This window comes from Ictalurus punctatus, chromosome 13 (genome assembly GCF_001660625.3).
Source record: "Ictalurus punctatus breed USDA103 chromosome 13, Coco_2.0, whole genome shotgun sequence".
NCBI classification, from domain to species: Eukaryota; Metazoa; Chordata; class Actinopteri; order Siluriformes; family Ictaluridae; genus Ictalurus; species Ictalurus punctatus.
Window position 1 is genome coordinate 19,667,940 of NC_030428.2, and position 71,177 is coordinate 19,739,116.

The window sequence follows — 71,177 nt, forward strand, 5'->3', positions numbered from 1 at the left end:
CCAAAAACATGCCAGTAGGTAGATTGGTTACACTAAATTGCACATAGGTGTGAATAAGTGTTCTTGGTGCCCTGCAATGTACTGGCATCCCATTGAGGGTCAGTGTCTGAGATCCACTGTGAATCTGACCAGGATAAAGCAGTAATTAATGATGAATGAATGACAACATAAATTCAGATATTACACATTTAGTGTATGTATGTAAACTGCATTGGTGTACGGATCTATTAGAACAAGCTCCCATAACCACCCAACTAAAAAGAAAATCTAGTCATAACATTATTAGGAGAACTGCTACAGCCCCAAGGACTTCACCCAGAAATCTTGACAGTCTGGAGGTGAGAAGAGCAACACCTCAGGATTGTAGAAATATAAAAGAGATTTATTATCTTTGCCAGTTATTACACTGATGGCACTAAATATAGGAGATAGTTTCCAAATGTATATACTACAAACAGGAAGCAATATCTAACTCACATTAATCCATGTTATCTGTAGCAAGGTATCCCTTGCTTCTAATTTTTTTCAGCAAACATGCTATGATTTCTTGCCTTTTAATATCTAGGTGAAAATGTGATTTAGCGAATACTTGTACCATCAAAAACAAATTAATGAGGTCTGGCTATAAATTACAAGCAAGCATAAATTCAAATAATCCACAGTTTGAAGATGGTTTCAAAGAGGTATTTCGAATCGAATAAGGTTAATCAATATGATCTACATATATAAGGTATAATTATGACATTCAATCAATAATGCTTCTTCCCGCTGGATCAGACAGCAATTCAGCTGAAGCTGTGTAAATATTCATAAGGACACTGTAATGACAGCATGCAAAGGCTGACAGCATGGTGGTTTAAATCTTGTCAAATTAATAATTAAAGAAAAATTAGACACCTGAGACTATCTGTGTCAGTGTTCTGTGTATATTTAGTACATTTGAAATCGCCTTGTTTGTGTTTTTTCACAGATTAAGCCTAGTTTTAAATCCTGTTCATTTGTACACTGCTTAACAAATGGGCTAATTTGGTTTTTAAAACATATCTGAGAACTGGATTAGTACAGTTGTTATACATTTATGTTCTATGTTTAGCTATATTTACATAATCATAGATATCAGAAACCTAGATGCTTCTTTGAGCTAAGACTGACACATCTTCAGCATCGTCCTCTTGGTCAAGGTACGTTTCCAGATTGTCCCCATTGAGGTAATTAAATTCAGACTGTCCACAAAGATTTTTGTGAAAATCCCAGCACACAGGGCAGTATTTGGATGGCGAAATCATTGACACTCCAAAACAAGAGAACAAAGAAACATTCAGCTAAGTACATACAAATAGAATGTTTATTTTATGAGCAGTAAGACAGGTGAGTTTACAATTTATTACTGTTTAATGCTGTTTAGCTTCTTTTTAACTCAACCATAGTTCTTAGCTAATGTTCATAATATTTGGTAGTGCACTAAGACTGGATGTTTAGTTGGATTGCACCTTGCTCAGGCTTGCTTCAAGCCGAGTTTGAGGTTACAGACCTTTCATCAACAGCCTTGAAGAATGGACAAATCCAGAATCATGTCAAATCATCAACCATCCAATCCAGCAAACTCAATAACACATATATGAAGAACAGGGCCTTGGTTTAGCTGTTTGTTTATTAATGGTAATCCCCCATTAAGAGATCATTTTAGACCAATATCAGTTTTAATCATTCAAAAAAACATTACTTTTACATTTACATTTATAGTATTTTGCAGACACCCTTATCCAGAGTCACGTGGGAGATCTTGGAGAAGTTGAAAATGAGTCAGGCAGCTGCATTCTGGATCAGTTGCAATGCAGGGGCAGACCTGCCAGGAACGAGTTGCAGTGGTCCAATCTCAAGATGAAAAGGGACAAGCACCTGAGTGGTCTCTGTGGTTAGAAAAGGCTGGAGCCTTTTGATGTTATAAAGGAGAAACCTGCATGACCAAGTGCGGTTAGTGAGTAAGGAGAGAAGGATAAAGCTGGTGATGTACATACAAATAATATACAATATCCAACTTAACCCATCTTCTAAAATGCATTTGATTCTAGTATTTTTAAAAGCTGTACTGCTTTGCATGCAGTAAAGTCTGGTTGGAAGGTGGGAGTAAATTCTAAACCCTGTTAAGAGCTTACAAACATATTGTAGTCAGCTATAATGGCTATATTGTGGGAATACAAGTCAGTATTTCTCACAATCAAAAATTTAATGAAGTTTTTAATTGCCTATTTTGTTTTCTTTTCTTTTTAAGATCTTATCATAAAATATCTGACCATTTGGTTACTTGTAATGGATCATACATGAAGCTTAACACAGTAAATGCCTGATTGTTATACATGTCTTTATATTTTTCACAGCACTGCAGAAAGCTTGTAGCAGTGATTTGTGAATGAGCGTGTATGTGATGAGTAACTGGTGATGAATGACTGTAGGAGATGAATACAGAGCAGAAGTTTAGAGCTGAACAAGCCTGTGGCCTTAGGACTCTTAGGACTTCAGGCTGCGTTACATCTATAACTATCTCTCTCTCTCTCTCTCTCTCACACACACACACACACACACGACTTTATACAAGGTGTGAGTAAAACACAAAAGTCTTGAAGCATATCAGATATAAGCTTGTAATATAAATCAAATAAACACTTTCAGTTAGAAACAGGAGTTATGCTGAGGAGTGAAGGAGGACTTGCACAGAACATAGTCAGAGCAGTGCAGCTTGGAATCTTTCTTAATTTAATTACAGAAAATAAAGTGACTTACAGTGCTGTGAAAAAGCACTTGATTGATTGGCTGATTTCTTCTGTTTTTGTGTATATCTCACATTAAATAGTTTTAGATCTTCAAACGAAATACAACATAAACCAACGGCAACCTGAGTAAACACACAGTACAGATTTTATTTATTTATTTATATATTTATTTACCGTCCTATTAGTTCCACATCTGGGATACTGGTTAATCTCTCTTTGAATTTTTTTTTTTTTTTTTTACTTTTCCTCATCTAGGGTCATGAACTTATATGCAAATATTTCTTCTTATGGCTTATCTTGGACAAGCCATATTAAAGGTTTACTGTTTTAAGCTGTTCTTTGCTATTTTTGTGTGTATTTAAACAGTGAGAGTCATTTTGACCCATAACATAATGGCTGTAACTTCTTTTCCCAACATAATAGGAGGGTTAATCGAAGCAAAAAAAGTTATCCAACATCTATCACCAATGTGAAAATCTAATTGCACCCTTAAACTTAAAATCTGGTTGTGCCACCTTTAGCAGCTATAACTACAACCAAAAGGTTCTGATAACTGGAGATCAGTCTTTCACTTACTTCTAGGACTAGGACTTACTCCTATGCTTTGGATCATTGTCTTGCTGCATAATCGAGTTGCACTTGAGTTTCAATTTACGGACTGAAGTCCGGACATTCTCCTTTAGGATTTTCTGTTAGAGAGCAGACTTCATGTTTCCCTCAATTATAGTTGTCCCTCAACAAAAGTTGCCCAGGCCCTGAAGCAGCAAAGCATCCCCACACCATCACACTTCCACCACCATGCTTAACCGTAGGTGTGATGTTCTTTTTGTGGAATTCTATGTTTGGTTTACACCAGATATAACGGGACCTCTGTCTTCCAAACAGTTCCACTTTCAACTCATCAGTCCACAGAACATTCTCCCAAAAGGTTTGAGGATCATCAATGTGTGTTTTGCCAAAATTCAGACGAGCCTCAATGTTCTTCTGGTTAGCAGTGGTTTTCACCTCACCACACTTCCATGGATGCAATTTTTGCCCAGTGTCTCTCTGATAGTGGAGTCATGAACAGTGACCTTTATTGATGCAAGAGAGGCTTGTAGGTCCTTTGATGTTGTCCCTGGCTCTTTTGTGACTTCCTGGATGAGTTGTTGCTGTGCTCTTGATGGAATTTTGGAAGGTCGGCCACTTAAATAAATAAATAAAAACTGTATTTGTGTTCACTCAGAATTTGTTTTAATTTCTGAAACAATGTAGTATGATATATGCACAAAGACCGAAGAATTCAGGATACTTTTTCCACAGCACTGTATGTACTTGATGGTGAACTACAGCATATTATAATGGCAGTGTTTTATCATTTTAAGTAACCAGACATTCAGCTGTGGAGATTCTCTGAGACAAATTTTTCTTTGCTTTTTGAGTTCATATGCAAATAATCATTGCCGTAAGAGTGAACAAAATATAACTGCGATTGCACCTCATTGTAACCCTTTAAACCTACTTCTCTAATAACACCTCAAAACCTCACTATCATCAACAACGGCAGCACCTTGCTACAGTCCACCCACATAATAATTATTTCTCCTGAGTTTGCTCTGACAGCCTCTAAACCCCAACAGTTTTAATGAGCACAAATCCATTAATGCTCTGTTATCAACGTATTATTATGTACCAGAAAATCATTCGGATAATTACAAATTCAAAAAGGGCTCATGTTTCTCACTTGTAGACTCTCATATAAAAATGTACTCTTATTCCCTTTGGAGAAAGGTGAGGATTTTAGAATAGCTTTTGCAAAAACCTAAGGATATTGTAAATCATAGACTGTATTATCCATTTCCATATGTTATGAAGATCAACATTTTGTTTTTTTCTAATCAATATTCTGATATTTGCCTCAACTAACAATTCTGTAGCTCACTGTAATTTAATCAGGGGTTTTGTTATACCAACTTAGCGTTTTCAATTTTCCTGTGAATTTTAGCCAGCAGCAATCATGACTAATTATACTACAGAACTGTTGAATTTGATTCAGAAGGTGTCAGACGGTATTAATAAAATTTTTAGCAGGTCTGACAGCAGTGCCAGCTAAAAGACAAATTAAATGTTGATATTAACACACTCTTACTAATATGATATAATGTATGTTATTATTTGCATAGTAACAACTTACACAGGTATTTGGCAAACACTGCACACAAGTAGATTAAGTAGATTAACAAGTACATATGGTGAATCGGTGAGGAAACCTTTATTTAGCATTTTGTCAGAACTTTGTAACAGTCAGTCGTAAAGTTGTTCCTTTAGGTTTTCCAATGTGGGAAAGTCTTCAGGACAAAATTCAATTCAATTCAATTCAATTTTACTTGCATAGCACTTTTAACAATGAACATTGTCATGAAGCAGCTTTACAGAAATATTGAAATAAGATATACATTTTTAAAATGCATGAATTTATCCCTAATGAGCAAACCAGAGGCGATGGTGGCAAGAGAAAAACTCCCTGAGAGGATTTGAGGAAGAATCCTTGAGAGGAACCAGACTCAAAAGGGAACCCATCCTCATCTGGATGACAACGGATAGTGCGATTATAAATAAATTCCCTTCTACTGTGCACTATATGGTCAAAAAGTGCAAAAGTGTAACTAGGAACTTGTGATCTTATGAGCAATTTATGAATATAAGCATTAGATTTATTTCTGAATTCATTAGTTTATTCATTTTAACATGAAGTCTATTTTGTTGAAGTTATCAATTGTTCAATGATGGAGACTTGAGTGCAAAACAATTGCAATCCTAAGGCTATCGTAGCGATTGTACTCTAGGCCGTTGTAGCAAAACTGTTCATAGCACGTAAGTGATAACAGGAACTAACTTGTTTTGCATATGTTCCACAATGTTAAACTTAACGAATCACAATGTATTGCATCTACAATACAGTCAATATACAGTATTTCTCTGTATTGAGAAAAGAACAAAAAAATCATTTACTCCAAACTCACTCATAATGGATACCTAAGCAAACTGCTGGAGCATCAATAAACGTTTCTAAACACTTATTTTTGTAAGATGCTTTCATGAATTCCTCAAAGGTATTTGTACATTAAGCTGTAAATCTGTATAATGCATCCTTCCAGATATGGGAATACTTTTTTCAGTTTGTGGTTAGCTGCTAAAAAAAAAAAAAAGTTCCTCACTTTCCATCTGATCGATGGATGCTGCAAAGCCTGAGGGAAAGAGTAATTAAAAAAAGACTTTCATTTAATCTATTGCTCTAATGTCAGAAAGATGGATACAATTACATAAGAATCATGGTATACAGTCATATTTTAACAGCTCACTGATGGAATTAAATAACTGCCTTTAGACTTTGATTATATATGAGTGCCAAGTCAATAATTTTCTCAGTACAGAGAAAGTGTAGTGTGAAAACATGAGCTCTTGTCTCTAGAAATCACACATTTACTACGGATGCTGTTTCAATTTGGCAACCCAAAAACAAGTGCCAAACTTGAAATAGCTCTGATTCTGATAATAGAGCATAGAATTCAAAAGCATAATACAAACAGTGTGGAGATTAAATAAAAATAAATAACAATAACAACAATGAGAAAAGTGATAAGATTAAATTCCTAAAAAGTTAGATCATTCTACACTAAAATATATGTTAGAGTCTTTAATTGTCTCTTACGAATGCCGCATGTTGATGTGCTGTGGATGTTCAGGACATTGGATCTGTCCGGCGTGAGAGGCTTTTCCTCTGATCTCAGCACCCAGTCAGATGGCATCACCAAGCTGCTGAAGTAGAGGAGCCTTGCAGTGCTGACCACTAATTCAATATATTACTGCAATTATCGACTTTTCTTTAATTACTTAGACCAGATCATTATTTGTGGCTGCTGATCTTTGCACTTCTGTGTGTCACTAAGTTGCTGATAGATCAACATTTCAGAAATTCCTGCATCGAGAAAAATATTTAGCTATCTGATCTGATTCCTCAAGCTGGCAATCAAACAAAAACCTCAAGCTCCCAAACACCAAAAGTAAAAGATCATGGCATGTTTCCAACAACACACAAGCTACAAGATTAAATCTTAAAGCATAATGCAGCAGAGGAACAGATGTTTTCTATGTTCACTTTGCAGAGGCTCAGAAGTCTACGCCTACAGCAACGAAGGCTCATTAATCACGACCTATTGGAGGAGACATAAGATCAAGCCAAATCCTCTTGGGGTGAGTGATGCAGCCTCGGGAGGAACAGAGCTGACTAATTAACCAGTGTGAGAGAGACACAGAGAGACAGATGAAAGAGATGAAAAAGAGACATAAAGCAGCAGACAAAACAGCGCTTCATTCTACACAATGAAAATATCAGTTTTAGATGTCTGTATTTAACAAAACATAGATCAAACTCTGTCTAGATCGAGTGAAAATACAAAACCTGGTGCAGAATGTTGGATGTGTTGGACCCAGGGATGGATTACTGACCGGGTCTACTGGGCACATGTTCAGAAGAACTGGCCACTGAGGGCCTTGACAAGCATAGATTTAACGTGAATGATTAGACTGATTGGTCATTTCATCACACACTAATCACACACAACACTATACATAGAATACAAGCCAATGAATGTAAAGTCACAGAGTGTGAAACAAATTATGAAAAATAATATGAAACTAGTGTTTGGAGCAGTCCAGATAGGTCCTGACTGTTTTTAACTTGAGTTGAAAAGCAGATGAAAAAAACAGAGAGAACCACAAACCCACTGTAAGTGTGTCAACGAAAGGAATAACTTAAAAAGGAAAGTGAAGCCGAAGAACGTTATGTTCCCTAAGGAGTCAGAAGCTAAAACTAAAATGGGCCAAAGAAGCTTTAATAAGCTATATAGTAAAGTTCTCGTCACATTCTGACAGCCTTGAATAAAAGACCAAAAAACGAAAACAAAAAAAAGATGTGGACCAAGAGCATTCAGCCAGGACACTTGCCTGTCAATTTCATAAGCTTCTTCTGTTGCACTTGCATTTAAAGCTCTCCAGCTCATTTGCATGGCTGTATCCGAATATCCCTACTACCCTACTATACAGTAGGTCAAAAGCAGTACGTCAAAGGAGTAGTATATCCGAGTTCTCAGTATTCATAACACAGTAGGCGAGAAATACCCCGATGACCTACTGCTTCTGCCGGGCACTGCGCTATCCCATAATGCAATAGGACTGGCGTGGAAGAGCTGTCCGAATCAAAAATGGCAGAATGCCAAGCATCAACTCTTTTGAAGTTGCAGGTCACATGACAGTGCCAGCTGTAGTATGTCAGGATGTAGTATGTCCAGATTGTATTCATACTACACACATATACTGATCAGTACGTATCCTATGAACGGCCGAGCAGTAGGTACTGAATCGAATGCCATAGGTACGGTCACAGCAGCCCATGTGTTTTCAGGGGTGTGGCTTGTGAGGGAATGATGAAAAAGTTTTGAAACAATTCAAATCATTGACTATACTTGTAAGTCTTACAGCAGATATAATGAAATCGTTCATTCATTCATCTTTAGTAGCCTCTTTATCCCTAGTCACGGTGAGCCTTTCCCGGGAACACGCGATATGAGGTGGGAATACACTCTCAATGGGACACCAGCCCGTTGTAAGGCACCATGCACACACAAATTAAGTTAGCTAATATACCTACCAACATGTTGTTTTCTGCGAGGAAACATGAGAACCCAGAGGAAACCCATGTAAACATGGGGACAACATACAGACAGAAACACTACAGACAGAGCTCAGGCTCAAACCAGAGATTCTGGAGCTGTGAGGCAGCAATGTGCCTCCTGCACCCCATGCCACCCTGATGAAATAATGATCAAGTGAAATGAAAATTAACACATCAAACAAGCAAAAAATAATCATTATTAAAACACCCGAGATGTGTTATAAAATAAAACGAGATTCGCTAAACAGTGGTGCTTTGTCAGAGAAACAAAATGAAATCAGCAGGTTGGTGTGATCTCAACTCAATAAGCAGTAAGTATGCAATAAGCAATAGTATGCGAGTTTAACTCTGCCAGGTGGAGTGCATTTCATAACGCTCATCAAAACTCTCATCAGAGACAAACTGTGTAACAGAGTCTTTACAGAACATGACCAGAGCACACAACTTTCTACTCCACACTGATCCAGCGCACAAGAGGCAGGGGTAGTGCAGAAGTTAAGATTTTGAGCTAGTGATTACAGCCCCATTCTAGATGCATCATTTTAATACTTTAATTAAAGATAATAGGTCGTATTTGCTATTCATGATCGTTCAAACGGGTTCAGTGAGTTCTTCAAGCATATGTGCAAACTTTGGTAGAATACTCGAATGGAGAAAAAAGGTTAGTGTTTTTTTTTTATTTGTTTATTTTATTTTTAAGTTATTAGGTTATGAAGATTTTAATGATTTATAAAAATGGACTCCAGAAAGTAGCTGAAAAACTACATGTGAAACAATTTTATTGTATCACTGTATTTCGTCTTTTTTTCTAATAGTGTCAGTGCTATTAGTGACATGGGATCAATGCATTACCCAAAGTACTACATCTGGTCAGTACCACTAAGAAACATTTACTTCAGTGGTTTATGCTTCTCTTCACCCCCCCAAACAATTAGAAAAACATCAGAGGACCAGCAGCTGTGTACTAATATGGGAAAATTGGCACTATACACCACTTATCAGTACAGGAGTACAGGCCCATAAAACAGCTTCTCTGAAAAGCCAGCACAAATCACAACACACTGTGTAATTGTGGAGGCACGACTTCAAAGAGCTGCATTATGTGTGGCCTCAATGGTACACAGTTCCAACCAAACTAAAATGTAAAATCAGGTTTTATTAAATGGTTTTGCTGTTTCAAAGTTTATTACAAACACCCTTCTTATTATTATTTCTCTCAAAGCAGTGAGACAGACGTTCTTTACAGAAAATGCTTCTAAATCTGTGATCTAATCTTGTTTACACTGAACAAGCCTGCTCATGAACAGGTCTGAGCTTAGGGACTTCTTGTGTTGGCAACGAGTCCGCCAATAGCTTTGCAGAAAAGAAAGATCCAGGATCAGGTCAAATCATCAACAATCCATTTCAGCTAACTCAGTAATATATGAAGACCGGGCCCAAGAAGATCAGTTCAAAGCCCAGGATTGCCAGAGAACCAGTGCTGGCCTCTTGAGCGAAGCACTGCTCAGACTGTATCCTGTCTCAACTGTGAGTCTCTTTGGTTATAAGTGTATGGCAACTGATTAAAAATAAACCTTCCACAATGGAGACAGATAAACAAAATGCTCCAAAATTCATATGTACATTCAAACACACTGACTACTGCAGATTAGTATAGTTATCATACTTCTCAGTCCACCATCACTATCCCAGTTCAGATTAATTCATCATTTACTTTTCATGGAAGAAATAAATACAATTATGTGTGAGAGGGAAGGACAGAGATTTTATAATATAACCAAAATAAAGATGCCCTGCCAGAGCGTGATATCACACTTGTACAGACTACTGGTGAGTAGCAAGATGTAGTAAAAGACACAAGATGGGAATAAAGTCCAAAAAAAAATTGTGTAGGCCATTAAGTCTCCAAATCAGTCTCTATTTCCAGTTCAACGGGGTTCATTATGGGTTACCCAGAAATAACAAATGTACATGTTAAACACTAAACAGTGTTTTAACTGTAATAAAAACAGGCCTGATTAATGCTAAAAAATAAAGGCCCACTATTACAGAGTGTCAGTCAAAAATACCTCATTAAATAATTCCCAGTCCACAAAAAGGGTTCACTAATTTAGAAGACTGTTACATAATTGGCCTGTTGACTCCATTAACCACAGAATGGTGTTATTCCAGTCCACCTCTCTGGACAGACACTGTAAAGTGTAATTTACAGCTGTGATTCTCTTTTTCTGCATGGACTGAGAAACTCTGGCTGTGTCAGTTACTTAGTATTATAACTATACAATAGATAATGCTGTCCTTTAGCATATATTGAGTGACGATAGTGCTAGACAGATGCATGGTTCATTATCAATTTATTATCCAATGCCAAAGTCATAAAGGATCACTTAAATACACAGGACACATAATAATATAAAATAATAAATACATTTTTAAAAATAAAATATCTTTATATATATCTTTATTTATATATATATATATATATATATATATATATATATATATATATATATATATATATATATATACACACACACACACACACACACACACACACACACACACACACACAACAGCAGGGCAGTGGGCCAAATCAGATGTCAGGCCTCTGGGAATTCTCCCTATGCTCCTGATGGCCAGTCCAGGCCTAGTCATATATTTTAGGTAGGAACACATTTAAGATACTCCTTAAACTGCACAATCCTGCTTTAGTTTTAAGCACCACGATGCCCCCTGCTGGCCTCCAGAAGTGCAGTCAGATATCAGACTAAAATTCAAATATAGCACAACCCCAATTCCAAAAAAAAGTTGGGACGCTGTGTTGAACATAAATAAAAACAGAATGCAATGATTTGCAAACCTCATAAACCCAGATGTTATTCACAAGAGAACATAGAAAACATAAATGTTTAAACTGAGGAAATCTACAACTGTAAAATTAAAATAAGGTAATTTTGAATTTGATGGCCGCAACACGACTCAAAAAAGTTGGGACGGGGCAAAAAAAGGCTGGAAAAGTAAGTGTTACTAAAAAGAAACAGCTGGAGGAACATTTTGCAACTAATTAGATGGGATGGAATCTGGATGGAAGCATATGTTACTCTAAAATCTGCATATAACTATCAGCATTGATGGTACCTTTCCAGATGCTCATTCAATAGGCACTAATTCACCCCCATACCATCAGAGATGTAAGCTTTTGAACTTAGCACTGATAAAAAGCTGGATGGTCCCTCTCCTCTATAGTCCTCCTCTATAGTCCTCCTCTCCTCTATAGTTTAGAGGACGCAGCATCCATGGTTTCCAAAAAGAATTTCAAATTTCGATTTGTCTGACCACAGAACAGTTTTTCTACTTTGCCTCAGTCCATTTTAAATGGGCTTTGTTCACATATGTCTCCTTCTTTGCATGATAGAGCTTTAGTGGTTTGTGGATGGCACGGCGAACTGTGTTCACAGACAATGAGTCTGGAGGTGTTTCTGAGCCCATGCCTGTTTTTAATGCAGTGCCGCCCGAGGGACCGAGATCACGGGCATGCAATATTGATCTTCACCTTTGTCCCTTGCGCAGAGATTCCTCCAGATCCTCAGAATCTTTGATGATATTATTTACTCTAGATGATGATAGTCTTCGCAATTTTATGTTGAGGAACATTATTCTGAAATTGTTCCACAAATTGTATGCGCACTTTTTCACAGATTGGTGAACCTTTGCCCAGCTTTACTTCTGAAAGACTCTGCCTCTCTAAGATACTCTTTTTATACCCAATCATCTTACTGACCTGTTGCCAATTAACCTCCAGCTGTTTCTTTTTACTAACACTTACTTTTCCAGCCTTTTGTTGCCCCTGTCCCAACTTTTTTGAGATGTGTTGCAGCCATCAAATTAAAAATTACCTTGTTTTTTCTTAAAATAGTACATTTCCTCAGTTTAAACATTTGATATGTTTTCTATGTTCTACTGTGAATAACATGCGTTTATGAGATTTGCAAATCGTTGCATTCTATTTTTATTTACATTTAACACAGCAGCCCAACTTTTTTTTGGAATTGGGGTTGTAGAACTAATTACATACCAACATGAAGGAAATAATCACAAAATATAGACTGATGAAACTTATTTTAATGTAATAAAATTATACTGCCACCAAAAGCATGCACCACTGATATCACTAACAGCACTTTCAGTAGCCAAACTATACACTCTTAGAAAAAAAGAAACCTTCAGTGGTTCCTTGGATACTTCAGGTTATTATATAAAAGGGTTCTAGTTGGAACCTTTAATAATTTCTCCTTAAGGCTTCAAAGTGTAATATTTGAGAGTGTAAAATTATCCATAATAGTGGAATATATGCACTCCATAATAAAGAATCCCTCACTGGCAGTCTATTTGATTCAATTTGTGTGTGTGTGTGTGTGTGTGTGTGTGTGTGTGTGTGTACAGAACAGCCAGATCAGATGAAGGTGACTCTTCCAGCAGATGAGTAGTATCCTGTACAGTCGGAGGAGAATCTCTGAGAGAGCTGCACCGAGTCCAATTGACATTTACCAAAATAAAACTCCTTAAATCTCTGAGAGAGAGAGAGAGAAAGAGAGCGAGAGAGAGAGAGAGAGAGCGAGAGAGAGAAATACCATTAAAATATCACTCACTATAACTTTTTTTTTATGTCTAAACCTATATCATACCTATATCATAAACTAAAACCTATATCATACTGCACTATATATAGCAACAACCACTATCTCATTCTCTGTTTATCTGTTGATGTTCTTGAAATGAACTGGTCATATCACATATCACAAATGTAAATATCAAGGATAACTATGAGGAACATACTCACATGAACTACACTTCTGGGAAGTGTGTAAACTGCCGCTGAACAGTGTGTACTTGTTGGACACCAAATAAAAAAACAACTTGTAATTCTGCTACCACCAGTAGGGGGTGGCCCAGTGCAAATGAACCCTAAGTGTGCACGAGGAACCTTATAAACTGTGGCAGTTGTCAGGTTTATGCTGTATAGTACAGATACAAACAAAGGCACATGAACAGTGCAGTCTGTTCATATTAAAAATGCATAAGGCTTAATGGATTACGGTGACAAAAACATGTCTCTGTATGACAGAGTGGAGAGTAAATTTAAAATCACTTGTTAAAAGAGAAATAAGGACTTTTTCTTCAAAAGAGTAACCAGCACCGTTAATGTAGCAATCACGGTACTAACTGCCTATCAGCAAACCATGCACATTTCTGTCCAACACTAAACATGACAGAAATAAAAACGGTGCAAAATTTGTGGAATTTATGCTGTCTCACACCACTATCTGACATATCACCGCACTTGTATATATAATGCATATGCGTTAATAACTGACAGTTTTGAACTTGTGGAGACATTTATGTGGTCACCAGGAAAACTGCAGCCAATGTATTTTTTTTATGTTAGGGCAAAATTTGGGTGTACGCAAAGCATTATGTGGTAAAGTAGCCATGGTGGTAGCTAAGGAGATTTGCAAAGAAGGCTGAAGTGTGCTCTGAAAAAATAAACAAAAAAAACCCCCCCAAAACAACTGTTATTGTTCTATTGGAGATCTTCAATCAGAATGGGGGGGGGTAGAGATAATAATGTTTTGGTTCCCATACATTCATACTCCATAACACATTAATTAACTGCATTTGTAGTTATGTCAATGTGTGTGTGTGTGTGTGTTTGACTTCCTGTCAAATATCAAACATGCACATACAAAAAAAGAAACAGGAACAAACTGAAGTGTTATTGTAAAATTATTGTGCAACAGTGTGTATGTAGTCTGCCTTCCAGCACCTGTGGGTGTATTAACACTGCTGTGGCATTGTGGCACAACCCATGTCCTTGTTATTGCCGGTGTTATTCTTTTGCTAAAAGTACACTGAGAGCTGTGTCAAATTGCTTACAAGTGTGATTGATCAATAAAGTCTTTATACAAAATTCTCCGAATTGTAAAATGTATTTAAAGGATGTTGTAATTTTACAGAGAAGCTGCAGTAAGCAGTCCTACCTCCAAAATGTTCCTGGCATCAAAAGCTTCTCGATCTTTCACACTGGGCCTTCCTGCACCTCCTTTATCCTCGGCTGAAACACAATGGACGTGATTACAGGAGACCATAAACAATGCTTTACAACCAAACTTTTATCTGCACACTTCCTTCACGATACGTGACAGTGAAAGTGCAGACGAGTGAACTGGAGTCACTCTCTAAAGTCATTCGGACAGTTTCTCACTAGTGCAGCTCAACCACAGTGATCACAACAATAACAACAATGACAAATGTACCAAACAAGAGTCCTGCGTCACACCTGGTAAACAGGAATTGGCTCGAGTTAGAGAGCAAAGTGGCAGTTTGTGTACTAGTGCAGAGATGACCACCTTCCACTCGAAACAGATCAAAGAGCTCTTTGTTAGCGGAGTGGAAAAACAGCCTCGCTCACAAAACACACTTGTCAAAGTAACCGAGAGAGACACATTTGTGTGTGTGTGTGTGTGTGTGTGTGTGTGTGTGTTTATATTATATATATATATATACACACACATACACACACAGTGCTGTGCAAAAGTTTCAGGCACCCAATTTTTGTTATAGCTTTTTTTTATTTAATGACTTCTACATGATCGAGTGAGTAGAAAAAACAACATTTTAGATTCCCAAATGCTAGTTTTCTAAAAATGTTTGTATGTCAGTAAAGAAAGCAGCATATCACATGAGAGAACACTTTTCAGACAAAAACACAACAAATGCTGCTGGGTTTTGCTGCAAAAAATAAGAAGGATGTGCGACAGTCAACGTCTCCAGAAACACCGTGGCTGGTTCTGCAAGACGCTCAATAACACTTACAGCTCGTTTCCTTATAAAACTGTACTAATTCTACCTGAGACTACTATTGTTTTCTTGTCACACCAAATATTGACTTTGTTTCATTTACTACTGTTTAATACTCTTTACTGTATTTTTTTTTATGTAGAAACATTTCATTTAAGCTAAGGTGGAATGACCTTTAGAACAGGTTGTGCAATGAGACACAGGAATATACAGTCCAAACACAAGATATATTAAATATCAGCTGCTTGATAAAGACACTGCAACTGCTACTACTAAACTAGTTTTGCCCAGTCCAGGGCTGCTGACTCCGATATTCACATTGACATAATGAGACACACACACACACACAGAGATAACAGGGAAAAAAGATTCCTCTCCTATGACTGTTCATTAATTTCTCTTTCATTTTAATCTGTTTGTGTTACTTAGTTGTAGGCACTGAGTGTTTGCCAAGTGCAATGAAGTAGGGAAATAATCTGATTCGCAAGCACATCATGTACTCCTTCATGTAGTAAAGGTACTGTAGGTATTGTGAATGACGTGCTGGTACGTCACACATACCATGAACGCGCATACCTGAGGGATCCTTCCTGAACAATGTGTTCATGACAGTAGCGTGAAGCTTCACTCTGTCCCACTCTTTCACCATCAGTCCTGCTGCTACAAAACACTCCACCAGCCTGTCTGCGATCTGCTGCAGTCTGTATACACACACACACACACACACACACACACACACACACACGTGCACACAGACCACTGACTTTTTTCTTCATTTTTAGTCCTCAAAAATTACTTCAAGATATAAGATGTGTATAATTTTAACAAGTACAACCCCAATTACAAAAAAGTTGGGACGCTGTGTAATATGTAAATAAAAACAGTATGCAATGAGTTGAAAATCTCATAAACCCATATGTTATTCACAACAGAACATAGAAAACATATCAAAATGTTTAAAGTGAGGAAATGTACCATTTTAAGAAAAAAATAAGGTAGTTTTGAATTTGATGGCTGCAACAAGTCTCAAAAAAGTTGGGACGGGGCAACAAAATGCTGGAAAAGTAAGGATAACTTTTTTGGAATTGCGGTTGTAGAAAACATGGTTAAATGAAATGTTCAAAGCATTACTGGCCAATCATTTGTACTCAATTCAGTCAGGAATGAGAGTTTAGTTTAAATTTTTATTAACTAATGACAGTGTAAAATTTTTTTGTCCATTTCTAGTTATATTTAATGTTGTGGAACATCTGTGAACCAAGTCAGTTCCTCTTATCACTCTTAACAGTTGTTCCCTCACCAGCTTCTCTTTTTCCCTTTTGCTGTAGTTAATAAGGTAAAAAGAAATGCAGCATGTCATATTACAGAAACCAGAAAGTGCAAACTCCTCTGTCCTGAGGTTGATTGTATACGTTAGAAAACTTTTTTTAATCCACTTAAGCGACGTGAACTCCCTGTGCATATTAATATACACTATTGCCTTAGCTGCTTTTATAGAAAATTAATCAACACCTTCTGGCCAATCAGAATTGAACATCTAAAAGCACTGTGGTATAAGGAAACATGACCAGCAAAACACTTATCAAATTATCCATCCAACCATTTTACATACTGTTTATCCTACACAGGGTCGCAGAGAACTCGGGGCACAAGACAGAGGGACACCCTGGCCAGGGTGCCAACCCACTGCAGGGCACAATCGCACACACACACACACACACACTCACACACACTCAGTCACACACTACAGACAATTTAGAGATGCCAATCAGCCTACAATACATGTCTTTGCACTGGGGGAGGAAAACGAAGTACCTGAGGAAACCCTTGGAGCACAGGGAGGACAGACAAACTCCAAGCCCAGAAGTGCGAGGCAAACGTGATAACCACTAAGCCTCCATGCCCCTTTTTATGGCTATCAGCCATAAACATTCATATTATTTTATTGGTTATCTGAAGTGTGCTACTTACTTGTCAGAGCCATCCTGAACACACACTTTGGCATACAGGACGTCCACCATGGAGGGATCATCATTCATGTACTCTATTCCTTTCACCTCCAGAGCTAATGGCTTTCCTTCTGTTATGTCTCTGTATGAATACACAGCACAAAAAAGGCTTTAACTGGAAGATCATTTTCAATAGCAATATACAGCAATTTCCTCCATAATTCCCTAACTGTTAAACTTCACCCAGGATAACTGTTCTCTCTAAGCTGTTTCTGCACTGTTCTACTATGGTTTATTAACTGAGGCATCTAAAATAGGTGAATGTTACATAGGACCGGATTTAAGTACGCATGTACTGCATGTTAACGAGAAACTTCCGAATATTTATTTGAAAAAATTCAACTGAAGACTCTAGCCAGTTCTACACATCACAGACACACCTGATGAAACCTTGACACTGTGTGAGAAGTTCAGATGCTCGCATCACTTCCTGTTCATTTAGGAGTGCAAGGGTTCCTATGGTGAGGTGCAGCTTCGCTTGATTTTGAAAGATGCTCGCATCCACTCTCATATCCTGTAAAGAAAAAGAAAAAAAGAGAAGAAAAATTGCATTTCGTTCATTCTGAGGTTATCCTGTCATACACTATGAACTACAATCAGCTCCTGAACTACTGGGACCCTTGGTAGTTTAGTGACAATGATTGTGGAATAATTACGACAAATTAGGGAAAGATTATGATGGCTGACAACAATTTTGGTATGGAAACATGATTTTTTGGGGGGTTGGGTGGCAATTAGGTGGCACAATGGTGCAGTGGGTAGTTTTGCTGCCTCACAGCTTCAGGGTCATGGGTTTAATACTGAGCCTGGTTTACTGTCTGTGTGGAGTTTCGCATGCTCTCTCGGTGTTCACATGGGTTTCCTCCAGTCTTTACTCCTTCCTCTCTGTCATTTATTCCTCTACTAGCTCCCACACACTAATCACCTCACTGAAAGCTCAAGGACATTCATGGGCAACACATGTTTCTGTGGGTTTTTTTGTGCATGTTGTAATATTTCTAAGAACACTATTACCACTTCATTGTATTACCACTTCACTATATTGTACAGACTTGTTACACATTACACCTAATTTAATTGTAAATTATTTTCCATTTTATATACTACATTGTACTGCTGCTTTTTATACTCTCCAATGTCTATAGTGGACTCCTCAGACTACACCTGCACACAGCTACTATTTATACTATTTATTGTACTATGTTTTGTACTCTAGTTCACATACTGTGACTGCACGTATTCCAGTGTTTACAGTTAGGATCTGCACTGCACTTACAGTACCTACTATCTAGTATATCTATATCTATACATCTATTGATATCTATATCTATCTGTCTATAGATAAATACATATTGTATTTGTAAATAATCTCTTTCCCCCTGTACCCCCTCCCTCTTTTTAATCTTCTGAGATATTGTATTGCACAGCTGTAGAGTACCTGAGCCTCACAGCAAACATTTCAATATACAATTGTCACTGATGTTTTGTGCACTTGAACTTGAAACTCTGAAACTTCCACTGTCCAAAAACATGCAGTTAGGCAGTTTGCCCATGGTGAATTGCCCATAATTGTGAAGGAGTCTGTGAATGTGTGTGCACATTATGCCCTGTGATGGACTGGTATCCTATCTGGGGTGAATCTCTGTGTTATCCATCTCATCTAGCATTACAGCAGACTCTGTGCATTAAAGCACTAAATGTAAGGGTGCCAATAGTTTTGGCACCCAATAGAAATGTGGTTTTGGCTGAAAATACATATTTAGATAATGTTTTTTTTATTTTATTTTAAACAATAAGTTTACTTCAAATAAAGATTTGATTTCTCTCATTATCAATGTGCGATTGAAGCAACCAACCACAAAGTCCCCTTTGTGCACCCCCAACACTCCCACACACTTTTTTAAACATTTTTTTAACAAAGGCTGCCAGTAATTCTGATATGCAGTACAAGACAGATGAGTATAATAATAATACCATCCATTCATCTATTATCCAGGGATTCGTTAATTAAGGAATATTATGCACGGATTTTGTAACACTATCACTGGTAACATTAAAAGTTTTAAGACGACTTTTCAAAAAAAAAAAAAGTGAAGCCTACGGCCCACCTGAGAGCAGTGATCCAAAACTTCCTCTTTAAAGCGTTTAAACCCTTCCTGAATCGGTGGGTGGTTCAGAGCGAAGGACAGAAAGTGAGAGAACGGCTGTTTCCTGCGGAAGCTCTCGATCAAAACCTCGACACGTGTTACAGCTGACGCTACTGCTGCCTTATGAGAGCCTGTGATCACTGCAAAACCACAGAACAAGCACAAGCACAAGCACAAGCACAGGCTGAGAACTGCACAAAGAGCACCAAGAGAACACACTGTACAAATCCTTAACCAAAAGTACACCACATAAAAAGGCGCCACCACAACATAACCACAATGTTCCATTCTTGCAAACATCAACATTTGTGATAAGAAAAAAAAAAAAAAAAAACCTGTGCGCTCCATCTTGATACTGGAGACGTTATGCACCTGAAAAGAATTGGCAGAAAAGAAAGCAGATTTCCCCGGAAAATGTCAGTAAAAATGGTAAAGATCTCTAACCTATCTGTCCTTCTACTCCTTGTTTTGGAATGATGATTGTAGTTTTAGTCTCTGCTTCCAGTCGTCTCCGTGTCTCGCCTTTCTTTCCAATGATGTACCTGTTGGAGGGGAGGAAAAAAAACAAAAAAAAGAAATCAAATCTCAAAGCAGGTTTTCATTTATTATTATTTTACTCTGGAGGGATATTGAACCATGACCATTTGCAATGCATTCTGATATTTCATCTTTAAGAAAGAAATAACTGTTTAATGGGGATAAACTGTAGAAATTGGACATGGTTGTAAATCAAAGTGATCATATACTGACTTGTAAAGAACACTCGGGACCTCTATGGCACAGCGAAAGCCCTGGTCTGTCTGCTCAATGTTACTCGTGTCACAAGGTTCATCCATGCACTGGTCACTGACTGTAAAACAGCATGAATCTGTATTAAAGTTCTAATGATGAATGAAATATTGGCACTTTAGGGACAAGCTTATGAAAGAAAATCATAAATGATCAAATATATTGGGCAATGCAAGAATATTTTTTTTAAATAATAATGAAATCAAATATAAATGTATTTATTTATTTATGTATTTCAGTAGGTTTTTATTTTGGGATTAATTTCAATTCAAGCGTTCGTGACAGACAGCACTGAACATGAAACTGAAACCATCGCTTTGATCCATCACCTGATAAAGAATGATGCAGACTTGCATTTGGTGGTTGCAGTCTAGAACAACAGTTTAATAAAGATCTGAAGGCACAAACGGCGCAGTCACATTAGGAAAGACGTCAGTTTTGTTCTCTTCAGTCAGTTCTATTTGCGTAAGAATCCACTTCATGGGAAGTGACTTACATTTTATTCTCAAAACTGGATATTACATGTTTTGTTTCAGCATAGCCATGTTGAATTAGTCTCAAAATATCAAAATAAGTTAAATAGAGCCATCTCAAGTTTGATGAATAAAAACCAGAGTTCAAATTAATCTCGTTTCATGTTTCATCATGAATAAAAATGACATTTATGCATTAACAAATTATTTATTGACACTCATTCTCCACTTTATTAGGAACACCAGTACACCTGCACCTGCATGCTGTTATCTAATCATGAGGCAGCAGTACAATGCAAAAAGTCATGCAGATGCACATCAAGAGCTTTGAGTAATGTTCATATCAAACATCAGAATGAAGAAAAAGTGTCACGGGACACAGGCTCACCCAAACTGGACAGATGAAGATTAGAAGAAAAAATGACCTGGTCTTTTCCCAGTCTTCAACATTCCAGTTTCAATGAGTCTGTGCCCATGATAGCCTCAGATTCATGTTCATGGCTGACAGGAGTGGAACTCAATATGGCCTTCTGCTGTTGTTGCTCATGGTGTGATGTGTTGTGCAATCTGGGATGCTTTTGTGCTCACCGTGGCTCTAAAGAGTGATTATTCAATTTACTATACACTTACTATAGTCCAGTATGGCCATTCCCCTCTGATGTCTCTCATCAACAAGGTGTTTCAGCCTGCAGACCCTCCGCAAACAGGATGTTTTTTGGTTTTCGCACCACTCTGTGTAAACTCAAGCCTGTTGTGTGTGAAAATCCCAAGAGGTCAGCAGTTTCAGAAACACTCAAACCAGCCCATCTGGTACCAACAACCATGCCACAAGTAAGGTCACAGAGCTCATAGTTTTCCCCAATTCAGATGTTTGATATGAACATTAACTGAAGCACTTGAACTGTATCTACGCAAGTTTTTGAATTGTGCTGCTGCCACATGATTGGCTAATTAGACAACTGCATGAATGTCCAGCTGTACAGGTGTTCCCAATAAAGTGGACATTGATATTTCTTTTTCCACAATATGTTTAAGAATTATATCATTTATTTAACTGTAGTTCAGTAAAAATTTATCTAGAACATGTAACCTGGTCCAGAGTATGAGAAAGCTTCCTCCTCTTCATCTTCATAATGTTCTTCTTTAACAGGATTTCTGCGGTAAATCCTGCCATTGATGTTAATGAGTGCTGGCCTCAATACGTCCATAGCGATCTACTATTCCTGAAGGCCAAAAAACAGCCATGAATACACATCACATGTTTGTCTCAGATGTGACACATTCAGTGAGTATGTTCACAGAGGAAGTCCAGTTACACTTGTGTTAGCGCATTTGAACTGTAAATAGGCAGTGGTAGCTGAGTGGTTAAGGTATTAGGCTGCTGATCAGATGCGAGTTTAAATCCCAGCACCACAAGCCTGCCACTGTTGGGACCTTGACCAAGGCCTTTAACCCTCAACTGATCAGTTGTTCCCTGTCCATATGTAAGTTGCTTTGGAGAAAAGCATCAGCAAAATGAGGTAAACGTAAATCTCTAAATCATTCATTAGCTAACCAAGAAGCATCTGTAGAGATTACCCTGCTGAAAAATCCAGCTTGGTCTGACTAGCTACTGGTTTCATACTGCTGCTCGGGACTATTAACATTATTCATGCCATCAATAATACCATGCACTAGAGTTTTGCAGTGGTAGTGTTCACTGTATAGTTTGTTTATTTAATCCTGCACTGTATATTGTATAGTCTATCCATCCATCCATTTTCCATACCACTTACCTACACAGGGTCATGAGGGAGGCTGGGGCCTATCTCAGGGCACTTGGGGCACAGGGCGGGGAACACCCGGGATGGAGTGCCAACCCAATGCAGGGCACAATCGCACACACATTCACACACCCCAGACAATTTGGGAATGCCAATCAGCCTACAGTGCATGTCTTTGGACTGGGGGAGGAAACTGGAGTACCTGGAGGAAACTCCCTAAGCACGGGAGAGCATGCAAACAGTGCGGCGGTGGGATGCAAGCCCCCAACTCCAGAGGTGCACGGCAAACAGGCTAACCACTAAGCAACAGTGCCCCCTGTACAGTCTATTTGCTGTATTTATTGATTTTTGCACTGTCTGTTACTGTGCTACGTATCCTCACGTCTGACACTGTGTCATGTGTAGTGAAGCACCAAGATTCTCGGGGAACTATATTTTGTTTCATAACATTACATCTGTGATGACAGAAATGACAATAAAGCCTGCTTGACTTGACTCAAATGCATGTGATGTGCAGGAAAAAACAATGCATTTTTTTCTCTTCTTATCATAACAGACTTTTTTTATGTTTTAGTCCCAGTGTATTTTTGCAAACCCTTGATTTTGATTATTTGAGCCACACATGATATTATGGAGATGCCAGTGATCCTGACCCTTTCTGCTCTCCGGACCTGCCTGATCCATCCTGATGCCCTACCTCTGGACGGAGCTCTCATCAACCGGACGCTACATTCTGCCACTGAGGACGACCCCAAGGAGTACAGCCTGGAGATTGCTGAGGACGGTACCGCTTCAAGTACCATGGAAATGGTTTTGGACCTCAATTCCACATGGACATTCTCTCTGTGGTTGCTACTATGGCCTTAGGACTGCAATTACCACATACAATTTTGCACTCAAGTCTCCTTCAGTGAACAGTGGACTAGTTCAACAAAGACTTCATATAAAAACCATAATGAACTTTCTTTTACTTTCACACTATCCGTTGTTACTCAGATGAGGATGGGTTCCCTTCTGAGTCTGGTTCCTCTCAAGGTTACTTCCACATATCATCTAAGGGTTTTTTTCCCCTTGCCTCCGTCACCACCGGCTTGCTCATTAGGGATAAATTCACACACTTAAAATCTGTATCCTGTGTTTATATACTTCTGTAAAGCTGCTTTGAGACAATGTAAATTGTTACAAGCGCTATACAAATAAAATTTAATTGATCATTTTATTAAAATGGATATGATGCCTCACGACCAATTTCGAGACTTAAATCCTATCTCACTCCACATTTGACACAAACTCATTATTTCATACACTATATAGTACACTTAAATTAGTCTTAGGGGTGGGGGGAGGGGGGTTGTCACGTTCATATAAAAAGACAAGGATTAAAATGAAGGTTTGCCTAAAGAAACTGGGACTCAAAAGACATTAAAACTAGTCTGTATGCACTGCTTCTGTCCATGCAGGTATTTAAACTAACTAGCTTGACTGCTAGAGCTAACAGCTACACTAAACACTTTGGCTGAATCCCATCTCACTCCTTTTTTGACATATAGTGCACTAGATATGGTGAAAAAGCCATTATTTCACCCCCTGTGTAGAGAGAGCCCACTGAAACTAGCTGTCTCTATCAAGTGTAGCATAACAAAAACAATACCGCATATCAATAAAGTTGTTGAAAAAATACATTTTGAGCATAAATAATGACACCGTGTAAATTCTCCATAATATACACAAGAAATAACACCATACTTACAGTTAAATACCTTCCAGATGCTCTCAAGTAGACTTCCTACTTCCGCTACGTCACCGGAAATACACATTCCGCTTCGCTTTGCAGCTCTTCCGAGGCATTAGATGGCGCTGTCATGTGCAAGAGTGTATGTCTCATACCAGAAGCAGCACCAGAACAAGGATACCAAACACCGTAAGTTGAATTTTTGTACATTAGTACATTTTAGTAATACAGTAATTCTCATTAATAACAAATGACTCAAAATGTCTGTTTATTATAACTAATAAAAGCACGAATGATGAACTATTATATACATCAGATCTCCAGCTAGCTGGTTATCCTGCTAACTATCTCTGTAAACATTAGCTTGTAAATAACAAATAACCTGTTGTTTAACCAGCATCACGCCTAGTGTTTAATTCTGCTTGAAATGATCTATGGTATGAAACATCGGTGTAATAAACACTTGAAGCAAAAAACTTTTAATAAACTCGCATGCGAAGCTGAAACATAGCTATTGCTGGAAACATTTCAGAGTTATTTGCTGATTTTTAATGTTTTCAATCTGACCAGAAATAGCTCAGCTTTATACATAAGTACCTAATTCAGGTATGAGAAGAGAATATAAGATGGATCAGAGCTATGACCAAAAGTTTGTGGACACCTGACTATCACACCCATATGTGGGTCTTCCCAAAAACTGTTCCACAAAGCTGGAAGGATACAGTTGTATAGGATGTCTTTGTATCCTGTAGCGTTATAATTTCCCTTCACTGGAACCAAGAGGCCCAAACCTGTTCCAGAAAAACAATGTCCCTGTGCACAAAGCGAGCTCCATGAAGACATGGATGGATCAGTTTGGAGAGGAAGAACTCGAGTGTCCTGCACAGAGTCCTGACCTCAACCCCACTGAACACCTCTGGGATGAACTGGAATGCCGACTGCATCCCTGACCTCCTCACCCGACACAGGAAATGTCACAGTATCAACACTTACACATTTTTGTTAAATCTATTTTAGTTGAGTGTTCCTGTGAATTAACTGTTACTACAGAAACAATCATATACACCATACAGTCAAAAGTTTGTGGACACCTGATCACACACCTGTGTGGTCTTTCCTCAGGCTGTTGCCACAAAGTTGGAAGCACATAATGCTATAGGATGTCTTTGTATACTGCAGCATTAAGATTTCTATTTCACTGGAACTAATCCTAAACCATGAGCCCAAACCTGCTCCAGCATGACAGTGTCCCTATGCAGACAGAGATGACCAAGAAGACATGGTTTGCCAAGGTCAGATTTGAGTCCTGACCACAACCTCACTGAACACCTTTGGGATGAACTGGAACACTGACTACATGCCAGACCACCCGACATCATTGCCTGACCTCACTAATGCTCTTGACCACAAATCCCCACAGAAACGCTCCAAAATCTAGTGGAAAGCCTTCTCAGAAGAAAGGAGGTTATTATAACAGAAAAGATGGGACTAAATCTGGAATGGGATGTTCAACAAATTACATATGGGTGCAATGCTCAGGTGTCCACAAAATATTTAGTAATTAGTATTGATGAGATAAGCTGTAATTTTGTGCGCCTAGATAATTCAATTCAATTTTATTTGCATAGCACTTTTAACAATGGACATGGTCACAAAGCAGCTTTGGAGAAACCAGGGACCAGGGCTGGGAACTTGTGGATTAAATGAATCAAAACAGGAACAGGTAGATTCCAGACAAGGTGCAGTTACAAGGTATTCCGCTTCTGGCTTACTCATGAGGGATAAATTCTTACATTTAAAATGTATATTCTGAATGTATTTATTTCTGTAAAGCTGCTTTGGGACCATATCCATTGATAGAAGCGGAAAACAAATAAAATTGAATTGAACTGAATGTATTAGTTAGGTACATACGAAATAGTTCACTTTATAGATAAACAATTACTGATAGTAGCCTGTGTGTAGCTATGTACAACTTGTCATACGTTCTCTATGCCCTCCGTCCTTATTCTTCCCCAAAGGGACAACCACAGGACCACTACTGACCTACACACACAAAACACTAGCAAAACAGCAGAGCCACACTATGAAAAACTATCAATCCAGTGTTGTTTTTAATTAAAACCTATGTTCAATCAGCTACATGTTATTCTATGGAACAATGGAGGAGTACTGATGAGAGTATTGTCATAATAATTGCAATAATTATTGTAATAATTGCACGTCTCTCTGACTCCAATGCAGTGAATACATTCTGTTCAGTATCACACACACTACCCTGCTGTGTTGGGAATGATACATCACCCATATATTATCTGCTTACTTGTGGTGCATTGAAGGACAGGGTAGAAGGGTGCTGACAAACTGCAGAGCAACAGATGGGCTTGAATCAGTACATACTTAGTCACCTATATGGTAGGTGTAACTGATAAATTCTCTGATAAGTGTAGATACAAGTTAGATGTACTTAATATCCTAATAAATCAGCTACATAGAGTATAGAAGGCATTGTTTCACACCTTTCATAAGGCACTTATATCCTGAATTGTGTGCTGAATATAAAATAGCCCCATCTTTAACATCAAGTGTTGAAGCCCTTTCAGAATATTGTGTTTATTTATGGACTAGACAATCTTTTTTTCTTTTTCTTTCACACAGGAAACGCTGCCTTGTGTTGACCAAGCACTCCAGGCCAAATGGCAGCAGCTTCTTCATCGTCCTCCTCCGCCGGAGGGGTTAGCGGGAGCTCCGTTACTGGATCTGGCTTCAGTGCATCAGAGCTCATTCCCCCTAGAAAAGTCCTCTACACTTACCCTAAAGGAGCTGGGGAGATGATGGAAGGTCTGCCAAATACCTCACTTCTATTTTTGCTTTTTTAGTTTTTAAATCCAGGGGATTTTATTTATTTATTTATTTATTATTATACACAGAGAGTTGAGAATCAGTGGCCTCAGGAGAAGACTGAAATTAATTTCATTGAATCGAATCGACTGGTGTCAGGTCAAGGATACAAAATGGCTGGTAGCAGTATGATGTATATCGAAGCAAGAGTACAAATAAAAGGAGAAGTACAACCCCAATTCTGAAAAGTTGGGACAGTATGGAAAATGCTAATAAAAACAGTCATTTGTAAATGTACTTCAACTTGTATTTAAACAAAAAAAACGTATTAAGACAAGGTATTTGATGTTTTACCTTATCAACTGCATAGTTTTTTGAAGATAAATGTTTATTTTGAAATTAACATGCATGCAACATGTTCCAAAAAAGCTGAGACAGGGGCAATTTAGGACTAATAGTGATGTGACAAGTTAAAATAAGGTGATGTGAAACAGGTGAGGCAGTCGTCTAATCTAACCACAGATACAAGTTAAAGCTTTACTATGCAAAGCAGAGACCATACATCAACACTGTCCAGAAGTGCCGTCGACTTCTCTGGGCTCGTTGGACAGTAGCACCGTGGAATCGTGTTTTGTTGTCTGACGAGTCAACATTTCATATAGTTTTTGGACAAATTAGCCATGTCTGGGCCAAATAGGAAAAGGATCATCCAAGCTGTTACCAGCGTCAGGTCCAAAAGCCAGCATCTGTCATGGTATGGGAGTGTGTCAGCGCCCATGGCATGGGTAACTTGCACATCTGTGAGAACACCATTAATGCAGAAAGATATGTATACATTTTGGAGCAACATACTGGAATCGCCTTTATTGCCAAGTACTGTGAGTTTACATGTACAAGGAATATCTCTTGGTGTACTGGTGCTTAACAATAACAGTAAAATAAAAGAAATAAGATAAACAGAGAAAAAGTTATGAAAATGAGAAGCATAAAAAAATAAAGCAATGTGAACTATGAGCATAAATATAAAGATTTAGGAAAATAAAAATAAGACATAAACTTTACATTAGTGAAGGATGTGCAAAAGTGGGCCAGTGCAAATCCTCACAGTTGAAGTAAAAAGGTGCCATATAGCAGTCCGAGTTGTGTGCGTTAATGTAACGCGTATGAAACAACAATGTGGGGTTGTTAGTTAACATAATGTGTAATGTCCATAGCGGTGGACAAGAGACCATGGTGGGTCCTGAGTGGTGTTAATGAGGCCAGTTGCGGATGTGGTGTGAGGTTTTGGTCTTGATAGACCGCAGACTTTTGCCAGCGGGGAGTGCCATGCGTCGAAAAGTTTAAGTCCAGGGTGCCAGGGGTCAGCCACAATCTTAACTGCCTGCTTCAGGGTCCAGGAAGTGTACAGGTCATGAAGGGGTGGCAGATTGCAGCCAATCACCTTCTCAGCAGAGTGAATGACATGCTGCAGTCTGTCCTTGTACTTGGCAGTGGCAGCAGCGTACCAGATGATAATGGAGGAGGTGAGTATGCACTCCATGATGGAGGTGTAGAAGTGCACCATCATTGTCTTTGGTAGGTCAAACTTCTTCAGCTGCCGCACAAAGTACATCCTCTGGTGCACTTTTTTTAATCAGAGAGCTGATGTTCAGCTCCCACTTGAGGTCCTGGGTAATGATGGATGAAGCGGAAGGAGTCCACAGTATCGACTGGGGAGTCACACGGGATGATGGTGGTAGACTTCAGGAAGTACCTCCATCTCCACTGTTTTCACTGCATTGAGCTCCAGGTTGTTCTGACTGCACCAGCTCACCAGATGGTCAATCTCCCACCTGTAGGCAGACTCCTCCCCCTCAGATATGAGTCTAATGAGGGTGGTGTCGTCCAGAAACTTCAGTAGTCTGATGGACTGGTGACTGGAGGTGCAGCTATTGGTGTAGAGGGAGAGCAGTAGAGGAGAAAGAACACAGCCTTAGGCGGAACCATTACTGATGGTCTGGAAGTCAGAGACATGTTTTCCCAGTCCCACGTGCTTCCTCCTGACAGACAGGAAGTCTATGATCCACCTGCTGGTGGAATCAGGCACTCAGCTGGGAGAGCCTGTACTGCAGCAGAGCCGGGATGATTGTGTTGAAAGCAGAGCCGAAATCCACAAACAGGATCCTGGCATAGGTTCCTGAGGAGTCCAGTTGCTGGAGGATGAAGTGGAGGACCATGTTAGATGCGTTATCTACAGACCTGTTGGCTCTGTAGACAAACTGCAGAGGGTCCAGGAGAGGGTCTGTGATGGATTTGAGGTGGAACAGCACAAGATGCTCGAAGGACTTCATTAAGACAGATGTCAGAGCGACCGGTCTGTAGTCATTAAGTCCTGTGATCCTGTTTTTTTTGTAGATGGGGATGATGGTGGAGGTCTTGAAGCAGACTTGCACATGGCATATCTCCAGTGAGGTGTTAAAGATGTCTGTGAACACTGGAGACATGTGATCAGCACAGTACTTAAGGGCGGATGGAGAGACAGAGTCTGGTTCAGCTACTTTGCAGGGTTCTGTCTCTTGAGGACTCTGTTAACGTCTCTCTCCAGGATGAAGAGAGTCGTACTTGTGGTGGGGGAGGAGGGGGAGAGGGCCTTTGAGGTATGCAGCTGTGGAGAGGCCTCAGCCCTTACTGTGGTAGAGGTGGTGGGCTGAAGCTGATGGCTGGTGTCATGGGGGATGATGTCTGGTCTGTCCCCAAAGTCAAAGGCTGTTGGCCAGACACAGACTGGGGGGCTTAAGGTTTGCAGTTTGTGATCTGTCTGAGCCCTTTCCATACAGAAGCAGAGTCATTGGCTGAGCACTGCTGTTGTAGTTTCTCAGAGTACAGCTGTTTAGCTTCTCTCACCACCTTGCTAAAACTTGTACTTTGACTGTTGCTGCCATCCAGAGCAGGACAACACCAAACCACATTCTGCTCGGATTAGAAGCACACGGTTGCGTAAGCGGAGAGTGCGGGTGCTAGCATGGCCTCCCTGCAGTCCTGACCCGTCTCTGATTGAGAATGTGTTGCGCATTATGAAGCGCAAAATAAGACAACGAAGGCCCCTTACAGTTGTGCAGCTGAAGAAATGCATCATGGATGAATGAGGGAAAATTCCGCTTGCTAAATTTAACCAACTGGTGTCTTCACTCAGCACCCAAACACTTCACCTGTTCTTTTAATAACACTTGTTATGTTACACAGTGGTAAACAGTCGACTGTCCCAATTTTTTGGAGTGTGTTGCAGTCATCAGATTGTAAATGAGTGTATATTTTCAAAAATAAATTACATTTACAAAGTAAAACATCAAGTAATGTGTTTTCAATATAGTACAGGGTGAACTGAATTTTCAGCTGACTCTTTTTGTTTGGTTTTTTGCATTTTTCCATACTGTCCCAACTTTGTCAGATTTGGGGTTGTATAATAAACCAGGTTATTGTCCATATGTGCAAAAGTACAGTGTCAGCCCTGTTGAGTGAGAGTGCCATATGAGTCTTGATCTCTTCCACTGACTGAATGAGTAGTCAAGTTATAGTTCTGACCTACATTTGTCATCCTGGAACATTGGAGTGTGAATGTTATGTTTTACGTGAACATGAAGCACAAAAGGCATCCTCAGATTCTGGCACCTCAGAACAGAGAGGGTTAAGTACTCTGCTCAAGTTGCAGCTTGGTGGTAGCTGATCAATAGCCACTGTTGCCCCTAATGCTATTGGTAGATGAGCCTAATTGTTTTTGTCTGGGGAGCTTAAGGACACTGGGGTCATTAATTTCCATATCAGATGATTAAAGAAAAACTATGGGGGGGGGGGGGGGGGGGAGCACCATAATTTGGATCTCAAAAGGATGGATCCAATCCATTACAAGGTCAAGCCTGACTGGACTATGCACATCTAAAACCATGCCAGACCTTTTGTTTTTGGCCCAGCTATTTAGAAAGTGTCTGGGTCATTTATCCACACAGGGACATGCATTTCCAATCGTCTGCACTTTTTGTCTCCAGAAAGAACAGAGGGCATTAATGAATGAAACCCGCTATTCTCCTTTAGTCCTAATTCTGCTCTGGCTGCATTGGCATATTCTCAAATTGTGTGCTTAGCTAAGTTCTGGCTCGAAATAAAGGGAACATGGGGGTGGGTGGGTGGGTGGGTGTGCGTGCGTGCGCGCCTGCGTGCGTGTGTGTGTGTGTGTGTGTGTTATATGTGCATTTTTTTGTGTGTGTAATTGTAAATATGGTGAAGTTTTCTGTGAGGTGACATTTAGCATTTTTGCAAGGTCTTTCCGGTGTCATCGCTTCAGAACACAAGAATTTGTGCTTTCTGGTTTCTCTTTAACATGACCAGCTGCAATTTTTTTGAATTATTAACTTCAGGAGAGTGGAAAAAGAGAGACTGTTTATAGCTACTATAATGTAAGTGTTTACAGGAACTAGTCTGCTTAATCAACATTCCACAATTCTAAAAACATAAAATGGACAATCTGTTGTTTTAAAAAATAATAATAAACAAACAGTTGTAATCTCTGGCACACTGCTATGGAATAAGATGAATTAAACACTTCAGAACATGCCGTTATTGGAAAATTATCAACTTTGGGGGTGGTAATAGTAACTTTGCGTTTCACACCACCCCTCCATTCATTCTTTTCCTATAATAGCCTAGCTGTGTTTTTATTCATTAATTATGGGCCAGTAAGCAAATGTATTGTATCAGATGTTTGAAATCTACTGGACACTTTTACGCTTTACTTTTCAGATGGCTCAGACAGATTTCTGTGTGAATCGGTTTTCAGTTATCAAGTGGCATCAACTCTAAAACAGGTGAAGCATGGTAAGATGCACATTATTCTGATTTTTAAAACACCAATATCACACTGTATAACAACAATCAGCAGTAATTAACTAAATGTCAGTGCTTATGATTATGTTATTGTCACTAAGGTCTCAAAACGCAATACTAATGACTCGCTGGAATGGTTTGCTCTCAGATCAGCAGGTATCCCGTATGGAGAAGTTGGCTAGCCTGGTGGAGGAGCTGGAGGCAGATGAGTGGAAATATAAGCCTATTGAACAGCTATTGGGTTTCACAACTTCATAGCGAACCACTTGCTGCTCACATCAATGCATGAATTGCAATGAATTTTTGTTTATCATTTTACTTTTTAAAGAATTTTTTTTTTAACCAGAATGGAAATGTTTTCGTATAATTTATTTATACACATTTCCCATATTTGAAGAACATACACAGGCTGTAGACTTGAACGAAACTGTTTTGGACATTTTAATGGAACTTAATACTCAAATGTAAATATACTTATGTTACAGATCATGTCACAGCAGACTAATCACGTGCAAAAGTGTACCCAAACTTTAACAAGTGTTTTTTTGTTTGTTTGTTTTTAAAGATGTTTTTGTGGAATAAAACTGTTCTAATCTATGTGATTAAAAAGTATATATTAAATCATTAAAATAAATCATTTTATTGATACCTTCATCCATTTCAAAGGGCTACATAGTAAGTGCACTGTCAGAGTTGCAATTCTAGATATTCTTTGATATTTATTATTAAATTGAAAGCATGAACAATATTATATTATTGTATGTATGTCATTTATTTGTGCTGTTTAGAAACAAAGGCTGATGGATCGATCAATCTTTGCTACAAATGCAGCCAGCTGCCTTAGAAGCCCAAACATATCTTGTTTTTGTCTTGAGTGTACAGGAGCCCTGTGCTATTTTCCACGCTCCTGCACAGTTGCTATTAATTTTAGTGCTGTGGTCTATGAGGTTATCCTCCCCCTCACTGTGTTTGTATGAGAGAGAGAGAGAGAGAGAGAGAGAGAGAGAGAGAGAGAGAGAGAGAGAGAGAGGGCGAGCGAGCGAGCGCATATAGCCTACTTGTACCCGCAGCTGTAGAAACAGGAGAAGACAAAGTGAGAGAGAGTGGGTGCAGGGAGACAGCAAATAAAACCCACACTCTTTGTCCTAAAAAAAAAATGTTAAGTGCTATGTTCATAACAAGTTCTCAGAGCACTACTCATATGCATACTTAGAACTAATGTATTTTTCATAGTTGTTTTTTAACTATTTTTTTTGACTGATAAAATAATAATCTATGCAGAGTTGGTGACTGTTTTTTTTTTTTCTCTTTGAGAGCAGAATAAACACTGTCCAGTGAGCATTGTTTATATACACTGTGTCCTGAATACTAGGTTTGTGGTACAGTTAGTCCTGCTGGATGTTTTGCATCTGAATATTTGAGTAATGCAGTACATTCTGTTCCAAAAAAAGGGTGGGACCAAACCTACAGTGTATACGGCTGGATCCTAAACACACTACATTTCTACCCCAACTCACTCATATACTGTCTATAAAACCTGTTTTATGCATGTTCGAATTTTTAACAGTATTGTAACTCGTGGCTGTAGTTTTTTTTGTTGTTGTTTTTTTTTTTTACTACTACATATAGACATTCCTAATAGCACTTCCATGTTGTACGTGTTGTACGGGTTATCCTGCCTGCGAAGGGAACGGTTTGTTCAGCCCTCACTCATATTACCAAAACATCCATGAACTCAGGCTAACTGGCCATAATTTTCACACTTTTTTATGAGCCAGCTGAAGTGCACACAGAAGAATGTTGGTCACACAGTTGGTCAAACAGCCTCTGGTAAATCACTAACATATTTTAACTGAGTTCTAAGAATAAACTGCTGTTACAATAAAAGTTAGGAACCATAATAAAACATGCTGAAAGGATATCCTACGCTAAATGTCATATCTTGATTGTTGTCTAACTACCGGTTACCTGTTAATAAATAAATCTCCACAGGGTTCATTATTAACTGATGTCATTTTATAGGTGTTTGTCTGCCATGGGATTGTTTTTGCCTCCAACATGGTTATCTGAAACAAAATGTAAAACAGATTTAGAATTAAAAGAGAATTATTATTATTATTATTATTATTATTATTATTATCTCTAAACATAATTAATTTTCAAGGACCTTATTAGTATACAGAACTATATTGTTCCACCATAAAACATTAGCGTATATTTGACATTCAGACAGTCCACATTACACTTATACAACCAAATGTTTAAATAAATGTCTAAAAAATAGAAAGTGGAAAATTTGTAGGAATATTAGCTATTTCTATATTTGAACTTTACATACATTATTATACATGTATACATTACATATGTGTGTGCATATATATATATATATATATATATATATATATATATATATATATATATATATATATATATAGATAGATAGATACAATTTATAGATGTATGTAATATGTGTATATACATTATATACACATAAATTAGAGGTGTTGGGAATAAATTAATAGCTGTTAATAAGGAATAATAGTGGCACTCTAAATTCATATGACTAATATATGGCATTGTTTTTACTTTTTGCATCAGATACATCCGTACCTTTCAAACCAGTTATTTCTGGTCTTCGTCATTCCCAGTAAGTTCTTAACGTTGCATCAGATGAGCAGCGATGACAGAATGTTGATTCATTTAGGACCATATAACATTACATCATACTGAATTATGTCTCCACAAGAGGTGCTGTAGTAGTACGGGAGCTTGCACCCACCAAATCAATGCACATTTATTAAACTCAGTGTTTTTGTGTGCAGCTTTGAGTGGTTACAAATATTGACAAGGCCACTAAAGTCATGTTTAACCCATAGTCCATGTGCATGGAGTGTACTGAGACAGACACTACCTTAGCTAGCTAGAGGACTGACTTATATGGAGTGATGTAATGTTGCATCACAGGCTGGCAATCTCCTGTGGAACTCGCACCTTTTTGTGTGCTGGATTCTCCTAGATATCCAGCCTGATGCTTGGATGTACAAACACAATGATGTCATAATGCAGCCCACAAATGTGATTCTTTCTGCATACAGAAATGACTGAAATCACTATTTTAATGCATGCATATTTTTTTTGTACTAGATATAGTGTTATTTTGTCATTTGTGGATATGTGCATTATTAAAAATCCATATAATGATTTTTTTTTTTTTTTTTTTTTACTAAACACGTTCACTTTCATACTGCAATATCACCCATTTTGCAAATGTATTCTTGTTTGTAGCCACACTTGTGCAGCACATAAAATAAACAGCCTACCAAACACTAACTTTGTCCCCAATGCCTATTTAACTCGGACACGGACACAGAGAGAAAGACAGGTTTTGTCCGAACTTGTCCTAGGTGAAACAAAAGACTACTTGCTGTGTTTTTCCCTTCCTCAGCAGACAATGACTTGTGCGCGCTTCGTGTTACTGGGCAAAGTGGAACGCTCAGAACGTGCGCTAGAAGCTGATTGGCTGACTTGTCTCCGGGGGCGTGAAAAGCTACCGTTGGGCGGAGCTATATAAACAGCTTTGTTCTCGCGCATGACATCAGTGTTTGCAGACGAGCAGCTGCAGCGCTGAAGGAAAGAGCACTTAACCCGCTTTCTCAGCCCTTTGTTCGTTTGAGCTGAAAATTTCTGGTTTATCATCAAATGCTAGCAAGACATCGTCTGCAGGTTATATCTGCACGATTTTGGTGAGTGCTTATGTTGAAATCAATGTTACTTTAATGTGCCTGAGACTTGTTTTTGTTTCTATTTAGTCGTTCAGTTTGCAAAAGTAACGGCTTCTTTAAAAATACAAATAAAAAAGACAGTAATATGATGTTAAATGTAGCCTACTGAGGTGTTTTTCAGCATGTACCTTTTTGAAGGTACTCTTAAAGGTTTAATTGTGGAATTCTTCAACAAGGTGTTTTTCTCAAAAGGTTCTGAGGAGGACCCTTTAAGAAAGCTGAAGCATTAAACCATATACAGAGAATCCCTGAGGAAGCTTGTTTTGCCTTCCTAAGAGTTTAATGCTACACAATTTTCTGAAGTTCATGTTATAGACAATTTAAAAAAAAAAAAAAAAAAAAAATCTGGATTTCTTCAAGACATTAAAAAGAACAATTTGCTGTTGAATCAACATTGTCTGCATGAGGTGTGTTTTTTGGACCCAAGTTGTTTTGAGTCCTGTTTTTGTCCTAGACACATCTCTAAGTTAAGATATCTTTCTTTCTTTCTCAGGTTTGAAAGCACATTTGACCCTGTAAGAGCTGCACTTCTGGTTAGGAGTCATGCAGAAGACACAGACTGAAGGGGTTTGGGTTGATTGTGCTCCACAGCGGCTGTCCTGGAGTGGCCTGGTGCAGAAACTCAGCAGCAGTAACAGCATAGACTCTGACTCCGAGCACAGTGGTGCAGATGATTGCTCAGATACTGGTAAGTTACACACAATTTTCTCTTCTTTTAAATTATCATTACTTTTTAAATTGCATGGCTTGTTCATTGTAAGCGAGCTTTCAGTCATCTCCTCACCTTCTAAAGGTTTGAGGTTCATATTAGGGCTGAGTGAAATCTCTTGCACCTTAAAGGTTAGTAGTTATCGTGAAGCCCGGTGATGTATGTGAAGACTGTTGATTTGATTTTGACACGTGTTAAATGTGGTACTTTTGAATTGCCTGGGGTTGGCAAGTGTTTTTTTTAGACACCTCTGATATCTGCAGTACGCCTGGCTTGGAAAACCGCATTATGATGTAATTAAGAGAGAACACATCCCAATATGATGCCTGCTGCTTAATGTGAGGTTTTCTTTTACTCTGTATTGTGTAAAACTAACGTTTTCCATCTCTTCTGTATCTGTAGGTTCTGTATCTCTTCACGACTTGTCTGCTCTGGAAGCTGACATGTTCTATGACCCAATGGAGGAGAGCCTCTGCAAAGAAGTCGTCCAACAGATTGCTCTTAGCCTGATTGAAGCGAAAGGCTGCACACTGCACTGCTCCAAACTTCTCATCCCCAACAAGCTGCTGGAGCACATAGGGAGTGAGCTGGTGCAGCTAGCCTTGAGTGAGCCGTGTGGCCTCCGGGGGGCGCTCATAGATCTGTGTGTGCAGCAGGGAGAGCTGTTTCACAGTGTAAGCCAGATTGCTGCTGACCCCTGCCTTGTACCCACCTTCCAGCTCACGCTCGTCCTCAGGCCTGAGTCAGGAGGCATCTGGCCAAAGATCCAGGGCTTGTTTACTGCTAAATCCTCATCGATGCCTCTAAGAGGTGCCCTAAAACTCAGCACTGGCTTCAGAGTGATCAAAAGGAAACTGTACAGCTCTGAAGAGCTGCTTATTGAAGAGTGTTGAGCCCCAAGGACCAAAGCTGACCCTTTGAGACATTCTGGCTTTGTTGGGTCACTTCTAGTGATCTGAGGGCTGTTCTCAACCGAGTGACAATACTGTGTCCATTGACTTTATACTGAAGACATAACCAGATATTGCAGGTCTCATTTTGTCATGAGGGTGCTCATGCAAAAAGAGCATAGGGTACACAAATGTAAAAGCATTCTTCTATTCACTGATTGCTGTGTATATTATAGATACTGCATTCATATATTGCACTCCTTTCGGGCAGTTTTTGAACCTGTCTGATGCCGTTTTGTTGACTGCTTTGAAACGTTTACCTCACTTTTTTTTTATTATTTTCTGAAAGCAACTGTGGCAGCTACTTCATCAACCTGATTTACCTGTGTCATAAGTTTTTTGTTTTTATCTAGTGAGCACCATTTCATGATCCAAGTTTGATCCTTCATTAAAATGGACTCTTGGCATCTTAAATGTTTTTAAACACATCATGACATGCATATTCACTTGTGCATCATTATTATTTATTTGATATTCAAATACTGTTACATTTTATATGTGCATTAAGGAATCAGAAAATAAATTATTTTTGAAGAAATATTTGCTTGTGATTTTGCTTCTTATCTTCACCACAGTGAGATTCGGTTCTCATTGTGCTGCAAAACATATGGTGTGTGATTTCTGCAAAACGCCTACACTACAGAACAGTCAAGCTCTTATTGAAAGTTTTTCTTTTAAATAAGAAACCTTCTGATGTCGGCTTTCCCAAGAAACATGCACAGAAGAAGCTAAGGTTCTAGATTTTACTTCCAGAAATGCACTTTGGACAGAATTACTGGATTAATTAGCAGCCACTTTTGCCAGGTATGAATTAAATGTTAATCTTCACTATTGGAGACTTTGTAAAAATGCTGTTGCAACAATGTTCTACTGACCCTTTTAAGTGTTGGTAGAAAATAAGTCCTTCATAGTTTTTATCAAACTAAAGTCCGGACAGTAACTCGAGTTCAGGAATAAACTGAGGATCCTGGAGCTGTGAACCAGCAACACAGTCATTTCCAAAACCAGCTAGAAGAAAAAATTGACCACCTTTTCAGATATGCAGAATTTAGGGCTTTTTTTTTTTTTTGCAAAAGGATCATGACCTTTGCTATAAAAATGCACATAAGTGAAAAGTTCTTGACAGTACATACCAGTTAAGTGCTTACATGGAGTTACACATGTAGGAATTTCCACAGAGTTCTTTTAATAAACAAGCTCGTCCATTTGATTTAATTCAGGACCTTTATTCTCGAGTATAGCAGTGCTGGAGAATAAGGGTTTTTCCTTGAGGTACCTCATCTATAATGAGCTGATCAGTTTCCCAAACGCATAAAGAGACTGTTTTCTGAAACTTGGCCTGTTTGGATTAGGTTTTAAGAGAGTAGGGAAAACCTCAAACTGTAACTTTCCTCATGTCTGAATTTAAATTACCAAGGTCTGCTTTCGAAAACAAACCAATTTCACAAATTTCTAGTTCATGGTTTACCAACCTTGATATAATTTTTTAAATGGTGTACAAGTGTATGCTCTTATGAAGTGCTTATTCAATTAGAAAAAATTTCCCAAAGGCTGAAAAGTGTGAGAGAAATATACAGTACTAAAAAGGATCCACATGAGAAATGCAAATCCAGCAGAAACCGGTATGATCTAGACGTGAGTACTGACTGCTGTGGAACGTGAACCACTGCATGTTAAAACTTACACAGCCTGCCAAAATCTGGCATGACTCAACTGCACACACACACTCTCACTCACATTCTCATCCTCCTCCCTTCCTGAAACACATACAGAGCCCAGCAGTCCCACCCCCGTGCACACAATATTACACTTCCTCAGCACAAACACACAAAGCACACTAACGTGTAAGGTTGAAGAGTGGCACATAGGACTTTATTGTTCTCTTATCATCCTGAAGAGAAGCATCTCTACAGAATTTTAGTCAGCATTGCAAAATTTTAAAACGTATCTAATGTCATAACTAAAAAAAACAAGTCCTGATCCTTGAATAAATACACAGAGCAGTGTAAAAGTCTAGTGGCGAAGATAAAAGGTTAAAAGTATGGAGTGCTTATTAATGCTTATTTCACATGTTGACCTAATCAATAAAATCCTGCATAGCTAAATCTCAAATGTACAATTATATAAATTAATAAATTAATACAAAGTGACTAGATCATGGTCTATATGGAACCAATTAAAGATATGTATAAGTTCTTAGAGCCTGAAGGGAATTAAATGCATTTCAGATTGATAAAAATATTGGATCGTTTCTTAACTGAGGTGTAGCTCAGGTCTGTAAAAGGCTGGAGACGATCCTTTCCTTTACAAACCCGTACAAGATAATCCTTCTCTAACATAGATATCTCTCTGTCTCGCTCTCTCTCGCTCACACACACACACACACACTTCGAAGTCTCTCTCCTTTGGCTGAATGTCACCAGTTTGCCACCATTTTACTAGGAAGATTCAATTCTAGACCTAGAAAACAAAAGAAATCAAAGTTAAAACAGTAATGCTGATATGAATGCGGCACACACAGTGGGGTGGGGCTGTATGGTCTTCTCACACTGATAAGGGTGAGGTACCTAGGACCTCTTAGGACCACCTAAGAGTAAGGTCACGCTTGGCAAGTAAAGTGCACTAAAGCACTGACAAGGGACTGAAAGGAAACACTGGACAAATGAGAACTCTGCAAACATGTTAATGCTAACAAACATTCAGTGCTGCTATAGTGCTGTTTGCTCTCCTTTTCTCTAATAAATTCTATTGTTCAGCAAAGTGCTTGAAATGCTACATAAATACACTGCCTTTCACTGGGCCTGATTTATTACCTTCAATAAAGAGAGGCTGGGTATTGAATGACTGTTTATAATTGCTATAACGTAAGTGACAACAGAAACCAAACTGTCTCACAGATAATCCACAACATTAAATGTAACTATACAATAGTTAATGCCACAACATGTCATTCATCACTCAATTTAAAATTGTAATAGTTGGGAAATTGCTGTGTTATAAGAGGAATAAAACACTTTGTGACATGCTGTTGATGGCAAATAATCCATTTCGGGGTGGTACTGGTGACTCTGCTTTGCGTCGAGACACATTGCACCACCCCGTGGCTGATTAGTTTCCTAAAATAACATGCCCCATCGTATTTTATTCCTTACTTAATGCACTGTTTCAGAAAGGCTGCATCGGTGCAGAGATTAATCTTACCAAAAAATCTCTTTATTTATTTTTTTATTAACGTAGCAGATAATGTACAACATACACAGGGGGAAAAAAGATTAAAACAATGGATTAAATCACATATGATAGGTTAGATCATTTCATCAAAGATTAATAACTGATTACACGGTTGTACGCGTTCGTATTTGTCACGCTGTATGAGCTAATGATAACAGTATGTCCCAAATGTTCACTTTCTACACCCATAAGGATTCAAGTCTGAGTGCACTATAGTCAGAGTGCACAACTTGGAAACGGGCTGCATGCGGGACTTAGGGTGCAATTTTGGGTTGGTTATTTAGTAAACATTACCTAGAGCATAAAGCATAAAGAGGGGCGTCATTCAGGGTCACACTTTTCTCCGCCTCACCTGCCATGTCATGTTGGTTTGTCAGTGGACATAAGTCTGAACTTCGGCCAGTCTGGAGCAGCTGGGCGTGCCCATTCTCTGAGCTCTCTGATATAAGTCACTGTCACCAAAATAGCGTGCACGGTACAGCAAACCCTCCTCTGCGGACACACACACACACACACACACACACACACACACACAGGGACATGATATTCAATCTGCACATTGCAAAACTGGTCATTTAAACGGATTTCGTTTCAGACTTGCTGACAGAAACAAGTTGTCATGGCAACTTCCCCTCCGCAGAATCATATCCATATACGGGGGTGGGGGGGGGGGGGGGGGGGGGGGGAGCCACCATGCACCCATGAACCACTCTCAGTCGCTTTGCTGCAGGATTATCAGGGGCTGTGTTTACTCAGCTACTGAGAAAATACACAATGCCACCATCGATACTGATAAAGCAGATAAGCAGCACTTGTCTCGGTACATGAGTTGGATTTCTGAACTGTAAACATTTTGATACATGGTTTAAAACGAAGAGAGAAGTCCTTTTCTGCTGAATACTGACGATGAGCTTGATGATGGAGCAAGATAATAAAGACGCAGATTGTGAGTCAGAATACAAGTGAATTAAGAAACCTGGACTAAACCGTTCTAAGGCAACTCTGATTAATCATGGTGCAGCATGACGTGTCTGCTTGTGAAGAAATAACCAAAAACCCAAACACAATCGGAGGAAATGCTTTGTGGTTTTGCGGTTTCGTCTGGAGGACGAATTGGGACAGCTGTAGTAGTGCAGAGTCGGGAAACTGACTGACATTCGCACACATTTCACTGGACCTGCCAGTCAGTGAGTAAAGAAATTTGACCCATAAAATTTGACTGATAAAAAGATACACAAGAGTAGGACTTGCGTCGCATCTGAGGTCAATTCTCCCTCCTTTCACCCAGGATCCACCTCAACCCTAAAGCAATTACTGAATGAAGTACAGCCAGGTTGTTGTTGTTGTTTTTTTGCACGTATAAGAAGTGTGCTTATGTCTATTCTCTGTCTGACTGGAAAAACATGAGGGCCTGATTGTTTTATTTAAGGTGTAGTACTAAATATCCGAACGGCAAACTTCAATTTCTACTTTCTAATAGAAAGCAAAGCGCACACACAGCAGGACAATAATATGAACGCAGGAATTAGTACGTATTAGCTTAGTCCATGCAAATATGTATCACCTTGCTGGTTTTACATTCATTTAAATAGATTTTTTTTGTTTAAAACAAATGCAATGCAAAGTACAATGCTATTTTAATAGTCACAAGAAGTTAGTCAAGTTCAACAATCAATGGGCTCTTTTGATGGTTTTGAAAAATAGCAATAATTCATTGAGGAGTGAAAGAACTGCCTCTTATCGATGAGACGAGCATCAGTGCACTGATTCACTGAAAAGAACCCAAATTCCCAACAAGTCTACAGACCCAAGAATCCCTTCATTCTGAACAAATTGCCCATTATAATTAGGATTTGCTGCACACATCTGTGCTATTATTAAAGGGATAGTTCACCCACAAATGAAAGTTGTGTCATCGATTACTCGCCCTCGTGTCGTTCCGAACCCATAAAGACTTCCGTTCATCTTTGGAACATGAATGAAGACAATTTCAAATGATACCTGGGAGATTTATGTCCCTCCATTTACAGTCCACGTAACCAAAACGAAAACGGGACCCGGAAGCGCTGCACTGTCTACAGCAGAGGAAGAGGGACACTGTACACAAACCGAGTCATGTAGAACGATCTTTGTAACAAACATGTCTGCAGATTTCTACATAGAGGAGGACTTTCATTTTTTTTTGTGTGTCCGTGGTCACGTCAACATCACACGCACGTGCCGTGGATCTCTCGTGAACTGTGCGGAAGTGCAGATATTTCATGAACAAAGACTACATTTTAGGAGTTGTTCTGCGCACAGAAAGCATTCGTGTCGCTTCATAAAACTGGGATTAAACCACTGGAGTCACATGGATTTACTTTTACGACGCCTTTATGAACTTTTTAGAGCTTGAAAGTTTTAGTTACTTGGACTGTAAATGGACGGACAGAAATCTCCCAGGGTTCATTGAAAATGTCTTCATTTGTGTTCCGAAGATGAACAGAAGTCTTATGTGTTCGGGACGACATGACAGCGAGTAATTGATGACAGCATTTTCATTTTTGGGTGAACTATCGCTGTCAGTGCTATTTTATGGGCTTGCAGTTGATTAATGGATCAACATGCCATCTCTAATAATTACAATTATACCTAGAGCAGGAATTAGATGTTTATTTAAATCTGGTCTACTCCACATGTGTATAATATATTGCATCAATCTAATATTTAATGTTGAAATTGATTATACTGTAATGTATTGTATACTGTCAGCAAATGTTACCCATAAAATGCTATTTGCTTCATCAGTCCACATTTCCTATTGCTTATTTTAAAGGAAGTGCCCTAGATACAATTGAGAAACTCACATCCTGTTCAGCTCTACCCAAGAACAACCTGGCAACCCAAAAAGTATGAAAGGTGACTTGAAAATCGAGCAGCGACTTCACATACCTCCGAGAACCCTCTGTTCTCCACATAAACATCGATCTGATACCTTGTAAACTACTCTAAACTCCAACTCTGAATACAGCTCTGTAGTGAATATTTAAGATTGCTAATCATTACATTATAGGAAAATTAAAGTCCACGTTCGTTACGAAGGTACAAATAAGAGCGAGGATGATCATCTTACTTCTAGTGCATTGCACTAGGTTTGTAAGCTGACAGTATTTAACAGGGATCAACCCATGGCTTCAGATATATAACGAGGAAGGGTGGAAAGATTTAGTGTGTTTGTGGGAAGAGCGTACTGTGTTGTTTCTCCTTCCAGCAGTTGTTGCGGAGGGTGGAGATGTAGTCGTCCTCTACGCTGCGCTCCACCTGTCTCAGATTCATGCCACTGTACTCCTGACTGAAGCGCTCACTCACGTAGTACGGCACACGCAGGGTCTCGGTCAGCCGCTTCTGTGTGTGACCTACAGAACTGAAACCCAAAACAGCACACGTGTTTTAAAACCCAAGAAACTGATCACGTGTACAGTTCAACTACGGATGAGTTATTTAGGGGTTATATTTAGGGGACAGTCTCCAGATAAATGAATTTTAGTCTAGTAGTATAACAACAGCATGACTGGACTTTTTTATTATCCGCTCATCTGCTCGACTCAATCAGGGAGCAGAAGAGAGAACGAGATACAGAGTCTCTGAAACACTTCTCTTTCAACACAAACTGCATGTGATAGGCAGTCTGGGTCAAAGGGAAGAGCGAAGAGATCATGCTTTCAGGTTATACTGTGGCCCAACTCAGCCCGCTCTGCTGAGGGTTTCAATCTTTCACCATCATTATCACTCAGGGGTGGTCTGACTGAGGAACATGACATGAGATTTCAGCTAAAGACTGCTAGTGAGGACCCAGCTTTTTTAAGGGCAGAGAGGCTGCTATATAGATACGGTTTACTGAGTTATTATTTAGTTACTAGTCATAAGTATAAGCCTGAATGCCTGGTCACCTGAATTTGAATTTGTTTCTTCCAGTTATTGTAATCTATTGCTTAATAATTAAGCAAAAATAAATGTGTAAACATGAATCTAACTGCAATTTTATATGTGCCTAATTTGTATAATATTAACATTCCATTATTTAGGAAGGCCATGCAGATTATTATCTGTTCAATTACTTTAGCTTCCAACCTAGGTAACATCTCTTACTATATCAAGAGTCAAGATTTTTATTTGTCACATACACAATTATATACAATATATAACTTGCAGTGAAATGAAAACCTGGCCTACTCCTCTCTAGATTGCTAATTTTATATGAGTTTCACAAAACATGGTGTACATCAGTTCTTCTCTCTGTTTGTTTTAACCACTTGTGCATGTGTATGTGAGAATATGTGTGCTAATAGACTCATATGCATGCATGCATGCAAAAAAATGTTTAGTAAGTTATATAGAATGCGTGGCCGGGAATTATGTCCGAGTAGCAGAATTGGTCGTGTCTGCTGGAGCTGGAACAGTGAATCTAATCATGAATATGATTAGCTATTGATTAACAGGCTACTCAGTGACGGCAGCAGCTGGATTATCCAATAATACTACATGTGCACGCGGCCATCATTTCCTCATAGGTCTTACCATACCTCCAATGAGTGAACAGTCTGGATCAATAAGCCTTCAACTCAAGACCAATCCTGCTTTACCATTTCACTGAGGCAGTTAGGGGAGGTTTCATCCCATTCCTAATAGTAGCAATAATAATAATAATAATAATAATAATAATAATAATAATAATAATAATAATAATGGGATTGCTGGTACAGAGAAATGGTTTAAAATGAACTTTGTAGAGAATTTAGTAATGAACCAGTAAAGAGTGAAGTAATCTAAGCAACACAAGTTAATACTGTTTTCCTTTTAGATTTTTCTAAATAAAGTCTTTGGGGTAAACCTTTCTACAATGTTGTGACAATGTTGTTTCATTTCGTTTAATAGCCTCCCACAGGTGATTAAAAGGTGTTAGGTGTTAACATGAAGTGGCGCTTGTGTGTTAAATAACCTTGTGCCATTTTTTTGCCCCAGACTGTATGTGTAAGTCTGAGTCACTGACTCCACACTGCATATCTGCGTCTGTGTGTGTGTGTGGGTGACAGTTGGTGAGGAAGTGACAGGGTATGTGCGGCTGTCAGCATAGATGGTTGAGCGAATGAATGGCAAAGAGGAGGGTTGTGTGTCTATGCATTTAATATGCAAGACAGATCTTCAAATTATAATGAAATCCTTGGGCTAAAGAAGTATTTGGTGTGTGTGTGAGTATGCAAACTTACGGTCTGTAATTGAGGCTGTAAGGAGGATCAGCCACCATCATCTGGCTAAGAGTGGACACAATAACAAGGATGAGGATGGGCATGAGCTGGACGAAGAAAGCCAAGCCACCCTGTAGCACAACACACAAATGCACACAGAGACACATACACACTTACTTAGGAGGAAACTTAAACTTAACTAATAATTTTCCCTACTTATAAACCCAAATTATATCATAGCATGACCCAAAGCCCAGTCTAGCCATTATATGCTGTCCAAAACTTAAACCTAACCAAGGCTGATTTCAAATGCAGAATAAAAGGTCTAGGGTTAAATTAATTCACTTTTATAGTTGAACATTTATAAGTAAGGTTCAACAAAATATGCAGCAAAATGGCACATATATCCTAAATAGCACCTTAAAAATAAAAATCACAAAAAGATAAGCAATAAATATGTGTAACATGGTGACTTATTCCACAAAATGTATTTATGCTACATAACTCATCAGGTTTCTGCAACCAAGAGTCAACATGACTCCACTGACTATATTATATAGTCCTGTACACAGCTCACTGCTGACCTCTACTGTTCAACACATGCCAAAGGTCTTGCTGTGCATTCTGCCACCATCATATCCATAAACAATACCATCAAGGGTGAGCAAAAACCAAAGTAATGCACTCCATGAATTAGTACCAAAGCTTTGGATGCTCTACATAATACCTGCTGTGACTCAAATTTAATATATACTTATATATACATATACATACACACACATATACATACATACATATATATATATATATATATATATATATATATATATATATATATATATATATATATATATATATATATATATATATACACACTGTATGGAAACAACAGTTTCACAAAAGTTCTGTATAGCCAAAACTCTTCTGAAGTACAATATATAAGCAAATGTATATGGACACCTCACCATTATACCAATATGTGGTTCTTTCCCAAACTGCTGTGACAAATTTGGAAGTGCACAATTGTATAGGGTGTTTTTGTGTGCATTAAAAATCCCCTACACTGCAACCAAGAAGCACAAACATGTTCTAGCAAAACAATGCCCCTGTACACAAAGCGAGCTCCATGAAGACATGGACGGATAAGTTTGGAGTGGAAGAACTCGAGTGTCCGGCACAGAGCCCTGACCTCAACCCCACTGAACACCTTCGGGATGAACTGGAACGCCGACTGCATCCCAGACCTCCTCACCCGATATCACTGCTTGATCTCACTAGTGCTCTTGTGGCAGAATGAGCACAAATCCCCAATGTCACACTCCAAAATCTAGAGGAAAGCCTTCCCAGAAGAGTGGCAGTTATTATAACATCTCAAGGGGGACTAAATCTAGAATGGGATGTTCAACAAGGGCATATGAGTGTGATGCTCAGGTGTCCACAAACGTTTGGCCATATAGTGTTTAATATAGATAAGATTATTCATCTATTAATCTGATTACATTATATTCACTAATATAATGGCATAATATTGAATTTTCCCCAGCAGCCAATTAAACTACATATTATACGAGACTGTCCACATCAGCATGTAACAGTACTACACATAAGAAAACGCTACAGAATAGTGAAGTATTTTGAAGATTCAAAGTCTCAAAGCTCCTGAGTGTTCACTCTGGTTTATAGAGCTGTTTAAGGACACTCTACTTACACCTCTTTCTTCCCTTCTTGCACCACGCTGTTGGCTGAAGTGCATTCGCCCGTTGCTGTACATGTGAACGTTACCTGAGAACACAACGTAACAAAAAATAAATCCGCATAACTATACTAATATAGTAATGCCTCAAAAACACACTGAGAATGTAATGAGTAGACTACAATAGCTTAGACAAGAGCTCTCAAATACTTTCATGGGATGTGCACATCTGGAAATATGCTGCTGCAGAGAGCAGCACTGTCATGGTGTGCAAAAAGGTGTTTATCGGGACGAAATAAAAAAGTCTCTGTGTCTAATAATGCAGTGTGACAAAGCAAACAAACACACAGACACTCACTAGAGGGAAATCCTCCACCGAAGAACATGTTAAACAGATCCTCTGGGGAGATATCAGGCTGGAAGTCTCGCTCCGAGTGCCTTCGCCTGCCAGCACAGCTTCTCACCTCCCCATACTGGTCATAGTTACGCCTCTTCTCCGGGTTGGACAACACGGCGTACGCGTTCCCAATAGCTGCACAATACAACACCGTTAGCGAACAACCACAACAGGAATACACGTGGAACATCTGGAACAGTGGTCAGCAGTATGTAAGGTACACTACCAGTCAAAAGTTTGGAGAAACTCGACTGAAATGTTTCTCATGATCTTAAAAACCTTTTGACCTGAAGGTGTATGATTAAATGATTGAAATCGGTGTCGTAGACAAAAATATAATTGTTCCAACATATTCACTTCTTTCATTAGAAAATGGATGTTTTATTTACAAAAATATATTTTTTTAAATGGACGACTCTGAGAAAAATATTCTGAAAAGCCGCCAAAAAGTGTGCAGCGTAGGTGGGAACTCCTTTAATACTGTTTAAAACGCACCTCAGGGGAATTCCTCAAGAAATCGGTTGAGAAAATGCCAAGAATACATTTCTGGAAATTCTAGGCAAAAAGGCTGACTACTTTGAAGATGCTAAAATTCTAAATTATTTTGACTTATTTTGGATTTTTTATCACAACATAATTCCCATAATTCCCATCTGTGTTATTCCAGAGTTTTGATGAATTTATTTTATAATTTATATTTGAATTTATATAAAAAAATAAAAATAAAGAATGAGTGTGTCTAAACTTTTGACCGGTAGAGTGTATAAAGAGGAGTATCACGAGGCCTGTCTCGATAATTACGTTATCGAATTATCGTACATACGGGGGTATCCTCGATCGTTTTTGCTGACCTCGATATCGCCCTTTATGTTTACAAAAGAGTGAACGTCACCAACATTTCAGCCATTCGCGCTGCCTCTGTCCTCTCGACTGCTCTAGGGCTGTCAAATTAAAATTCAAACTTCGAATATTCAGCGAATTTAGGATAAAAATGCACGGAATTTAAGATGTGTAGTAGGCACTAGAACCGATTATAATTAAAACATACTGTTGAAAAGAAAAAAAAAAACGACACACAAGGTATTAACGATGCACTAACAATGTTTTTTGAAGATGAAAAATCTAGAAGGAATAGTTCTAGTGTTTCAAATAATCTAGTCGTAGTCAGTAATGTCGGGGATTGAGCTGCTTAAGCTGCGCAAACTGAAGCTGAACGGTGAATGAAGCGGGTTAATTAACTCACCCAAATACATCCTATAAAACATCCATTCGTTTCATATTGATATTTCTGTAAAGCTGCTTTGAGACAATGTCTATTGTAAAAAGCGCTATACAAATAAAATTGAATTGAATTGAACTATACACACGAGACAATACATCATCCAATAAAAGAAGCTATCGTGACAGGCCTAAATATCACTTCCAGCTGTTAAAAACGTTGTAACACAGAGCTGTCTTGTTGAAAGTATCACATATATGACATAGCCTGATGTCTATTGTAGAAATAACATAAATAAAAGCGTCAAGAGAATGGATTACTTTACAATATAAATAAGCAATATAACTAAAGTGTCACGCTCACCTTTAAAAGCTTCTGTAGCACCAGGTGCATGGTTCTTATCGGGGTGAAACTTCAGCGCCAGTTTCCTATACGCCTTCTTAAGGTCATCGTCTGATGCATCTTTCTGCACCCCGAGAATCTCATAATAGTTTTTACATTGTTTTATTCTACCAAGAACAGAAAACACTGATGTTAGGACAAGGACAGACGTCGTAGGTGTCGTCTGTGTGAATTAGGCACTAACTAATTTTTATAGCAATAGCTTAGAGACGTCATGATGTAAATCCAGCTCACACAGGCTGGTTTGCGCGTATTACGATATGAACAGCAAAAAAAAAAAAAAAATTCAGTGCTGCTGAACAGGAGACTTTTCTTGGATGTTGTGCAAGTTTACTGCAAAGCTTCAGCGGAAATATTTCTCATTTGATAAGAGATTTGAGGAAGCTACTCCTCCTCTTTATGTGCCTTGTGGCATAACATGACTGGTTTATTCAGTGTGCATGTTAACAAAGACTACTTATTGAGTATACAGTATACTATTGACCCCTGTATATTCATGCAGGTGGTCTGATTCTTATCTTTTCTTTCCTTGTGTCTTCCAAAAAAAGTAAAAATAAAACACACACACACACACACACACACACACACACACACACATACATACACACATACACACACTGAGCTGCAATGTCAGTATAATTTGGCATAAATACAAGAAAACCCTAGGACTAGGGGTCACACCTTCTACTTGGAGCAAAGTGCATGCATGAAAGAAGAATTCGGGATGCTATGTCTGCCAGGTGAGAATTTCAACGACACAATCCACTACCCTTACCTTTTCACAGAATCTACTTGCTCGGTAGTGTATGCTTTAGCTGATTCGGAGATCTTCTCCTCTGCAGCACTGTGGTTATTAGCACTGGACTCGTTTTCCTCTGGACTCTCGCTGTCTCCTGCAGAACTGTTGTGAGTGGACGCATTCCCATTCTGCTGCAGAGTCTCCAACAACTCTACAAACACCAAAAGTAAAAGTAAATTGAATACTAGAAGTCAGTTATTAAAATGATCATATATGATTACTAAAATTTAGTCTCAGACTGAAAAAAAAAACAACAAACAAAAAAAAAAACAGTAGCTGGAAATAAACCAAAGCATTTCCACAGCATGCAAACACTCACAGTAATGGTGGGTGAAATGGCAAAAATATCATATATAACAATGATAACAACAACAATATATCATTTTGCTAAAAAAAAATATTTAAAATAATAATAATAATAATAATAATAATAATAATAATAATAATAATAATTAGTAATAATAATAATAATAATAATAATAATAATAATAATAATAATAATAATAATAATAATAAAGAAGCACCAACAAGGGTCACTATAGGTTCAGAGACTTTTGGCCAGCATTTACAAAAAGAAATTATGTATTTTATGAAGAAAATAAAGGTAATAAAATTATTGTGCCAAAATAGTTTTAAAGGTTGTAAATAAGATAATGACAATACTTAGAATAGCTCCACAATTCCTGTTAAAAAAGAAGTTTTTAAACCAGACAGATCTTGTTCTCAGCACAGTAACCACAGTGTGCAAGAGTTTTCAAATAGACTCAGCTGCATTACAATAGACACAAACCCTTCATAATCCACAATAGCAGGACATTTATTCTACAGCGTGTCCCAAAAATCTCCATACATTGGGGAAATTAACACATTTTACCACAGTGCCTTCCAAAATTGTTCATATTTAGTTGGATATTTTATATTATGGATATTATATATATCTCAAGATTTTGTGCCAGTGATTAGAACCTGCTTAGGGAATGTCTGTCTTATTTAAACCTCTCCTATCTAGTGTCTGGTGTTCCCTTTGTTACTGAGGTGTGTGTGTGGTGTCATTATGCCAAGATATAAAGAGTTCTGTAAGGCCTTCAGAAAAAAGGTTGTCTGGCACGGGATTTAAAAAAAGATCTCCAAATTATTTGAAATACATCATCTATAGTTGCCAATCGCCAATTTGTCCAGGACTGGCCGTTCCAGCAAATTCAGCCCAAGAGCAGAGTCTGATACAAAAAGAAATCTTCAAGAACCCCAAAATTTCATCACAGGATCTGATAATTAATTAAGTAATTCTAAGCAACTGTTGGTGTAAAAGTGCAAGCATCTACAATCAGAAAGATATTTGACCTGCATGAGAGGCGTGCCAGGAAAACACCTTTGCTCTCCAAAAGAACATTAGAGCAAGACTACAGTTTGTAAATGAGCATATAGGCAAAGACCAGGCCTTTTAGAATAATGTGCTCTGGATAGAGGAATCAAAGATAGAGTTGTTTGGCCATAGTAACAGCAGACATGTTTGGCACAGACCAAAGACAGCTTTACAGGAGAAGCACCTCATACCAACTGTGAAGCACGGTGGTGGAAATGTTATGGTTTGGGGTTGCTTCGCTGGCTCAGGGACTCGACAGCTTGCATTCATTGATTCAACTATGAATTCTGCATCATATCAAAGAGTGCTTGAAGATAATGGCTGTTTCTCAATATGCGTTCTTATGCGATCTTGCATCCCTCTGAACTCCTTCTCAAGAACACACTCAAAAACACAAGTACCGGGGGCACATGAAATTACCCGAATGTGTTCTTGATATCGAGGATGCATCGGTTGCAGACTTGAGCACACTAAACCCGCTTGAAGTCCCAGAAGTCACTGAGGCAAAACAGTAGCAGATGACAGAAGCCTGACCCATACCTGGAGTTTTAACATCTTTTTAACAACAATAATCTAAATAGATCAAAATATGCAAAAAGACTAATTTTGATATATGATTTAGATGAAGATATATATATGAGGTTGTTGAAAAGTCTAACATATCCCTCAGAACTATTTGAATTAAATTGTGTTAGCTTCCATCCTGAGGTAACTCGTTAACTTCGTTTTTACATTAAAACATACTTAATTGATTTTGGTTAATTAACCAGTTAACAGTAAATCTATTAACCAGCTGAAACATATTACTTAGGGAGCACTGAAGAGGTGAGGACCTTGTCCCATAACTAGAAATGTGCTAGGACGGTCCATTGTACAACAAGACGCTCACAGCACATCTAAATTCTGGCAAAAATGCATTCTATGTCCTCTTGTCCTTCCAAGTTCGTTCTTTCAAGGTAGCCTGGCAAGACTGATCTTCACGAGGTAGTAAGTTTGTTCTTGAACCAAGTTGAACCAAAAGTGGACCTCAGCAGGATAATGATCCTAAGCACACTAGAAAATCCACCAAGGAATGGCTCAAAAAGAAGAAATGAAGTGTTATGGAATGGCCAAGTCAAAGCCTGGATTTGAATCCCATTGAAATGTTGTGGGGGGACTTGAAACGAGCAGTACATGCAAGAAAACCCTCAAACATCTTGTAACTGAAAGAATATTGCATGGAAGAGTGGTCATAAATTCCAGCAAGCCAATTTCAGAGACTGGTGGACAATAATGCAAAGTTATTTCTGCTAAAGGGGGCAATATTGTATTCTGAGGCCAAGGGTGTACTTACTTTTTCCACAGAAGAATAGCACATCTATATTTCTATTGAATAAATGATTGAAAAAGCTATTTTTCCTTGTGTTTTTTTTTTTTTCTTCAAGTATATCAAGAGCGTATTGAAATCATTCTCATGGCTGGATCAGGAAGCTGTCGCAAGGTTGCAATGGACTTTAACAGGAGACATGGCAAACACATCACACACAACATTGTCAAAATTGTTCAAAAAACAAATTCAGAAAGACTGGAACCAACTGAGAAGTGGACGTCCATGGACATGCACTGGTGAAGGCACAACCGACATGGTGCTAGCAAACATAGTCCACTATGTATAGAGACTTTTGGGGCACCCTGTGCTTCAAGTGTGCCCAAGAACCATCATTCAAACTTTGAAGTGGGGATTCTCACAGTCACCATGTGTAGGATTGTATCAAACTGGTGGACAAGTAGGAAAAAGACTGGAAAAATGTTAAAATTTTCCCACTTCCTGGGCGTGTTTGTGTCTTTTGTGGTTTAATACCCCTTACCAGCTTCCAAGTTCTGGTACATCTCAGCACAGTTTAACGATTTGTCTGGTCCATAATAACAATCATATCAAGAAGAATATTAAACTGATGATCAGGCGTGTTAAAGTAATGAAAGTGGTAAGAAGTCACTACTCTGACACACACACACACACACACACACACACACACACACACACACACATTATGCGGGCTTAATTTGAGCAGGGAATGTCAGGAAGATGCTGTTAAAACTAGTGACAAAATCATTAATCTGGTAAAACTGTCACCTCTTTTTTTGTCCCCGCTGGATTATGGCCATCATGTGATATTGTGTAATCCATATTGAATCTTGGTGAATAACATTACAAGACAATTGTGATTAGAATAAATGAAAAGACAAATGTTTATCATCAACTGACCAATGAAAAAGACATATACTTTTTGTTCTTTATAAACAACTAGACTGTCTAATCAGTCACAGTATATAATCTAATCTATCTATCTATCTATCTATCTATCTATCTATCTATATATATATATATATATATATATATAGATAGATAGATAGATAGATGTACACTCATACATACACTCACTCATTATACATACACTCATTCATTCATTCATTCATGGCAACTCAGTGGTTAAAGGCTCTGGGTTACTGATCAGAAGGCTAGCCAGGCTACCACTGTTGGGCCCTTGAGCAAGGCCCTTAACCATCAATTGCTCAGTTGTATAAATGAGATAAATGTACGTCGTTCTGGATAAGGGCGTCTGCCAAATGCCATAAATGTAAATATATATAAAATCTAGTCGAGTCTGTCATAATAAATGACAGTTACTCACACCACACCTAATAACTACAACTCCACAGTTTTACTTGTTTACTTATTTCATAGAATCACACATTTGTGACATGTACTTTGCTTGTATTTTCTCATTTGTAAGTCGCTTTGGATAAAAGCGTCTGCTAAATTTATAAATGTAATGTAAATGTAGTTAGAATAAACCTGACAGCCATCTGACACACAATCAATACCCAAAATACAGCCAACATATAGACAGCTATAACATGTCGAGTTGTACTTCTAAGACACTTATATTATAAAAGCATATTATAAAACAAAGGCGATTGTTGAGTCTTATTTGATATTAAATTTGATATTAGACTAACGCTAACTAGCTTTAGTCTAGCTAACTAGGGAAACTAGCTAGTCGACTTATCACTGCTTACCGTGTGCCTTTTCCGTCGGAAACAGTCTCTGTGCTTTTTCTAAAAACCGTTTCGCTTTGTCAGCTTCGTTACTTTTTATTGCTTTGATTGCAATATCGATACACCTTTCCGCTTCATCCTTGTTCACTTCCATTACGCTCTATGTACCATATGAACCTTTAGAAATTACCTAATTAAATAAACACATAGCATATCTAGGCGGCGCCTTCTGATGACGTCAGACAGAGATTGTCTTTTTCTATGTCGCAGACTGAAGTGTTCTCCTTGTGTAACCCGAAAAGGTTTAATAGTACATTTTTCTCAAATCGATTGTCATTTTGCAGCTGAATAAACTATATGGTTAATGGCTCTGTATGATCAGTACAATAATAACACTACGATAGCCCAGGACTATGAAAACATTCTTATGTGACACATTTTCACGAAATATCCTTATTTCTAGCAATGAAAGGAATTTGCAATATTTTCAGAAATGTCTGGAGTAGTATTTAGTAAGCTTTGAGATTGAGGGTTTGGTGATATCGGATACACTAAGTGACATCCATACATTTTGCATACCACTTATCCTACACGGGGTCATGGAGGAGCCTGGAGCCTATGCCAAGGAGCTCAGGGCACAAGGCAGGACCCTGGACAAGGTGCCAACCCATTGCAGGACACAATCGCACACACACACTACTGACAATTTGGAGATGCCAGTCAGCCTACTACACGTCTTTGGACTGGGGGAGGAAACCGGAGTACCTGGAGTAAGCTTCCAAAGCACAGAGAGAACACGCAAGCTCTGCACACACGGGGAGGAGGCAGGATTCAAACCCCCAACCCTGGAGGTGCGAGGCACACGTGCTAACCACTAAGCTACCGTGCCCCCCCCCGAGTGACATTTATCTTTTATTTTTTTAAGCATATAGAAAGATATTCAAGTTTTTAAAAAAGAAACTTAGCACCAGGTGCCTCCTAATCCTGCCAACAAACCATGTCATGCAATTAGCCAGAGTGTTATGTAAATAGACAAGCTTTTTGTGCAATGGAGTAATAATATCCCATCCATGGTGTGTCCTGCCTCACACTCACATACAGTTTGCTTGGGATAGGCTCCGGCTCCACCATGACCCTGACCAGGTAAAGTGCATTTTGAAGATGAATGAATGAATACATTAACTTAGGACTTAACGGTGCTCCGTGCTCTTTGATATATTGTTATGCATATGCATTACAATGATAATAATTCTGGGATATTTCTTGTGGGGTTTTTTTTTTTTTTGTCATTAATCCTGAATACCCCTTTAAGCTATTCATCTTATTCCTTTATTTGTGCCTTTTCTCCCCACACCCTTTTCATATCTTTTTTTCTGACATCTTTTAATAAATATTATGTTAGTAAATGTTAATAAATGTGAGTGGCCAACAATAAGCATATGCATTCCCACATAAGATTACCCAGTAATAATTACCTCCGTACTGCCACCATAGACTTCTTTTACTGCAGATGTGAAGGGAATAACAGGTCATTGGTCATATTTAGATTTTTTTCTTTGCAGAACGCTACTAGACTTGTTCCATATTACCTCAATGTACATCTATCTATCTATATATCTATCTAATATATACAGTGAGGGAAAGAAGTATTTGATCCCCTGCTGATTTTGTACATTTGCCCACTGACAAAGAAATGATCAGTCTATAATTTTAATGGTAGGTTTATTTGAACAGTGAGAGACAGAATAACAACAAGAAAATCCAGAAAAACGCATGTCAAAAATGTTATAAATTCATTTACATTTTAATGAGGGAAATAAGTATTTGACCCCCTCTCAATCAGAAAGATTTCTAGCTCCCAGGTGTCTTTTATACAGGTAACGAGCTGAGATTAGGAGCACACTCTTAAAGGGAATGCTCCTAATCTCAGCGTGTTACCTGTATAAAAGACACCTGTCCACAGAAGCAATCAATCAATCAGATTCCAAACTCCCCACCATGGCCAAGACCAAAGAGCTCTCCAAGGATGTCAGGATTGTAGACCTACACAAGTCTGGAATGGGCTACAAGACCATTGCCAAGCAGCTTGGTGAGAAGGTGACAACAGTTGGTGCGATTATTCGCAAATGGAAGAAACACAAAAGAACTGTCAATCTCCCTCGGCCTGGGGCTCCATGCTAGATCTCACATCGTGGATTTGCAATGATCACGAGAACAGTGAGGAATCAGCCCAGAACTACACGGGAGGATCGTGTCAATGATCTCAAGGCAGCTGGGACCATAGTCACCAAGAAAACAATTGGTAACACACTACGCTGTGAAGGACTGAAATCCTGCAGCACGCGCAAGGTCCGCTGCTCAAGAAAGCACATATACATGCCCGTCTGAAGTTTGCCACTGAACATCTGAATGATTCAGAGGACAACTGGTTGAAAGTGTTGTGGTCAGATGAGACCAAAATGGAGCTCTTTGGCATCAACTCCACTCGCCGTGTTTGGAGGAGGATGAATGCTGCCTATGACCCCTGGAACACCATCCTCACCGTCAAACATGGAGGTGGAAACATTATGCTTTGGGGTTTTTTTTCTGCTAAGGGGACAGGACAACTTCACCGCATCAAAGGGACGATGGACGGGGCCATGTACCGTCAAATCTTGGGTGAGAACCTTCTTCCCTCAGCCAGGGCATTGAAAATGGGTCGTGGATGGGTATTCCAGCATGACAATGACCCAAAACACACGGCCAAGGCAACAAAGGAGTGGCTCAAGAAGAAGCACATTAAGATCCTGGAGTGGCCTAGCCAGTCTCCGGACCTTAATCCCATAGAAAATCTCTGGAGGGAGCTGAAGGTTCGAGTTGCCAAACGTCAGCCTCGAAACCTTAATGACTTGGAGAAGATCTGCAAAGAGGAGTGGGACAAAATCCCTCCTGAGATGTGTGCAAACCTGGTGGCCAACTACAAGAAATTTCTGACCTCTGTGATTGCCAACAAGAGTTTTCCCACCAAGTACTAAGTCATGTTTTGCAGAGGGGTCAAATACATTTTTTCCTCATTAAAATGCAAATCAATTTATTTTATTCTGTCTCTTACTGTTCAAATAAATCTACCATTAAAATTATAGACTGATCTTTTCTTTGCAAGTGGGCAAACTTACAAAATCAACAGGGGATCAAATACTTTTTTCTCTCACTGTATATATATATATATATATATATATATATATATATATATGTTCTTAACTCATTCTCAATGCAGATTCAAAATGAGCTGTACACATCTCAGCTTCCTGTTGAAAAGCTTAATTTGCATATAGACTAATTTACATTCTTTACCACAGAAAGAGAGGTGTTTAGTGTCGGTGTTACTACAGTAACAACATTGAAAATGGCAACTAATGCTAGTTCAGAATGTTAGCTGAGGGTTGTCTTAAATGATCTCAGTTTCAGCAAAACACACCATCAATTGACTAAAGCAATTGCATATCAATAGAGCTGCTGTGGAAAGGGTAAGGAACTTCAAGCTTCTCAGTGTCCACATCACTGATGACCTCAACTGGTCCCTAGACACCCAGACAATCATAAGGTCTGCCTGCCACAGGCTTTACTTCCTGCAGAGACTGAAGAAGTTTGGACTTAACCCAAAAAACCTCTCTGGCTTCTACCGCTGTACCATAGAGAGCATCCGAACTGGGTGCATCACTGTATGGTATGGCAGTTGCTCTGTGAACAGCAGAACTCATCGCAGGTAACAAACTCCCTGTCATATAGGACATCTACCGGTCACGGTGCCTGAGGAAATCACAGAAACTGACCTCAGACTTCAGTCACCCAGGACAGAGTTTTTCTCTGATTTGCCATCTAGCAAATGTTTTCAGAGCATCCAGTCACTGACAAGCCAGCTAAAGAACAGTTTTTACCTGCTGGCTATGGCCTCATCATCATCCCAAATATCACCAAGTCACTTGACACACATTTCACTTGTTTTTCCCCCTGCTCCTCCCTCTGCCACTTGGACACTTACATATTGTCATCTTACATGACTTTAGTGCAATAACGTGTTGTTTTTTCTCTCTCTTTATGTTGTAGCGTATATTGTAGTTATTGTACTTACTTGTCTATGCTGTTCCCCGTGTGTGTGTGTGTGTGTGTGTGTGTCATGTTAGCATATTTGCCTTGCACTTCCAGGGTTGGGGATCGAATCCTGCCTCTCCCCTTTGTACGCAGAGTTTGCATGTTCTTCTCATGCTTCAGGGGTTTCCTCCAGGTCCCCCAGTCAAAAGATGTGCATTAAAGGCTGATTGGCATTTCCAAATTCTCTGTAGGCTGCGTGATTGTGCCCTGAGTTGGGTTAGCACCCTATCCAAGGTGTCCCCCGCCTTATGCCCCATGTTCCCTGGGATAGGCTCCAGGTTCGCCTGCAACCCTGTGTAGGATAAGCAGCATGTAGCAAATAGATGGACTTGACTTGAGATCATATTATGTATGCTAATACACTTCTCTTTTTTCTCAAATGATCAGTACATGCCCAACTGCGTTGACAAGCAGACAGGAGGAACTCCTATTTCCCCATTATTATGCATTGCCAATGTAAGTGTTCTTCAGCATGTTATGCAAAATGTGTATTTCTTGTGGATGTAACTGAGACATGTCAGTTCATTTATTTTCCTAGAAGGTGCCTAGTTTTACCAAAACTGTACAGGTTGAACAGAGCTTTAGCCCTCTTTGCACTTCAAAGCTTTCCATTTACAAGCGCAACACTGACAATATAGATCTATTCATCAATTTTTTTTTTATTATGATCACAGTGAGCTAAAATATTTTACAACAAATATACACAGCCTAAAAATCATTACTTTGTGTTAAGTGCTGACCATTTTTAATAATGTCCAATGCCATCATACACACAATCTCATAACTCTTCTAGTGGTTTTTAAAGCCCTTATAGTTTTAGCACCTGTACACATGTCAGGGTCGATGAATGATTGTGCATCAAATCAAAATTTAAAATCATGCAGTACTACCTTCTTAAACCATCCAAAGGAAAATTTGCATTTTTTCTACACCAAAGATTTGGAAAGTATTTTCAAAAGACAGTTTGAATATATAATATCCTATACAGTCTTCTTCTTACTACTTCTTCATATTATTATTATTATTATTATTATTATTATTATTATTATTATTACTACTACTACTTAGCCATACTCGCTACCTATTTAGAGCTTGCCAGACATTCTAGGTAAGGCATCTTTACTGAGGTAGACAAAAAGTTTATGTTAAGACAGATATATATTCATGCACTGATATAAAGGGGAATGTTCTCAGATAGCTGCTCATCCTTAAGACTGAGTGTTTGGGTTGTTAATTAGGGTCAATTAAGATTCAGTGTCGAAAACATGTTCATAAGATCAGAGGTCATTGAGTTGGCCGTTCATGCTGATCGCTTGAATCACTGCTCTCGTCGTCCCCCTCCATCCCCAGCTGCTCAAAGTCATCATCATCATCTTCATTGCAATGCTCATCCTTGTCTTCCTGAGTCAGATTTTTCTGCAAAGCCTCGAGTTCCAAAAAGCGCTTCAGAAGTGCAGAAAGGTCCTCTACATCACTTAAAAAAAGCCATAAACACAGTTTATCAAAATGTTGCATACTTCTTGTTTTGGGATTATGTCCCTGAAAATGTCCCTTGTCATGCCAAGAAAAAGACATAAAAGTAACTTGGGGGGGGGGGACCCAACACAGCTACAGATACACAGTGTTTCATGAGTTTGTGGTGAATTATGTAATACAAAGGGTTAAATTGCTTGGCACACTGTTTTAACCCAAATCTAAATGTCTGTTTTTGCACTAACCTGCGTCCACTGAGGGTAGCGTTCTGAGTGAGAGGATGTGAGAATCCAGTGGCCATCCGAAGCACCAGTACATAACCTGTCCCCAGGTACCTCACCTTCTCCTCTTGAATGCTTATATCACGCAAATGCCGCAAATCCAGCAACACTGAAATAGATTCAGCGACATTTTTCAATATTGCCGCTTTGCCAATAATATGCTTTTAACATAGAATGTAAGCCGTGAGAAATGTACAGTTATGGCTAACACAATTGACACCTTTTTCTTGTCCTTTTTTCCACAACGTGAGTATCATTGCATACAGACTGAAGGTTTTCAGTTCAATCACACTGTTTGGTTTGTCAAATGTTGCCTCCTGTAGAAATAAATAAATAAAATAAAATCCAAAAATTCCTAAATACGCCAGTAAAGAATGTGTAACTTACAAAATATGAGTGTGTTATAAAACACACACTTATCATCATGCATCTCTTACTTCCCACTCCTCCATGTTTTGTAAGGCAACAAATAGGCAGCCTGTTACATAAAATAGTTTCCATAACACGCTGTCTACAGTGTAAGATTGAAAGAAAGAAAAAAAACATGGTTATTAAAGAAATATATCAGAACCTTTTATTGAAAGTGATTTAGATTTAATCAGGTCCACCTAGATGCACTTTGTAGGTATACAATTACTGAATGAAACAGGACCACCACAAATTTACTGCTGAACAGATGTTATTAGGGAGTTGGACTGCTGACACTGACATTGACATGGTCACGGTAGTCACATGGTGATACTGTATGTGTGCTGCTGGTACAAATGTATCATGTGCAGAAGTGTTGTCGGGGATTTAAAACACTGCGTATTTGGCCACCTGTGCTCTGGTCACTTTATTAGACACCCACCTTATTGTTGCATGTTGTAGGTATATATTTAGAGACTGAAGCTCATTTATCCAGACAAATTTTGCATTAATCGTCCTCTGCTGATTTATCAGTGTGGGTTTTTCAAACTACTCCACTAATATTAGCAGGATATTTTTGGTTGGTGGACTATTTCTAATACAAGCAGTAACATTAAAAGGTTTACAAATTCCAGCAACACTAATGCACCTGATACATACTGTACATGTACCACTGTCAGTGCCCATATATTTGGTCGCTTTGCATTGATATAAAGTCAGTAATTGTATATGGAAAGTGCACTTACATGGTAAGTCTATGTGATAAAAGGGTGTAACAAACAAACAAACAAACAAACAAACAAACATTATTTATATATTGTAGTATTTACCTGAACTGTAATACGCTGCTGCCAGGCCAACTGACACAATCCCTGGATTTAAAAAAAAAAAAAAGTAAAACAGCAAGTTTCATGTAAAGAGAATATGCAGTTCCTTGTAAGCAAATTGCACAATGTCAACGTCCCCCCATTCATACCGACAAACAGGGACCAAGATCTTATCCCTGGTGATCTTTTCAGATGGAGAAGATCAGATGTGTGCTTCTCAACCACCATGTACACCATCTGTAAAAAGAAAGAAAAATATAAATATATATTTATTTAGGTTTTCAAAATGAATAACATGGATAACATAAATGAGTGTGCTTAACAGTTGCGCAATTTCCTGTTTAACAGCAAGTGTTTTCATCTAACTGCATAAGACATTAAGTAAATTAGCTCTACTACAAAGTAATGATGCTTGCACATGACGAAAATACATAGACAGAACCATAATATCTTTCAAAGACATCAAAACATGTACATAATGAGGATGATGGGAAGGACAACACCCACACCAGTGTGGCGCATCGAGCCCGGATCAGACGTGGTCACGAGGGTGAGGCTGCAAAAACCCGGAAGCAACCGAAAACTCACCTTATCAGATCTTTAAAGTGTCCGTGAATCGAAATGGTCGTATGCACAAAATAACAGATTTCAATATGATAAGAGATGTTTCCTGCCGGTCCATACGTTTCTATAAAGCCACTTTCGGGGATTCCCAACTTCCCCCAAAGCGCAGTGAATTCTGATTGGGTGATGACATTTTTAAGTTCCGCCTCCTCAAAGACCCACCCACAAATATTCTTATTCGAAAAGGTACAACGGCTGTTTCCCAAACGGCTCCCTGTTGAGATTGTAGTGCCCTTCACAAAAGGGTGTGAAGTACGTTAGCCTTATACGCCCTTATAGAAGTGCACTCGAAGAAGGAGTTCAGGACCAAATTGGAGATTTGACCAATGTTACAAAATGTGCTTTAGACTCTAGAGTCGGAAACTCATGGAGTAAATAATTTTTGTTGTTAATTCACCTTATATAGACATATATACAAAGCGGATACTTTGTTTATTGTTGTTAATTCGAAATAAAATTATTTATTTTGTTTTTGTTTGGGGAAACAATGACGTAGGTGCGCGTGAGAGACAGAGCGAGAGAGAGTGAGGCAGTGCGGATTGGCGCATGCGCACTGTCCGAGCTAAAGGACAATGATGTGTCGATGTTGTGTCAAGGTATGATAAGAGTTTCTTATTTATTTTTTCGGCGAATTTCGATGATTCTGAATAAGCTAGCTGCTACCTGGGTCTCGCCCATGTGACTTTTACCTCTGAACTTCTTTATGAAGAGCATTCGGACCTCGTTCAGCTCACGTGCAGAGTTCCTGCTCGGACGCTATCCCCAGTGTTTGACCCGGTTTGGTATTTGCATTGGGCTGTTTTAATGTCTTTTCCCGCTAAACTGCGTTTACATACTGTAAGAAGAGAAGGCTAACTGATTTCCAAGTCTAACTGGGATCTTAAACGTTGTCCTCTTGGTTCTAACTCGAGGAGCAGCCGTTTTCTAGGTAACAACCCCAACACCACCCATTTCTGCCACTTTCCCATCAACTTCAGCCTATAATGAACCAGTAACTCATCTGTATCTGCTACTTGACGACATAATGAGAAGATACACAATAACCTTGCTTGTCTTTATCCCTGATAGAAAGAAAACAGCAATCATGGTCAAACCTATCCTGGGAACCTTTAATTATCAGACACTTTCCTTCAGCTTTGTCTTAATATATGTTTTATGTGATTGCAGTAGGGTTCAGGGTAGTGCTTCCTCCTTTCCATAAGATATAATTACAGAGTTACTTTACAGGATCTGAAGTCCCGTCCCACGATAGATGGGAAGATGGTTTAGTTTCAGCCCTGATTTTATTTTCTTCTTTCTAGCAGCTAGACAAATTCATTTGTGCCATCGCTTGTGATTCTTTTTCGCAGGGATTCCTTGCACAATGTCTGAGGTTCTCATCACAAGGAGAAAGGAGAAATGTGAAAATTGCACGAAGCAGGTAATGGCTTGAAAATATGCTAACATTACGAGATGCGTTTACACCGGCGTCTGGTACAGTGATGTGTTTTTAACTTTTAATCATGTTTAATCTGGTTTCCTAGTGCAAGAAGAAACAGAGTGATGAAGCTGGAAGTTTAGAGCAGGACAGAGAGGTTGCCAATGGAGAGGTGATGTATTCTTCTTAAATATCTTTATAATATGTAGGAATATACTCATTCTGGTTAGCCTCACACGTCCTTGGTGCCTCCAGGCTTGGGGGATGGATTCCTGCTTCTGACCTGTGTACATGTTTGCACCCTCAGTCCAAAAGACCTGCCCTGTACTGTAGGCTGATTGGCATTTCCGAATTGTTTGTAGTGTGTGAACGTGTGTGTTTTTGTGCCTTGCGATGGGTTGGCGTCCCGTCCAGTGTGTCCTACACCTTGTGCTCTGAGTTCCCTGGGATAGGCTCCAGGTTCTACGCAACCCTGTGTAGGATAAGCGATATGGATGTAAATACTTAATACCTGGCGGTGTTGGCATACTGATTAAAGCCCTAGTAACTAATAGAATTGTTCTACAACCCTCCATGCTTGCCAGATGACTGTGTAAATATTTTACATGGGTTATTACCATTTTTTTTTTCTAAATGGGGATCAGATGTCTATAAAACTTAGTTTCTTTTTAGCGATGTCTATCTAAAAGTACTACCTTCCCCGTCTAACCTGGTCGGTATGATGTACTTCCCAGGTGAGTGGTCAACCTGTGTTGCTGAGTGCGTGTCTCACCTGCGACGGCTGTGTGTCTGAGGAAGAGAACCATAAAATCTCCCAACAGAGCCTGCAGGAGATCAACCATGTTCTTGCACTCAACAAGGTAGAAAACACCTTGGAATGTTGCCATAATGTCTGTCCATAAAACCATCTCGGGATGTTTTTTATGACATAATTGGATCTCATGATGTTATTTGTTTGGTGTGTGTGTGTGTGTGTGTGTGTGTGTGTGTGTGTGAGAGACAGAAATGTGATTCCTTGAAGCACAAAGTCCTGGTAGTGTCTGTGTGTCCTCAGTCATTGCCATTCTTTGCTGTGAAATTTCAACTGGACGTCCAGGCTGCTGCACACAAGCTCTGTGGCTTCCTAAAGAGTGTTGGTGAGTCTGCCTGCCATGTTGCACGTTGTTGCTTCTCACCTCCTTTTGTTTGAAACCTTTTTTATACCAACCACTTTTATTTTTAAATGTGAGTGCATGTGGCAGTGTTTTAGCACTTACTGGATCCTATGGCTTAACAGTTTCCCTTCCAGAAAGAAATCTAGAAATGTTTTATCTTTGTCCTCAGGAGTGAAATATGTGTTTGACACAACTCTGGCTGCTAGCTTCAGCATTCTGGAGAGTCAGAGGGAGTTTATACAGCGCTATCGACGCAGGCATAGTGATGTCCATGCTATGCCGATGTTCACCTCTTCATGTCCGGGTAAACTCATTCCCATGAGTGTGGTTATGTTTGTACATGTCTCCACCATGTTCTACAGTACATAGTGTAGCCAAGAATAATGACTACATTCGAATATAATCATTCTGTCTTTAAATAATTAGTCTTTATTGGCTCGGGAACATTTTAGTGTAATTTATCGTGATAAGTAAATAAGCGTTATAGTGTGCTGCTTTCTTTTATAATGTGTATATATGTGACGCACATGCACTTTTCTTTTGGGGTGTGGCTGAGTTGAGATAGCCAAGGCATCCTGCTGTTGTGAGATAAATAGCATTTCTAGTCTCACACCCTCGCACAGAGATAGTTAGAGCCTTAATTCTGCCTCTTTGTAAACTCTTTCCCTCTGTGAATCTTCTTGTAGGGAATTAATTATAAATCATAAATTCTGTGGTTACATGAGAGAATTAAAAACGCTGGTGACTACTTAGCTATTAAGTTTCTTCTGGACAATCTAACTATAATAGACCGCACGTTTAATCTTCTTGTTCTAGGTAGCTGGACATCTGATTTGTACCCCCCACGAGTACATATCGCACTGAGTATAGTGATCATATCATGTGCTTTCCTGACAGAGCATTTAATCACTCATTCAATACAACAGCTGCCTAATGCTTTCAGTGTGTGTTTTGTGTTTGATTAGGATGGATCCGCTACGCAGAGCATGTGCTGGGAAGTCTGGTCACGCCGCACATCTGTACAGCGAGATCACCTCAGCAGGTCATGGGCTCTCTGGTCAAAGACTACTTCACCAGACAGCAGGTCAGCTTCCCATAGCTTCACAGCTATCAGTCTGTGTCAAAAGACAGCTGAGTGAATCCATTCCCTGATTGAAATAATATTGTCACTAAATATTGGGTTATCTATATTTATTATTAACGGTCGTTATGCAACGACCCGAGTCTTGAGTGTGCACGGGTTCACTGAAACTGGATCGTTTAAGATTGGAAAAATATTGCCTGGTCTTGTTCCAAGCCGTAACTGTTTAATTTTTGGTTGTATGTTCTAAGATGCTTTTCTGCTCACCACATTTGTAAAGAATGGTTATTTGAGTAACTGTAGCCTTCCGGTTATCTCGAACCACTCCCATGTGTGGATGGCATTTCCACCCACAGAACTGCCACTCAGTGTATGCTTTTTTGTTTTTTCGAAGCATTCTGTATGTGTATATACACACATACACACACACACACACACACACACACACACACACACCCTACCCCACCCCACTCTATAGGGATTTATCTAGCTGGGATTTTCACTCACTCACTTACGCACACGCACACCACTCTAGAGAGTGGTGTGCGTGTGTGAGTAAAAATCCCAGGAGATCAGCAGTTTCTGACCAGCCCATCTTGCATTACACCACAGTCACAGAGATCACTTTTCCCCCCTACATTCTGATGTTTGATGTGAACATTAACTGAAGCTCGTGACCTGCATCTGAACGATTTTCTGCACTGTGCTTTTGCCACATGATAGGCTGATTGGATAATTGCATGAATGAGCAGGTGCACTGGGGTTCCTAATAAAGTGGCCAGTGAGTGTATGTACAGTATATAGATATGGATGTATACACAAGTGGTGTTTTTTCTTTAATTGACACGCACAGCAGTAAGTTGCTTACCATCAATCACACTTGTCTTTACTTTACATTTACATTAATGGCATTTGTCAGACGCCATTATCCAGAGCGACTGATGTTTTTTTTCCTCACGTCTATGTTAATTGTGGAAGAACATTACCGGTTGCCTAAATGAATCCTGTGTTGTGTCTTGGCAGAAGCTGAGCCCAGAGCAGGTGTACCATGTGGTGGTGGCTCCCTGCTTTGATAAAAAGCTGGAAGCGGTGAGAGAAGAGTTTTACAACAGCTTGCTCCAGACAAGAGATGTGGACTGTGTGCTTACATCAGGTAAGAGAGCCAGAAATCTGTGCAGTTCTTCCAAATATAAAAATGTGTAACTTTAGACGTGTGTTGATTCCGCTCAGTCACTATCTTTGTTTTTCTATGATTGTGTCCTTCACCTGTGAAACTGCCTTATTTGGTATTATGTCTGAAGCAGTGTAACCTTTGTAACACTTGTGGGTAATTCAAGGATATTAAACTGGTAAACTACCTCATCGCCATCTAGGAAATGTGATTATTAGTCCTACAGACTATTTTCTTAATGGAAATATTTTTTAAATAAATAAAAAATTAGGGGAGATAAAGTGTATTTCAGGAAATTTTTCATTTTAGTGATTCACGTGTCTGCACAGGTTTGACAAACAGATACACACTTAAATGCGTTTCTGCTTGAACTGAATGAAAGTAGGACTGTCAATTCTTAATTTTTTTTTTTAGACAATCTTGACACTTTTCAATCTTTTGCTATTGCAGAACTATGTTCACAGTATTGTGACTGTTCACTATGTTTACAGGACTGTGTTCACATTAATCGGTTGATTGATTTTCTTTGTTAAAGAGTGGCAAAAGGGGTGTAGTAATACTGTTTGTGTACGATTTCCTGTTAAGTAAGTAATACAACACAGCAGGATGTGCTGTTCTAGGAAAATAATTAACGTTGGGGTTGTGTAATGAAGTGGTGTGACCGTTACCAGCCAAAAGTTGGTTTTCTCATATAACAGCATACCCCAAAGTATTTTGTTGTTCGTATACCACAGCAGTTTCCCAAGGCTACCAATTGTTAATTGATTTAATGAATGACTCCTCATACTTCATAACCATTTGTAATGGAATTTAATCCGGTTAATAACCTTTTTCATTTATGTTACAACCGACACTAGCTTCTATAATAGAAAACTAACGACCTTCCGACCAATCAGATTCAGCTTTTTTTTTTTGGTATAATTGCACATATGTCACTAGGTACCTCGTGTTCTCGTTTATAATTAAAGTTGTACACATGTTATTTCAGTGGAAATTCTGCACATGATGGACCAGAGTAATGTCTCTGTGGAGGACGTTGAACCTGTTCCTCTGGATCATGTGTAAGTGTGTAAGATTACCAAATGTTCACTGTGGTTAATGTTTGCACTGAGGAAGTAACACAATCTCAGTAACTGAAAGCTGGAGCCTGGGGCATTGAGGCGGTTACCCCAACTATAATTGATTAGCCAAGACAAGTTTGATGTTCAGCACTTATTTAAGTGTTGTTTTGGGGTTATGGAGCTACTTGTGTTAAGTCATTTAAGTCGATGTCATCCAAAGTATCGTAGATTTCCAGTGCAACACTACAGAAGCAATTGTCACACATCATGGATGAGACATATGAAAGTAGTGTAAATTACACTTCTGAACAGTTTTTTTTAAGGCTGAAGGAATTAGTGTACTTTATAGTGGTTTTAGGTGCTGACTTAATAAATGAAAATGCTCAAAGGAGAAGATAAAAGATGATCGTCAAGCCAATTGATCTTATTAATTTCAGGTTTTGATTTCAGACAACGCCATACATCATGCAAATCATAACTAGAGGACGACAGATAGTGGATTTTAGCGATACCGATAACTAAGTTGGGCAGTACTTGCTGATAACCGGCTAATCAACCAATTACTGACACTGAATGAAAACATAACAATCAAATTAAAATATTGCTGAACTTTATTACAAAAATAAACAGTACGGACTGTAGCATAAAAATGTACTGTACTTTTTTTTTTAATGAAATAAATATTAATATATATTAACTATTAAGTATTAAAGTAAATAAAAGATATACATCCAAACTGAACCAAAAAGTAACATTCCAAATAACAAATAAAATATAGAGACTTCCAAAATGAATGAAAAAAAAACACTTCGAATAACACAACAAAATTTGTCAGTGATATTTTTTATTTTGCCTCTATAGAATATTCTCGTACTGTAAAATGACAGCGGACCCTTCTCAGCTGCTTTGATAGCCAATAGTTCGCCGATAACCAATAGTTCCAGCAATTAGTTATTGGTGGTGATTAATCAGCAAAACTGATCGATCGGTTGACCTCTAGTCATAACTCATTATCAGTCCTGCTGTCTCTGTGTTGTTATGACCGCTAAAGTGGTCTGGCAGGTTAAAATTGACCATTTTGTGTGTGTGTGTGACAGTTTTGGCGAAATCAATGATGCAAGCTTGATGAGGCACGAGGGTCGAGGCTCTGAAGGCTTTCTAGAGCACATTTTAAAATATGCTGCCAAAGAGCTCTTTGGCCTGGATGTTGATGAGATTGTATACAAGACACTCAGGTGAGTTGAGCAATCATTTAGTTAATGTATAAAAATTGGGAAATGCATTAGGCAATAGACCAGGGGTGTCCAATCTTATTCGGAAAGGGATGGTGTGGTTGCAGGTTTTCATTCCAAACAAACAGAAGCCACATCTGATTCTACTGAAAGCCAAGATCCACTGATTAAACAGATGGAATCATGTTTGGCTCCTGCCTGATTGGACTGAAAACCTGCACCCACACTGGCCCGTTGCGGATAAGATTGGACACCCCTGCAACAGACTTAAGGAAGAATTCGTAGAATCCTGTTATTTACATATTGTCAGTTTAGTTGTCGTCATTTCCTGCCATGTGCTGTGTTTCTGCTAGGAACCGAGACTTCCAGGAGGTGGTGCTAGAGCGTGATGGAGAGACACTGCTTCAATTTGCTGCAGTCTACGGTTTCCGGAACATTCAGACCCTGGTGCACCGCATGCGGAAAGGCAAAGTGCCCTACCACCTAGTGGAGGTTCTGTCCTGTCCTGGAGGTATGAGTGTGTTTCAGTGAGGGTTTAAACCGAGATATCTGAGGATCTTGTTTTATTTTATTTTGCATGTAAAGGATTTTCTTTCTTTCTTTTTCTATTTTTATTGACATTAACACTTTACAACACAGCAATAATCAAACAATTCCCTACACATAATGAAGAAATCAAAACATCAGCATCGAATGAGAAACAAAAGTATGCATTTAAAATCAAGATGGAGATATTCGAAGCGAGACAGAGGAGAGTACACAAAAAGAGCTTACTAAGAAACACTGGAGATGCTATGTTAGACCATACTACAGGAAGGAGCCTCAGTGTTCTCAAGATATGGATTCCAAATACAATAAAAAGTATCAGTTCACGAATGAGCAATACATGTCTGGAGCTCCACAGGAATAATCTCTGATCATTTCATACAACCCCAATTCCAAAAAAGTTGGGACAGGCGCAATTTAGTACTAATAGCGATGTGACGAGTTGAAATAAGAAGCTGATGTGAAACAGGTGAGACAATCGTCTAATCATAGTATATAAGGAGCCTCTAAAAAAAGGCCTAGTCCTTCAAGAGCAAGGACGGGTAGAGGATCAGCAGTCTGACAACAGATGCATCGGGGAATAATCCAACACTTTGAGAACAACATTCTCCAAAGACAAATCGGTAGGATTTTGGGCATTTTACCTTCTACAGTGCACAATATAATTAAAAGATTCAAGGAATCTGATCAAATCTCAGTGCGTAAAGGGCAAGGCCGAAAACCACTTCTGAATGCGCATGATCTCCGATCCCTCAGATGTCACTGTCTTAAAAACCGTCACGAGTCTGTAATAGATATCCATACATGGGCTCGGAGATACTTTGGTAAATCTTTCGGTCGACACAATTCGCCGCTGCATCCACAGATGCAAGTTAAGGCTTTACTATGCAAAGCAGAAGACATACATCAACACTGTCCAGAAGCACCGCCGACTTCTCTGGGCTCGGTCTCATCTGAGATGGACAGTAGCATATTTGAATCGTGTTTTGTGGTAAATTAGGTAAATTAT

At 38.8% G+C, this 71,177-nt stretch overlaps 6 protein-coding genes and 1 long non-coding RNA gene across 9 annotated transcripts in view; 3 read left to right on the forward strand and 4 right to left on the reverse strand.

Annotated features, from left to right (window-relative positions):
* Positions 1-12,588: 12,588 nt before the first annotated feature.
* On the reverse strand, positions 12,589-24,357 carry ascc1 (activating signal cointegrator 1 complex subunit 1). Of its 2 annotated transcripts, none has more exons than XM_017483963.3 (10): positions 24,274-24,357; positions 21,851-21,983; positions 20,249-20,348; positions 19,943-20,040; positions 19,460-19,638; positions 17,732-17,865; positions 17,314-17,433; positions 15,919-16,043; positions 14,523-14,596; positions 12,589-13,054 (listed from the first exon to the last, which is right to left on the reverse strand). In XM_017483963.3, the coding sequence occupies exons 2-10, from the start codon at positions 21,966-21,968 to the stop codon at positions 12,938-12,940; spliced, it is 1,065 nt and encodes a 354-aa protein (XP_017339452.1). In that variant the 5' UTR covers positions 21,969-21,983; positions 24,274-24,357; the 3' UTR covers positions 12,589-12,937. The 2 variants fall into 2 exon arrangements, with proteins under 2 accessions (XP_017339452.1, XP_053540831.1); XM_053684856.1 differs by lacking the exon at positions 24,274-24,357 and adding an exon at positions 21,391-21,508 and having other exon boundaries at positions 21,851-21,972.
* anapc16 (anaphase promoting complex subunit 16) lies at positions 24,340-32,704 on the forward strand. Its single transcript, XM_017483966.2, has 4 exons — positions 24,340-24,444; positions 26,914-27,096; positions 31,870-31,944; positions 32,102-32,704. Exons 2-4 carry the CDS (start codon positions 26,952-26,954, stop codon positions 32,209-32,211), a joined length of 330 nt encoding a protein of 109 aa, XP_017339455.1. The 5' UTR covers positions 24,340-24,444; positions 26,914-26,951; the 3' UTR covers positions 32,212-32,704.
* Positions 32,705-33,489: 785 nt separating this feature from the next.
* LOC108274100 (uncharacterized) lies at positions 33,490-35,490 on the reverse strand. Its single transcript, XR_001814420.3, has 2 exons — positions 34,564-35,490; positions 33,490-34,019 (listed from the first exon to the last, which is right to left on the reverse strand). It is a non-coding gene; the product is annotated as an uncharacterized LOC108274100 (long non-coding RNA).
* A 53-nt stretch (positions 35,491-35,543) lies between these two features.
* On the forward strand, positions 35,544-37,934 carry ddit4 (DNA-damage-inducible transcript 4). The gene is made up of 3 exons (XM_017483988.2): positions 35,544-35,696; positions 36,229-36,423; positions 36,847-37,934. Exons 2-3 carry the CDS (start codon positions 36,279-36,281, stop codon positions 37,335-37,337), a joined length of 636 nt encoding a protein of 211 aa, XP_017339477.1. The 5' UTR covers positions 35,544-35,696; positions 36,229-36,278; the 3' UTR covers positions 37,338-37,934.
* Positions 37,935-39,239: 1,305 nt separating this feature from the next.
* On the reverse strand, positions 39,240-55,010 carry dnajb12b (DnaJ heat shock protein family (Hsp40) member B12b). Its single transcript, XM_017483987.3, has 9 exons — positions 54,784-55,010; positions 50,337-50,511; positions 49,523-49,668; positions 47,902-48,075; positions 47,559-47,632; positions 45,872-45,981; positions 43,856-44,028; positions 40,978-41,117; positions 39,240-39,854 (listed from the first exon to the last, which is right to left on the reverse strand). Exons 1-8 carry the CDS (start codon positions 54,914-54,916, stop codon positions 40,999-41,001), a joined length of 1,104 nt encoding a protein of 367 aa, XP_017339476.1. The 5' UTR covers positions 54,917-55,010; the 3' UTR covers positions 39,240-39,854; positions 40,978-40,998.
* Positions 55,011-59,532: 4,522 nt separating this feature from the next.
* On the reverse strand, positions 59,533-62,630 carry LOC108274171 (cytochrome b-245 chaperone 1 homolog). The gene is made up of 7 exons (XM_017484145.3): positions 62,471-62,630; positions 62,032-62,119; positions 61,886-61,927; positions 61,085-61,158; positions 60,868-60,964; positions 60,612-60,756; positions 59,533-60,367 (listed from the first exon to the last, which is right to left on the reverse strand). Exons 2-7 carry the CDS (start codon positions 62,117-62,119, stop codon positions 60,178-60,180), a joined length of 636 nt encoding a protein of 211 aa, XP_017339634.1. The 5' UTR covers positions 62,471-62,630; the 3' UTR covers positions 59,533-60,177.
* Positions 62,631-62,751: 121 nt separating this feature from the next.
* Positions 62,752-71,177, forward strand: part of narf (nuclear prelamin A recognition factor) — a 10,426-nt gene continuing 2,000 nt past the window's right edge. The window contains exons 1-12 of one of the 2 annotated variants that reach the window (XM_017484142.3): positions 62,752-62,877; positions 63,003-63,102; positions 63,856-63,926; positions 64,030-64,095; positions 64,658-64,783; positions 64,927-65,059; positions 65,247-65,381; positions 66,043-66,161; positions 67,182-67,311; positions 68,318-68,390; positions 69,488-69,625; positions 69,976-70,133. In XM_017484142.3, coding sequence (XP_017339631.1) covers positions 63,090-63,102; positions 63,856-63,926; positions 64,030-64,095; positions 64,658-64,783; positions 64,927-65,059; positions 65,247-65,381; positions 66,043-66,161; positions 67,182-67,311; positions 68,318-68,390; positions 69,488-69,625; positions 69,976-70,133 — 1,162 coding nt within the window. In that variant the 5' untranslated portion in view covers positions 62,752-62,877; positions 63,003-63,089. The other variant, XM_017484143.3, reaches the window with a different exon arrangement.

What these genes read in the sequence shown, in the direction of transcription:
- ascc1 (XM_017483963.3), bottom strand. Translation starts at nt 21,968, where the DNA reads ATGGACGTATTGAGGCCAGCACTCATTAACATCAATGGCAGGATTTAC. An exon ending in AGGAGTAGAAGGACAGATAG is followed by an intron (nt 19,639 to 19,942) that starts GTTAGAGATCTT and finishes GTGGTTTTGCAG; the next exon opens with TGATCACAGGCTCTCATAAG. An exon ending in GTTCAGGAAGGATCCCTCAG is followed by an intron (nt 14,597 to 15,918) that starts GTATGCGCGTTC and finishes ATTGTGTTTCAG; the next exon opens with CCGAGGATAAAGGAGGTGCA.
- anapc16 (XM_017483966.2), top strand. Translation starts at nt 26,952, where the DNA reads ATGGCAGCAGCTTCTTCATCGTCCTCCTCCGCCGGAGGGGTTAGCGGG. An exon ending in AGCTGGGGAGATGATGGAAG is followed by an intron (nt 27,097 to 31,869) that starts GTCTGCCAAATA and finishes TTTACTTTTCAG; the next exon opens with ATGGCTCAGACAGATTTCTG. An exon ending in TCTAAAACAGGTGAAGCATG is followed by an intron (nt 31,945 to 32,101) that starts GTAAGATGCACA and finishes GTTTGCTCTCAG; the next exon opens with ATCAGCAGGTATCCCGTATG.
- ddit4 (XM_017483988.2), top strand. Translation starts at nt 36,279, where the DNA reads ATGCAGAAGACACAGACTGAAGGGGTTTGGGTTGATTGTGCTCCACAG. An exon ending in AGATGATTGCTCAGATACTG is followed by an intron (nt 36,424 to 36,846) that starts GTAAGTTACACA and finishes CTGTATCTGTAG; the next exon opens with GTTCTGTATCTCTTCACGAC.
- dnajb12b (XM_017483987.3), bottom strand. Translation starts at nt 54,916, where the DNA reads ATGGAAGTGAACAAGGATGAAGCGGAAAGGTGTATCGATATTGCAATC. An exon ending in TGCTACAGAAGCTTTTAAAG is followed by an intron (nt 48,076 to 49,522) that starts GTGAGCGTGACA and finishes TGTATTGTGCAG; the next exon opens with CTATTGGGAACGCGTACGCC. An exon ending in CGGTGGAGGATTTCCCTCTA is followed by an intron (nt 47,633 to 47,901) that starts GTGAGTGTCTGT and finishes TTGTGTTCTCAG; the next exon opens with GTAACGTTCACATGTACAGC.
- LOC108274171 (XM_017484145.3), bottom strand. Translation starts at nt 62,119, where the DNA reads ATGGTGTACATGGTGGTTGAGAAGCACACATCTGATCTTCTCCATCTG. An exon ending in ATCTTGGTCCCTGTTTGTCG is followed by an intron (nt 61,928 to 62,031) that starts GTATGAATGGGG and finishes TTTTAAATCCAG; the next exon opens with GGATTGTGTCAGTTGGCCTG. An exon ending in GCTACCCTCAGTGGACGCAG is followed by an intron (nt 60,368 to 60,611) that starts GTTAGTGCAAAA and finishes GCTTTTTTTAAG; the next exon opens with TGATGTAGAGGACCTTTCTG.